The 72089-nt window shown below is 42.4% G+C and overlaps 2 protein-coding genes across 2 annotated transcripts in view; both read left to right on the top strand.

Moving 5' to 3' along the window:
• Positions 1-2875, top strand: part of mtx2 (metaxin 2) — a 4775-nt gene extending 1900 nt beyond the window's left edge. Inside the window, exons 5-10 of the mRNA XM_079280970.1 lie at positions 180-256; positions 449-541; positions 665-703; positions 794-919; positions 1021-1097; positions 1990-2875. Of these exons, the coding sequence (XP_079137096.1) occupies positions 180-256; positions 449-541; positions 665-703; positions 794-919; positions 1021-1097; positions 1990-2149 (572 nt within the window). The 3' untranslated portion in view covers positions 2150-2875. The remainder of the gene's footprint in view (positions 1-179; positions 257-448; positions 542-664; positions 704-793; positions 920-1020; positions 1098-1989) is intronic.
• A 33478-nt stretch (positions 2876-36353) lies between these two features.
• cdh5 (cadherin 5) lies at positions 36354-67114 on the top strand. Its single transcript, XM_079280355.1, has 15 exons — positions 36354-37011; positions 45522-45749; positions 46016-46295; positions 47466-47588; positions 47776-47943; positions 48035-48219; positions 49936-50049; positions 50239-50381; positions 50471-50604; positions 51849-51958; positions 52315-52417; positions 56271-56401; positions 56981-57095; positions 61318-61450; positions 61839-67114. Exons 2-15 carry the CDS (start codon positions 45528-45530, stop codon positions 62221-62223), a joined length of 2346 nt encoding a protein of 781 aa, XP_079136481.1. The 5' UTR covers positions 36354-37011; positions 45522-45527; the 3' UTR covers positions 62224-67114.
• Positions 67115-72089: the final 4975 nt, after the last annotated feature.

Raw genomic sequence — 72089 nt, 5'->3', positions numbered from 1 at the left:
AGTACACATGCTGCTGCAGACGGGAATTAAACCACATGCTGTGAAGCCTTTAAAAACTTTGTATTGCTATCGGGACATTTTTAAATCCAGTTAAAACTGATGTTATCCACATTGTTAAGCTTATTTTGTTCTTATTGGCTGTGCTTTGTAACCTGCATTACACTTTTGTGTCTCTGTAGGGAAGATTCCCTTCATCCACGTCGGGAACCAGGTGGTGTCAGAACTCGGGCCGATAGTGCAGTTCACTAAAGCTAAGGTGTGTGACACGGACAGCAAAGCTATTGATTTATTACCGCGGCATGTTTAACGCTCAGACATGTTGAGACTTTTATCACCTGGAGATTTCTTTGATGTCATTTTCTCGGCATATTCCTCATGTTGGGAGATTACATGTTTCTTATTGTTTTATTTGTTGGAAAATAAGTATTCGTGTGTTTTGTGTTCTCAGGGTAATTCTCTGAGTGACGGCTTAGAGGATGTTCAGAGGGCTGAAATGAAAGCGTACATGGAGCTGGTCAACAACATGCTGCTTACTGCTGAGGTACACACACACACACACACACATCTAAACACACACACACATCTAAACACACAGCTGAAACAATGTACCGATCAGTATTTTTGGATAATATCTTCCAATTCAAGTCTGGTCTCGTCCCTACAGCTGTACATCCAGTGGTGTGACGACGCTACGGCTGCCGAGGTGTGTATATTCATCTTTAGATTGAAAGAAAAAAAAGATTTGTAAGTGATTATTCATTGCCTTTTAATCATGTGTGTGTGTTTTGTGTAGATCTCGCGTCCCAGATACAGCAGTCCTTACTCGTGGCCTCTCAGTAACATCCTCGCCTATCAGAAGCAGTGGGAGGTTCGCAGGAAGATGAACGCCGTCGGCTGGGGAGGGAAAACCCTGGAGCAGGTTAGCCACCACCCGACACCGATTGTTCTCACGCTGTTATTTATGAGTTCATAGAATATATTGAGATGAATAAAACCTGTCTGCCCTCTCATGTGTTTCAGGTTTATGAGGATGTGAGTCAGTGCTGCCAGGCTCTCTCCCAGCGGCTGGGAACACAACCGTACTTCTTCAATAAACAGTAGGTATCTCTCTGTCAGTGCATGTGTGTCTGATATGTCTTGTTTTTCTCTCTCTGTCACAGCAGCTTATTAACAGAACATGGCACAGTGCTGTAGGGGGAAACCTTCGTACTTCTCTGCAGATTCTGCTCTTTAGCTGATCTCATTTGGGTCAAAACAGAAACGAGCCTTTGGAAGCATCGGACAGCTGTTCATTTAGCACCACCATGTGGTGTAACACTGTAATGACCTCCTTATTATATTGAAAGTGGAACATCTCTCTAACTCCTGAGAACATCTTGTTATGTATCAATGCATTTAAACAACTTCATTTCTTTAATGTACTAATTGTTAACGCCGCGCCGTCTTTTAACCTTTCAGTTCCTTCTCATTTACAGCTGAGCGAGGGAAGTGGTTGGAATGATTGGTAGAAGCAGCGAAGTGGCTGCACAATGAATCCGTCGTAAATCAATCATGATGTTAGCTTTTCCATAATCAAATTAACATGATCGACTGCGATATTGACGTTTTAAAATGATGAGAAAGCTCCTCTGCATATCAAATCAAGTGCTTCTGAAACAAACAGCCAGCCACCAGGGGGCGATCCAGATGTTTTGGCTCCACTGTTTGGAGAGCTCTCGCCCTGCAGCAGCAGCAGCATGTGAAAGACGTTCCTGAACGTTGCGGCTGCAGTCCAGAGCAGAAGAGTAATAACTTTATGTTTAATGCACTGAATTCAGGTGAAGAACCTTATTTTGATGCAAAGATTTGTGAACTAGCAGGAATGTAGCGCAACGTGGAAGTTAAAACAGAGCTCTGTTGATTTCATTTTGGGTGAAAGCTTTTTGAAAGCCCCAAAAATCAAAGAATAATTCTCATCTGTGTGTGTGCGTGTGTGTGTGTGTGTTGCAGGCCCACAGAACTGGATGCGTTGGTGTTCGGGCACCTCTTCACCATACTGACCACCAGACTGACCAGCACTGAGCTGGCAGAGAGGATCAGGAGCTACAGCAACCTGCTGTCCTTCTGCAGACGCATCGAACAGACCTACTTTGAAGACAAGAGCTCCTGAAGGGAAATGAAACCTCTCACCTGTATGATTGTTGTTATCATGATGACCTCGTGCTGTACATTCGGTCCCTCCTCCTCGCATTCCCTCGCTGTAGCACTGAGAAGCTAAAATCTGCTTCTCTTCGCACGCCTGTCCCTTTTCGTGATTCTTGCTGTCCTTTTCTCTTCTGCGTGGTGCTGGTACGTTGTTGCATGCTGCTGATAGGGGACCAGGTGAGCCAGTTATGGCTTAAGATGCGTCCACTGCGTTCAGATAAATAGACCTTAAAGTTGAGCTGCTGCAGGAAGCCTTTACATTTCCAGCATTATGTGAATGAAATAAGAACACTGACGACGGTAATGAGACTCTTCTGTCCCAGAAGGAGGTCGGGTGTCGGGGTTAGCTGCAGATGACCTGACACTGATTCAGCGTCGGGCTCAAGGACACTTCAGCAGGGTGGATGCTTCATGAGCTTAGACTTCATTTATCTGCTCCCATTGTTTGCTGTCTCCTCTGACGTCATGGTGCAGATACCTGCAGACTCGGAGAGGTTGGATTGTTTCAGCTGTGTGACACGGCAGCCTTTCACTCACACGATGCGTGTTGAAATGTGAGGCAGTGCTGCTTTCCTCTGTATAAAAAGAAAAGAGGTGAACATAATGAAGAGGGTGTGACTTGATCTTTAGTTTTTCCACCATTGTTTTTTCTTTGTGTGAATTGAAAGTGCCTACAGAATAAAAGTCATTAAATTCAACATGCTGAGGGTTTTGTTGTTTATTTTGTTCCAAATATAAAGCTTTGAGTTGAGTCTTTTATATTACAAGTTCTCTGGGATTCTTAAATATGTGCTAATTTGCAAATATTGCCTGAACAGAAATCCAAACATTTCATAAAGCGAGGTTCAAAATGTTTGTTTAATTTAGTTTACATACTAGAGTCAAAGGTTTTAACAGATGGGTTTTGGATTTATCTTTATATCACTCCTTAGATCAGAAAATACGGTCAAAAAACAGCTGTAAAAATCAGTTTTGGCCATATTCAGACAAAGTAGTCAAATAAAAACCTAAATATGTATTTTGTGTTTTCTTTCCACTCGTGTAGAAGAAGACGAGATAGAAGAGAACTCCAAAAATTGACCAGCTTATTGAAAATATATTATTTTGCCAACAGTGACTCCTGTTAAAATTACACAAATTCTAAAAATGGGACGGATGTTATGTGTTTGACATTTTCTTTGTGTGTAATAATCTTTTATTGCTAAATGATAATATAACTGCTGTAAGCATCCTGTCATCAATTCTACAAAATGAAAGACAACAGACTTCCTCGGTATCGATGAAGGAAAGACCAGCTCAGCCTCGGTCTGTGAGAACGTCTCCTGAAGTCTATTTTCAGGCCCGATAAGTCGTTGCAGGTTCACCATGTCTGATCACCTCTCGTTGGCCTCCAGACGAAGCCAGCGTCTGTCTTCCAGGTTTCCTGTGAGGTCAGAGTTTGACCTGTGAACTTCCAGGATCAGTGACATCATGAGTGATGTGCTGCAGCGGCCGAACACATCCAGAGGTCATGAGCCAGACAGCAGGCGGACAGACGGAGACACAAACGTACATCTTTACCCAAGAAGTTCACTGAAGTCTGCAGCCATTTGAACCTCAGACCACCGAGAGCCACACGCCCCGTCATCTACACTCATTCACAGGTTAACTGTCAATGTTCACCCGCAAAGGTAAACATCACCCTAATCATCACATCTCAGGTCCACTCTTCTGTGTATTTCTCATATTCTGGAAGAGAATTGGTCCAACATATTGTCAATGTAGCTACAAATATATGAGAGATTTCTGCATTAAATCACAGAGCTGCTTGGAAAAGTGGAAGTTTTGGTGCAGAAATGTACAAAATGACCTAAGAAACGTGCAACGGTTCACATTCACAAAGTATAAACAGAATGTGTGTGTGAATGTAACGCATGTCCAGATGTGAAGAGGTCAACGTAAGGTGTAGTGTCTACAGGAGGGGACAGGAGTCCGTGTCAGGGGGGTCACGGCCTTGTTGATGAGGCCCGCTGCGGATTGGATGAAACTGTTTTTGTGATGTTTTCTTTGTAGTCCTGATGGATCGCAGCCTCCAGAGGGAAGTGACTCAAAGAGTTTGAATCCAAGGTGGGCGGGGTCTATCACAACATCTCCAGACCATGTTGAGTTCATCGTCTGCAGTCCAGTTGGCTCTGTCAGCACAATGCAGGGGTCCAGGACTAGGTCAGTGATGGTTTTGAGGTACCTTTAACATTAACTTAGCAGTCTTATGTAGGAGCAGAACTTTTTCCTCTTATTGTTCTCATCTCAGCTCTTCTGCAGGAAGCAGCGACGTCTGTAGACAGAGAGCCACGACAACTCATCCGGCGGTACTCTGACCAATTCTGTTATGTTCATCATGCGACTAGAACACCGACCCGCCTTCACTGGAGTCAGCTGCAAAGTCCTTCATCTTCTCTCCAAACGCTTCTTTTTTAGACCTCCTACTTGTATGAAGGCTAGATGAGCAGGCAACTGTTTTCGAGCCCCAGACCATCAGGGCACTGAAGGGTCCAGGTTTAAACATTGGTGGCGATTCATTTGAAATATCTTTTTTGATTGCAAATTGGAAAAACTGACATGATTGGGTTCTTGAAGAAAGAATAAATAATTATGATCTAACAGTGAGGTCCTGTCTTGTAGAGGGGGTCCTGAGTTAAACTGTATTATTTCAGTGTGTTTATATGGTGTATTTCACAACAGCACCTTCGTGCTTAATCCAGTTACCACGAACTAATTACGAACTACTACATACGCAATGCAGAGAAAATGTCGAGGGGGAACTTATATGATCTGAAACCCTCCACTGGGCACAGCGTTATCAGGTGCACATGTTGTAATGACAGACGTCTTCCAGAAGGGGGCAGCAAGGGATAGAAGAGGATCCTGCTGCTGCAGAGACGTGAACGTTTTGGTTTGCTGATTGTGGCAAAACTGTAAAATGATATATTTAAGAAGATGGAGAAAAGAAACACGTGCATACACAACATTTGTCCATTCTGAATTATTTTCCAGTTTCGGGGCAATTTTTATCTGACAAAATGTGAACACGTGACAGAAACTGTGACAGTAAACATTTGTAAGAGGAGGGCTGTCTGCTGTTTTTAACAAACTGTTGTTGGTTTCAAACATTTGAAACATTTTGTTTTGCTTTATATCTCAATGAATGAGCGGATTGGCCTGTGCTCTGTTTTCATTGCACCACTACCAGTACGTAGCACTGCTTGCACTGGTTATGAATCTGCTTTGTGATGCATGCTGGGCCATGATGCAACAAAATGCAAAAAAGAAAACCAACAACAACAACAAGGCATTTGAAAGGGTGGAGCCGCAGAGTCTGAATGCACTGAATCATTATTTCAGTTCCTCTGCTGTGCATCTTACTCGGTGACATGTGCGAGCATGGTTTTAATTTCTCTTGTTGGTGAACAACAAACTGAAGGAATTTGGCTCGGGGATTTCGTGCGCAACAGTAAAAGACAGTGCAATAGTGTGACATCATTTGAAAATATAAAACATAACAATCTACAATAAATGTGGTAAACAAACAAAATATTTGCAAAGTGACACAAAAATAATACAAAGACACATCAGATTACCTCAAAAAGACAAAAAGCAACTTTAAAGAGACACAAAATGACAATAAACACGGGCAAATCATTCACAGACTAAACATAAGGACAAAAAGATCAAAACAATTGCAAAGTGAGGCCACACAACTACAAAAAGACTCCAAATGACCACAAAGAGACATCAACCACAGAGAAACCAACGTAACTACAAAGAGATGCAAAATGACTCTAAAAACAGGCAAAACAGTCAAAGAGAAAATCAACTCCAAAAAAAACAAAACATTTTAAAAGTGCCACAAAATGACCACAAAGACACAAAACCACAGAGAGATGCGTAACGACCAGAGACTCAAAACAACCACATCAGGAGGCTAAATAACTGTAAAGCCTCTCTCGCTCCGGCGTGGGAGAGCTGGCTGGGTCTCTGGCATCCCTGTGCCCAGAGGCCATTTGTGTCATACTCCACCCGGGGTTCATCAAAACCACAAGTGGTGCTGGAACAAAGACATAATGCTGCAATAAAGGTTGAATTGAATGTGTGATAATAAAGAAATAATACGAAACACTGTTTCCAGCGATGAATTCTGAAAAAGATTTAGATTTGTGTTCAGCTTTGGTCAGTTGAGTGATTGGAGGACGCATGTTGAGTCGATGAAAGATCCTCATCAGATGTGTTTGTGTGTGAGAGAAGGAGGGCGAAGGGGCTGTTAAAGTTCATCAACAAAATAGCAAGGTTTCTGCGTTCATGGGTGTGATTCATGAGTACATATATGAACATGTGCTGTGACGTGAGGTGTCAGATTAGACAGTACGACTGTAGGCTGATAATTACGCAGCTTGATTGTCAGAGTGAGTCATGATACATAATCTGGACTTTTTTAATTCCTCTTTCCCCGGGAGGGAGAGGAGAAGATTGTTTTCATTGGATCCGGTCAGTGTGGGTGAGATTGTTAATGCGTATGGTGTGTGTTTTATTTTTTTAATTTGATAAAAATCAATTCAATAAATCCTCTCTGGTGCTGTGAGCCAGAATATCTCTAATCTCATTCACATCAACAGGATCAGCGGGATCTCAGGTGTCGCAGCACTGGAGCGGTTTTACAGAGTGAGCTCAGGGCCTGTGGGTGAAGATTCAGACAAATGTATTTGTACCAGCACCCTGCCAAGGCTCGGCACCGTGACAGCGCAGCAGGAAACCCTGCCCTTCTCCACCTCGTGGCAAGAAAACAAAAACCATTTGCAGGCAGCGAACAAAGCCAATACGTGGCTCCTCACTGAAGGTTTGGATGCTTGTTCAATGCCCTTCACTCAGCGATAAGAAGAGAAGGAGGCAAGGAAATTAATGCACGTTAAGCATCTTAAAATGTGCAGATATTTACATGAAAGTAAAGAAAAACATAAAAACAAAGGGTATTGAAGGGTCTGAGGGAACATTCATTTTTGTAGTGAAGACTTTTCAGACTGCATACAATGAAAACCTTTGTTTTACTTTATTGTTTTGCTTATGAAGCTCAAGGGACTTTACACATGAGGTTCAGTTTATTTCATGTCTCATGCAGTGGGAACAGTGGCGTGTCTTCTGTTTCTCTGAGAAAATAACCCTGATGTCATCAGGAGATGCCATCAAGATGCATTTTGGGAAAATCTTGACCCATTACAAGTCAGCTCACCTCCACCTCTTTAGATCACTCTCTTGTGTGAGTCGCCCAACTTCATTAAAATGCAACATAAAATTCTTGGAGTTCCGTTTTAATGTAAATTCATTAGTTTCGCTTCACCTCTGACCTGAAAACACTTCCTATTGACATCATAAAACACAGTTATTTCTTTCTTTTAATTAACCACGACAGCGAACAACCTTAAAGGACCAGTGCGTAGGAGATGGCGCCATCTAGTGGTGAAGTTACAGATCGCAACCAACTGAAACTTCTCGCATGTGCAAGAATGCAGGAAAAAACTCTTAATGCTACACACTGTTCCTTTAACCATACAGGGAAATGAAAAAAAACACTGTCTCTCCTCAAGCAGGCGGATATTTGTGCACAAAATCAGAAAGCAGCAAACGGTACAACAGCAGCACCAACAGCAAACGGGAAGAAGACACATTTCTACATCTGTGTGCAGCTCACAGCAGAAGTTAGCAGACAATTCAAACGGTCCATCTCCATCTTTTATGACGTCTGTGTGTGTTTGTTTATTGCCTGTGTGTGTGTGTAAGTAAACATTTGTACCTCTTAGCATGTTTTTTCTTGTGTGAAGGTGATTATGCACTTGTGTGTGTGTAGTCCCTCTAAGTGTGTTAGGAAGCTTCTCTTTTTAAGGCGATGTAGATTTGAGTGGAATAAAGAGATTAGCTGTGTGTCGATAATCCTCTCCTCACACACACACACACACACACACACACACACACACACACAACTACTCCCTCCACCAATCTCAGGTCTTTTCTAATCGACCGTGTTGTTTCTTGCAGTCGTGTTGAGCCTCATCCTTCACAGTTTACGCTGATGAACTTTATTTGCTGCAGCACACTTGATTTACATGTTGAAAAAAACCCAAAAAAGAAACACGAGTCAGATTTGTCACAGGAAAGGTGACTGTTTACTCCAAAGGGCTTCAACGTTCAGAGGTTCACAGTTTCACGTACGGATCACCCGGTGGTTTATTCTCACTCTGGTGCTGGCACCATCCATTATATAAAACACTAAATGTTCTCTGCTCCCCGACAAGTGGCCGTCAAGGAGTTCTTAAGTAAAGCGTATTAAAGGGAAAAAGCATCTAAGTGCTCTTAAGGTGCATTCAGCTAGATAGGAAAGTGGCATTCAGGTGAAGGGAGAGTTCATATTGATGTCTGAGAGAGAGAGTGTGTTCATTTCATCAAAAATAATGAGATTGTGAGTCAATTCCGGCTGCCAGCTCACACTCACCAGAATATAAATGTGCCTGTTCAAGTTAGGGACAAGAAAAGCAAACAAACATATTGGATTCGAGCCCAGACTCTAAATCTCTGTCGCTGAAGGGCTTCACTCCAAAACACTTCAAATCCATTTCGTAAGTCAGCTGTTATCTGATGATTTTCGGCCAGTGTTTCAGTCAGTCAGGAACCCCAGAGAGAGGATTTATGATGAGTTATGTGGTCCAGACAAGCAATTATCTTGCTTGTTTCAAAGAAGAATCTCGGTGTCATCGAGAGTCGGTATGGCCCATTTAAATCGGTCTGTCTCTCGTTTACAATCAGCGACTGAGCTACAGGGTCATGCATGCAAAGCACAATGAAAGCATGTCTGGCAACAATGCACGAGAACACACTGAGAAGATACGGATGACTGGCGGAAAGGGGGATTATGCTGTACGAGTGGGTTTCATACTTTCCCCAGAATAGAAGTTTGTCATTATTGGAACCAGTATAACAACTGTCAACTAAAAGTGATGCAGGGTGGAGCATCACTGTCATGAAAAGACAGTTTGAACTGTTCCAGTACTCAGTAAAGTACAAGGAAATTTTTCATGTGTTCCCAACCTGTGTACCATTAGTTCAATCTCCATACAACCACTGATTTGATCATCAGCCATGTTTTTATTCTATCAGATTCAGATCTTTCATGTTTTCTTGTCTTACCTATTCCTTAAAGTGGTTCTCAAAAACAAAAGGAAGTTAAACGGACTTTTCTCAGCCTTTGATCTCGTGCTTCAGCTTCAGGATGAGGAAACTCGGAGTGTGTTTTGATTTACAGGTGATTTCAACAGTTTTGACGAAATAACTAAAGTCAGATTTGGAGAGAAACCTGTCTATGAAGAGAATGAATACAAAATAACTTTGTAGCAACATAAAAACCAAACAATCAGCACTCACCACAGTTAAACCGAATATGATAAAAATACAAACAAACTCCCACAACACAAAGCAGGGACTTCTATAAACGTCTCGTATCTAAAGACCTGATGTGGAACTGAAGCTTGTTCCACGTCATGGCACCAAATGGAAAAAGGGAACTTCTGGCTCCATTACAACATGAACAAGTGCCTCTGATAGAAGCAGAACATGTAAAATACTCCAGCACCTCAAAATGGTCCTTAAGTGCACGATGAATGCACTTAGTTACGTCAGTGTGAAAGTGGAAGTGACAAACAAAAGATACTCTGACGACAGTAATCAAACACATTGAGATTCTACCATCAAAGTGACTTGAAAGATGCTTTTGTAATGTTTTCATGAGGAGACAAACAAGCATCTACTGCAGTCATTCATCACATAAACTCACTCATCAGGGCTGGATGCTGTGAAGTTGACACATTTTATCTCTCAGTTCAAACACTGCATGGATGTAACACCAACGCTTGTGAGGCAAAATAATATTTTCAAAGACGATCAGTGGCAGGCGGCAAACCGCCGGTTCTGAAAAGTGTCTTAAAACTTACATTGTCTGTACTGACCAGCAGGGGCGACTCCTCTGGTTGTAAAAAGAAGTCTGATTGTATAGAAGTCTGTGAGAAAATGACTCTACTTCTCTCTTGATTTATTCAGCTTTGGTTGTACGTAACTCTGGTTCTAAATAAAACAAGATGGCGACGGCCTCGAGGCTTCGAAACCACAGTCCATGAACCACTTCTCATGTACAATCTATGTTTCCTGGTGGAGAACCCCTCTTGTAATGTTGGTGGTTGACAGCAAGCAAAGAGCAGAAACTTGTGTGTTTGTTGTGACGGTTTACTTAACTCTGAAATATGATTTTAATATTAAACAGCAGCAGATGTCTCCCTCCAAAAGGGAGGAATACAAGCCTCGGAGTGTGTGCAGACACAAACAGGAAGGACTTAAAGAGGAGAGACTGCAAATGTTCAGAAAACTGTTTTGGAATTCAACCTGGTGGGAAAGTGCTGGGTGTTCTCCTGGCGACATTTTCACACTCTGCTGTTTGTGTTTAAAGCGGCCGACGGGAGACGGAAAGCTTTCAATGGAGGAACACGCAGCTCTGATGGAGAGGGCGAGTCATGCCGAGCCACATGCTTTAAATGTGAGTTAATGTTGTGTCGCTGTAATCTGAGGTGTGTTTCATTTCCTGAAGCTGTCACTCTTTCTCCAATGACCTCACTCTGAGTGTGTGTGTGTGTGTGGGGAGGCCCTCTATGACCGAGGGGCTTACGTGGCCTCAGAGACCCCACCACCATGTAATCACACACACACACACATGTGCCTTGAAATGTCATGATCATGTGAAACAGAATGTGTGTGAGACAGGCATGTTTCTGCAGACTAAACACTGACCTACATTGCTATTTTTACTGATTAGACGTTGTTCATAATGAGACCTATTAACATCAGACCTTAAGTACACACACACACACACACACACACACACACCTCAGTGGTCCATGTGAACCTCAGATCCAGTCTGCACAAAGCAGAACATACTCTTTGTCTGGGCGAAGGCTGTGGGTGATGCTGGTGTTGTTAGAAAGGTACGTTTATTTTCATTCACACACACACACACACACACACACACACACACACACACACACACACACACACACACACACACACACACACACACACACACACACACACACACACACACACACACACACACAGAAACACACATTTCTCTTCCTTTCAGCTGACAAGCTCTTTAAAAAGCCATCGACCCACCTCGCTGAACTTTACGACATGATACACACACACACACACACACACACACACACACACACGCACAACATCCCGTGTTATGTCCAAGATTTCAGGGACAAACAATCCACATTGTGTGTTTTTAATAAAGCAGAAGCTGCTTCAAAATGTTGCTTCTTTTCTGTGTTCCGCTGTGTTCGGAAAACTCAAATGACTCGTTTTAAATCTCGATAACATCGAACACTTTATCTGGTCGTCTATCTGTGTCTGGCTTTTGGATGCATACAGACAAAAATGAATGTAAATGTTTTACGGAGGCATTACCTTGATTTCATTTTCGAGGCCTCTTTTGTTTTTCAGTGTTATTCATATGTGTGTTCAGCACAGCTGGAACAACATTGTGTGTGTGGCAGAGAGAGAGAGAGAGAGAGAGAGGAGGAATGCATTTCTCATGTACTTGTCATGTCCACATACTGTACAGCACACTGATGTCAACCTTTTCTGTTTCCCCCTTTCATTTCATCCATCCTTTCATCTTCTATCTCAGTTGTTACTCACGAAAACACGTTTGCTGTCAGTGATGTGCTTTGAATTATTGGGGTCAAATCCTGTCCTTCATGCTGGCGAGCGTTTCTCACTCCAACGTGATTTTAATGGTGTATGAATCGCACGCTACTTTTATCCATGTCAGGATACGCGTGTTGAGCTTTTCGCGTGTCCTTTCACGCCACAACGTTACCGTGAATGGGTCGTGGTTATGTTGCGGCAACAAAGCTGTGGTTACGGTTGCAGTTAGGTTTAGGCATCAAAAATACTTCGCTAGGGTTAGGAAAACTAAAATAAGTACGTAAACAAACCAACACAAGTATATAAACAACCTAACATAAATACGTAAACAATGTATCATAAGTATGTAAATAAGTACTGAAAACACGTCACAAAAGTCACAACTGTAACCAGTCGCTGTCCTGGTTTCACACAAGACACCAACAACGTTCTCCTCAGTGAAAGTCTTGTTTCTTTTGGGGTGGGGGCACCATAGAAATAGAATGAGAGTAGAACAGACATTCTCATTCAAATCAGCGTAGCAGGATGGTCAGAGTGGCGGCCATTTTAATGTGTACCGTTGCAACCGCTGCAGCGAGCGAGCTTCTGTCTGAAGTTCCGTATAATCAGACTTAATGGAAGTCGCGGTCTCACACATGCTGGCCTGACATGTAGCTCAACAGCGTTGCTGCTGATGATATGTGGGCGAGTAGTCCCGCCATGTCGGCTGTCTCTTTCAGCAGTAAAAGAAAGAAAGTATCAACGGGCATTAACAGGCGTGGAATCGGCTTTACCTACGCCGGTCCACACCCAGTGGGCCGGCCGTCACACCACGTGAACAGGAAACCAAACAGAGGAGCTGCACACAAGCTTTAGGGATTTTGTCAACCCAAACTCTGAATCCATCTGGTTGTATTGACCCGAATGCAGGACACGGAGGCAAAACCGGTAAGATAATGTACTTAATACAGACACAAACTTTGCAACAGCTAAGTGGAAAATGAAAGCCCACAAGTCTAAAAACGGAGCGGGATCAGATGTGCCGTGTGGGAAGCAAAATAAAGAATGTGTCTGACGGGAGCTGCTAGTGGTACATGTAGCAGCTGGCTGATTGGGGAATGAGTTGCAGCTGTGCAGGCAGGTGATGCTCAGGTGACTGGGGAAGAACTGCTGGATGGTGCGGGAGTAAAGACTCGTAGACTGAGTGGCTGTTCCAGAAAACATTTTGCTCCAGAAGAGGTTAAATCTCCGAACAGTGATTTTGGGTTTTTCAGTTGGTTTCTTCTTTCCCACAAACATCAAACCACATGGACACTTGAACAAATTAACCACAAGTGAAGCGTCCCTTTACATTAACGGTCTGTCCTGAATTAGGACGTCTGAACTCGTTAGTACCGGTTGTGTTGTTGCATTGAGCTCATGAGTTCAGGTTTTTAGGGCGGCTTCTCAAATCTGAAGAATATCTTGAAGATATGCAAAAAGAGGCTAAAATGGGACTGTGTGAACACATTAGTCTCCCCAGTGTGATAACAAACATATTCTTCACAATAGTGACATAATGTGGCGACTGTGGCTAGGTGGATAGCAGGGCTGTCTCTCAATCAGAGGGTCGGGATTCAAACCCCAGCTCCGGCTCTGCTAGTCGCATGTCGATGTGTCCTTGAGCAAGACACTTGACCCCAAAATGACTCCCGTAGCCGTGCCTAAAGTGTAGAAATGTGATATCTGAATTGTAAGTTGCTTTGGATAAAAGCATCTGCTAAATGACTGTAATGTAATGTAATAATGCCTTCAACCTGATCATAATTATAAACCATAAATACCAAATCTTAAAACCCTCACGCATCAAATACAACCTTTGGAGAAGTGAGGACCAAAACTCTTAAATCTCAAGGTTAAAAAAAACTTAAATCAGTCGCCACAAAGAACACGCACACAAACAATCATTGACATTGTAAAACTGGCAAGAAATCGCTTGTTAAGGCAAATGGCGCTTGTATCATTTATGATACCAGACATTGAACACATTTCATTTGAAATGACCCATGAGCGACCATTAAAGCTGACATCGAACCAGCAGTTACACGCTGAACTTCACTCATTGCGTGAAGAACTTTTCACTGTTTACTTTCTACACACTTGAGCCGCTCAACTATCACAGTCCTTCCTGCCAACGCTTTGTCGCTGATCTGAGAAACTTCTCTCCCACACATAAACACACACACACACACACACACACACACACACACACACACACACACACACACACACACACACACACACACACACACACACACAGTGGGCAGTGGTCTAGAAAAACCCAAATGATGCTAACTATCCAGATCCTCTTAATGATGCTAATGTCATTATTTCTATGGGAGATTAATGAGAGCTTTTTATAGCTCATTAATCCACATTGAGTAGGACTGCAGATTAATTTGTTCATCACGCATCAAATACAACCGCTGCCCCCGGCCGCTGACTAAAGCCTTATCCCTCTGGGTGTGTGTGTGTGTGTGTGTGTGTGTGTTTCTGATAGTGCCCACCAGATATCCCCGCCTCCAGCTCTGGCTTCTCTCTGTCTCACTTTTGTTTTTTCAATTTTCTACCTTCTCATCATGCCTGGCTGAGCGTCTCCCTTGTCCGATTAGCCTTGAGCTTGGTTGCTTCTCCTCGCTCTAGAAGCTTTGATTTCGTTGAAGCGAACCTTTATTTATTTGACCGAGCAGCATCGCCCTGCCTCACAGAAAGGTGTCCCACGTGACTGGAGATGGGACGATCGATACCGTGGTATTTATACTTTGATACACATTTGCTGTCAATTCCTTTGAAAAACATATTGATGATGAACTACACACACAGGTGGCTGCATCACTTCCACAACGTTTTCGCTCCTGTCGTATAAAGTTTGTACCAAAGCAGCGATGACATTATTGAGTCGCACACTTCCACGTCAAACGCGTGAGAGGTAACGGAAAAGAAATGTATCGAGGTGTGTTGCTCCTTTGCGCCTGTTGATAAAAATACAGCAAGATGCTCGATTTGTGACGACAAAGAACAACACGTTTAAAATAGTGCTGGGCAACGATCAACATATTTAATCGCGATTTATCGCATTGTTATGGTAAAGTTAAAAAATGAATTATAAAGTAGTGTATTGCGCACTTTTATTTTAAAAGTACTGCATCTCGTGAACATTTGGTTCACGAGATGCAGGCAGCATGTTTCATACTTAATGTGAATATAATTCATACTTTGTTGGCATCTTATTCTGAAAACCGGATGTTCGTCTGAAGAAACCGGATGTTGTCTCACGTTAATGTTTCCGCTGACTTTCAAAGTCCTTCGCTCGCTCCCGATCTGTGCCGTTTAAATGCGTTCACGGTGAATGTCAGCATACAGGTGCACTGACATGTAAGTGTCTGTGAGTTGACCACGGAGATCTGAGTGTCTGCTGACTTTACCAGCGATGTCCAGTCGTCTCCAGGGAGAGCAGCGGAAGTCGCCTTTTCTCTACGGCAGGGGTGTCAAACTCATTTTCACTCTGGGGCCACATCAGCATCACGGTCGCCCTCAAAGGGCCGGTTGTAAATGTAAGACGGTGTAAATGTAACTACGGTACTCCTAACATAGTTAGTTTAGTTTCCCGGGATATCTGTGACTTCCACAACACGTACTTCCAGTTGTGTGATTTCTCCTCCGCCATTGTTTCCTGTTGCTGGTGCAAAATGCATTCTGGGATATTTGGCTGTCCCAAGTACAGACAAGTCACCTCCGATGCATCCCGGGTAAAATGGGCAGAGCGAGCCACATCCGGGCATTAGGGCCGTGCTTGGCTCGATGTGAACTTTGAATTGGAACAGTACTTGGGCTGAGACTGATGACGTTTCAGTACAGAGAAGTACGCATGTTGAGAAACTTGTTGGAAATCCTCTTTATGGGCTGTTGCATCTCCTGTCCACCTGTTGTGATCGTTTTAATGTCGGCACACAGACAACATGCCATCTCATCACTTCGACTTTCTATCTCATAATTTCGACCATGGGGATATTTTTATTTTCACATCTAACTTTAAATTTTTGTAAAAAAAAAAAAAAAAAAAAATATTATTATTATTTTTTTTTTTGCTGGCGGATTCGTGGGCCACATAAAATGACGTGGTGGGCCGGGTCCGGCCCGCGGGCCGTATGTTTGACACCCCTGCTCTACGGCAACCCTGAAGGGACATCATATCTCTAATACAAAACGATAAACATGAGACAGTCTGACTGTAGGATGTTTGCTGGCTTTTATCCCACTGTTCTTGTCATCCTCTTGATGTTATGTATATGTGTTGTCTCTTGTCTTTCAGTTAAAAAAATAAAATAAATTGTCGGCGTTGATGAATGAATGCGTTAACGTGAAATGAACGCGTTAACTTGCCCAGCACTAGTTTAAAAACAACACCACTGAGTCATGTAATCGTAGTGTTTCTGTAAAATACTTAGTGGCACAAACATTTTCATTTTACTGTACTCTTATTTGCTTTTGCAATAGTTTAGTTCTTAATGGACGTCATGTGTCATGTGATTTGCATTTGAATTCAATTACGTTTTTGACTGTTATTGTATCTGCTAGAGAGAACTTATTTTCTCTCAAGTCTTTTTTGTGATGTTCCTTCTCGATATGGTGGATTGAATTTTGCATACTTTTTCTGTTTTTGCCTTTTTTAATGCGTTTTGCGTGTAATTATTAAAATGATCTTCCATGTTATGGAAAAAAGCAAACGTTACATAACTGTGACGTTGAGCACATTCTGGGAGTCCATCCATCTCTGATGGATCACAGACCTCAAAACTATTTTCACGCACATTTCATGGTGTGATTAGAGATTAAAGTGCATGTGCGTTCTATTATTCGGGCGGAAATAAGAATGAAAATTGGCTTGAAATAAAAAAAAGAAATTGTCAAACTTACTTCACTGTTTGACACGGTTCTCTGAAAAATCTGCACTTGTGTTCAAATACTTCTCACCGGCAGAATAAAGTCTCATTGACAATGAATACAATTGAGCACAGCTCTGCCTATTTTCAAATGACTGCATTGTACAGTCTGCATATGATGTGACACACATTGTAAAGCTGCTTGTCCTTTAACCCTAAAATGTCTTTGCTCTCACATTAAGAATCCCTTGTCCGTAGATGATGAAAAACAGAGCGCAGGTTTTACGGCTTGTGCAGCACTTTATGATAATCCCATTCCTTTGGATGTGAGGAGTGTTTTTTTTCTTTGCGTGCGGACATTAGCACCGGCTTAACCCTATCACAATCAATTTTCTGTTGCTTTCTGGGAAACGCTGCTTATAGCAGGAGGGGTGGAGGACGATAGATTGGGTGAAGGGGGGGGGGGCACAGCCTCCAAATCCACAGAGAGAGATGAGACAATCACAGAGACAGGAGGGATTTCCCGTCCCTCTCCAGAGGATCGGACTGGTGTTCCTAATAACAAGCTTACCCCCCCCCCTCCCCCTCCCCTCTCCTTTTGGTGGATGTGAGGGCAGATCATCCCACTCTGCTTTAAACACACACTCTGCTCAGATTAACACACACACACACACACACACACACACACACACACACACACACACACACACACACACACACACACACACACACACACACACACACACACACACACACACACACTCCAGATGCTGTTGTCGCCTGGGGTAAAGCCAATGTCAGACCCCCCCAACGCCTCCTTTGTTTTTGACTGGACGTCATCGTCTTCTGTACCTGCAGGCCGTTTCTGACCTTTTCATGGTGGTGGTGACTGAGGATGGTGACACTCAAAACAAATGCATGGACATGGATAACAACAAAACAGGCTTTAATGCACTTTTGTGGGAACTTCAGGAAATGTATTAAGTCCCCTGAAGGGAAAACCTGAAACCATGAAACATGAAACCACAACAGAAGAAGTCTAAAGGCACGCTATAGTCTGTACAGTCAGGCTTTGGGCTAAATGCTAACATCTGCATGCTGACATGCTCACAATGCCAATGCTGACATGCTGATGTTTAGCATTGCCACCATTTAGCATGTTAGCACTCATTCAACATGTACTGATTAGCACTAAACACCCAAGGCACGCCAGCTGTTTATGTGGTGTTTTATAGAGGGAAGCAAATTCATAAACAACTTTATCGACAATAAATTGCATAAATTGCATACATTTATTGTCGTAGTTGTGGAGGAAAATGTACGAGACCTGCCCTAAACTGAGACACAAAATGAAACCTCAGGAGCTTACCCACCCGCCAAAGCTCTTTGATTCTCTGCCACCTCCATGTTTCTGTTTGCTTTGGGAAAGTGAAACTCGAGTGGGGTGGGTGGTTCAGAGGTGACCCCTGACCTGTGCCAATCACTTGCTAAATGCCCTTTTGGACCGACTAAGCCCACCCACATGTCAAAACAAGACAAAAAAGGAAAGAGAAAATATTGCGACTAAAAATCATGGTAAAAGCAAGTAAGCACAGAAACAGATTTTATGGCTCTTGCGTGCAATTCCTACAGTCATTTTGCCCTGAATTCATATTTATTATTATTAAACCAAGCCTTTTCTATATCTCTGCACCAGCAACACATTCTGGCTTCTGGAATCCAGCAAACCACAGCAAGCACAACACGAAGACAAGACGAGCTTCCACCTCTCACACCTCCATCTGGACGCGCCCTTTGGACACAAACTGCATCGCGCCTTCTCAGGCAGCGCTGGGGGCCAGAATGCGTAGTCGTCATAACAGACCTCGGCTGTTGGTGATGGGACTCTCGGGTTGCTGCGCTGCTGGTTTACACATACACACACACACACACACACACACACACACACAGATGTTGAGAGGAGGAGGAAGGATCGCTCTCACCAAAACTTTCTTTTGAACTGCGTACAACTGGGGCACTTAGCAAGTTCAGTTTCTTCTCCTTTCAGAAAGCAGTGGTCTCTGTTTATTATTACTGCACAACATTCTGGGAACTTTCCACTTCATTATTTTTTGCATCACTTTAGATTACAGCCTGTAAACTAAAAACAGATAAAAGCGAACAGAGCTGACTCTCACCAAAGCTGCAACTCTGACTGCTTTCGTACTTCTACTTCTCCAGCTGGTTTGTTTTATATTCAATTGTTTTTTGTCCAACAAATTCCCCGGTGGATTGTCAAGATAGTCTGGCTGTAAAGCCTCTCTAAAGTAACAAGTATTAACCGTAGAGGAGGCAGAGGGAGAAAAGGGAGATAGAGGTGAGGATTTGTGTCAATGGGGAGGGAGAGAAAGAGGATTTGTAGCATGTAAAAGTTAGGCTTGGAAGCTTGAAACCCCTCTCAGCTCTCAGAGGAATCTGCTTTGGGACATAAATTCCACACAATGGAGTCCCAACGCTGAATATCAGGAGAGGAAAGAGAGCAGAGGAGTCTCACAAACACACCCAGGCACTATGTGTGGGCTGTGTCCTCCATTAATGATCCACTGATACGAGCAAATTGATCTGAGCTGAACAAATGAGGTAAAGACAGCCAAAAAGTAAGAATGTGAAGTATAGATGCAACTGAAATATAAAAGTAAATCATTCCGTTTGAGGAGGAACACTCCCTACAGTATCCACCAGGCTCAGACGGTCAGGAAGTGTGCATCTTGGCTTGGCATAGCAGGGAAATATGCAGCAGGTGAAACTGATATCATATGAATGATGGCTCTGTTCCATTTAGGGGTGCCAGGAAGCCACGGCAGTACAGAGCGTAGGACGGCCCTGAAACCAGCGCGCCTACATGTAAAAAAACACCATCAATGTTATTAGCATGCTAGCATCAATTAGCACTAAACACATACTACAACTGAGTCTGATGGGAGTTTCATCAGTTTGAAGATATTCAGTATTGGACTAATTCAAACTTGACCTGATGATGGCGAGAGATGAAACGTCGGGAGATCCAGTTGATCCCGAGGGGAACATGAATGCGTCAACTGAATTTCATGAGAATGCGTTCAATAGTTGTCACTCACGCACGGCTGCATCCTGGCTCTGTGCCTCTGGAGACACTGAATCACATTACGGGACAACCTGTATAGAAAGATATGGAGGGAGATTTCATGAGGAAAGAAACCGCCATTCACTTCATGGATTTTGGTTGTATCCTTAAATTAAAGCCTGCATTGTATTCTGTTATATTCTGTTAAACTCAATTCTATTTTGTTCTGTTCCATCAGGCGGTTTGATGGGGAGCGTGGGAATACAGTGACTGAGAGGGAAAACTCAGCGTCTCCGTTTAGATTCATCAAGTTCACTGAACAAAGAAGAGAAACGGCAAGCTATGGGAAACCGCCATGTGGAGAGAGAGAGAGAGGGGGGGAGACAGAGAGACAGAGAGAGAGAGAGAGAGAGAGAGAGAGAGAGAGACAGGTAGAGCGAGAGAGAGGTAGAGAGAGAGAGAGAGACAGAGAGAGACAGACAGAGAGAAAGAGAGAGGTAGAGAGCGAGAGAGAGAGACAGACAGAGAGAGACAGACAGAGAGAGACAGAGAGACAGCAAGAGACAGAGAAAGGGAGAGAGAGAGAGAGAGAGGGAAAGGGGTAATGCATGTCACAAGGGCACTGAAGGACAAGGGAGGGAGACAGAAAGAAAGGAAAGTGAGATAAGAAATTAGTTTTTCATTCAGACAGCTATTTTTTTTTTCCTGACTCAATTTGTGTTTTAGGGGCATTTCCTTTTTATCACTTTCATGGCCATTTTATTTAATCATCACATAATTATACTTCTGGATCACATCTTGGTAATTCAATTCTAAATTCATACTAATAACACGTACTTAATATTTAAATGATAATATGCACATTCCATTCTTCTTTGACACTGATGCAAACTGGCAGCGGCCCCTGCAGACTGTTTGTGAAAGTGACCCCCAAAGTTCATCCAACGGGCAAAGAGCAAAACGTGTAAAATGAAGGTAAGAAAATAAGTCAACGCTAACGTTTGGTTCCACAGTGTCCTGAGTCACAGTCCTGCGTCTGTTCTACCGTCCATCCATCAAGATACCTCCTCCATTTGTTCGTTCTGTCGCTCTTTAAACTACGTTTTACAGGTATACGTATGAACCATAGACTGGATGTAAGAAGTAGTCATGGTCATCCTGGTCCATTCACCCATTGGTTTGTGGAGCGCCGTTTTGAAGCCTTGAGTTTGGCGATTTTGCCGTTGCCATGTTGGATTATGTCCACATTGTTTTTTTGGCAGCCAATAAATGGAAGTTACCATATTTGGAATGTGAAGGAGTGACGTCTATACAGCTCTGGAAGAGGCAGCGACCTGTCAATCACCGTGTAGGTTTGACTCTAAATGGACCATAATGTACTGAATGAACATCATGCTGCATTGAAGAAGACTTGAAACTAGAGATTGAGACATAAACTCATGTTTACAATCTTTTAAGAGCATTGCATTTTTTCATACAATTAATTTGTCAATATTTATCTCCCCAAACAAAAAATTGTTTATAATTTTTTTTAGAATGAAGGCATCATGGAATTAAATATAGTTCAACCTATATTTAAGAGGGATTATAAAAACCTTTACAAAGGCAACGCAGACCAGACCCACCCCTCCCGTCCTTAACTTTCACAATAAAAGCCCTCATATTCACAGGCCAGTATTTTGCACTTGCTCATTCTTCTCATGAATCACCCACAAAGGCCAACAAGACAGTAAATGTGAGTAAATGTCAACTCAACGAAGTGACGTGAGCAGGGATTTATTTTTTTCCGCAGCTGTGGACGGAGGAATTTTTCTACAGTGTCGGGTCACACCGACTTCCGCCGATTGAAACAGTAGCAGCATGTAGCACACACACGTAAATAGAGCCCCGTGACACCGGCTAACCTTTGCCTTCCTGTGGAGCCGATGGAAACTTGTGACCAGTCCACAGCTGGACAACAGCGATTTAAACTGCACGTTAAAAACTCCACAACGACGCTTCAATCCAGTTCTCTCCTCTTTGATGTTCAAGTCTGCACTAGTTGTAAATGCATGTTAGCTGGTCAAAGTTTGGATCGACCAGTTGATTTTTATTTGTTCATTTATTTTTATTTTTCACATTTAATTGTCACAAAATCAGCTGCAGATGTTTGTGATCCACAGAGAATGAATCTTAGTGTTTTAACCCTTTCACCCTTCATGTAGCGCCACAGTGAAGCCAAACTGAAGAAATATCTAAATCTAAGTAGTTTCTGAACAAAAGTATTTTCTTTGCTCACCACACCAAAGGTAAACATTGAGAGAGAGAGACAAACACCCCCCCCCCCCCACACACACACACACATATATCGCCAGATTAGGGGATACTCTGAGGAATTGAAGGGTTGTTGCTAGGGAAACCAGGGGATGGACTGGAGAGTTCTGATTAAGGATTGGCTCGATGAGATTAAGTGTCTCCTAACACACACACACACACACACACACACACACACACACACACACACACACACACACACACACACACACACACACACACACACACACACACACTACTCTACAGCAGTGGTCTTCCAGATGTGAGCCGGGAGGAAATCCTTTTATGGAAGTGACGTTTGATGTGCGCCTCAATTCCCTGGATGTGAAAATCAAATGTGGTGCGTTGAAGAAAGCAGACGGCCAGCTGACTCGTGTCAGACCGGTGTGTGACCGTACATGCCACAACAATGACCTCACTACGTGTTCAGGTCTGCGTCACATCTGTGACCCGTATCCTTTTGTACACGGCGCGACAATGAAGTGACCTCACTTGGAAAATCAAAGAGTAATTTGAACGAACAAAGCTGAGTTTTCCAGTCGTTTGTTGTCAGTCTGTGGCGGGGACGGAGATGTTTGTCTGCCAGAGTCAGTCTGACACTTGACCTCAAGAACTCACATGAAATCTGGTGTTGATATTCATGGTTCCCAGAAGATAACTCCTCCTTTTAGATTGCCATGAAACTACTGATTATATCTTTGCTCCCCAGAGGATGAACCCTTGGACACTCTGTGAGCTTCCTATTAAGCCGAAGTCATACTTCCCGCGTCCAGGAGTATGTGAAAATTCAGGCATTTGTAGATAACACCCAAAATCTATTTTTATGTAATTCACGTTTTCATGAAACAGGAAGTATATATTCCGCAAAAACCTGGCGGGAATGGAGGCGGATGGATCAAACCAAAATAACTGGTCTTTCACCCAGGAGACCGTTGTTGCCTCGAGAAGTCAACGCTGATTTATTTGTCATGTGACTTCTGTACTTAAGTAATCCCATAGTTATTTTAACCCAAACCACAATCTTTTCCTTAACCTAACTAAGTAGTTGCGTTGCCTAAACCCAACTGAGTTGTTTTCCTGTGAAGAAGAAGTTTATTTTGAAAATACTGTCGGCATATTGACACACGTTGCTGGACTTTTATTTAAGAAAACGTACGAAAAACGTGAACATGAGAATATGTTGGGCTTCCGAGCGACAGTGTAAGCAGAACAGCTCCTCTTCTGTTTAAAGAACACATGTTTGATGCGTCACACTCATCAGGAGGAGTTTTCATTGTGAAGACCTGCCCGGCGATCAGATCTGATGACAAAACAGATTTGTGTTGCAATCAAATAGATTCCTGATACTTGCATGCAGCTGGTGAAATAAGAATGAATGGTCGTGGTGTATTTTTTCAACAGTACTCTGAAAAGGAGAACCATCCAGGAGTAGTTAGCGATGGTACCTGCATGTCAATTTGGTTGAATGTATTCATGTTTGTGTGAAAAGTGGTTCGTTGCAGCCGGAGGTAGAGCACTGAGCTGGAAACGCGTTGCCTCTTTGCATGTTATGTTCCCGTCATTCTTATCTCCCTCCTCGGCTCTGTCTGCCTTTGTTGATTTGTGCACATCAGACGCTTCAACAAATATTTCCACGCTCTTTGCAAACACGGAACTTCCAATTTTCCTTCTGTTGTTTCTGTTTCAGAGAGAGAAGCGTTTTTGACGTGCATTTGTTGATAGTTACCCTGAATAACAAGGTTCTGGTGACACGTTAGCATGATCTTGCGTGTGTGCTAGCATATAATTTGTGTGTGTTTGGCAGGAGGCAACAAGGGCAGTAAGAGCAGAGTGGTGTTTTATGATGAAATTCAGAGGCAATTTGAAGTCTCCAATCATTGAACCAGAAAGTGAGACAAATAGGGAAAGGGAGCGAGGTGGAACGAGGGGAAAAGGTGGGAGGAGAGAGAGAGAGACAGAAGGAGGACGGGTAAGAGCAAACAAGAGATTGCGAAAAGAGGAATAAAGTAAAGAGAGAGAAAGGTAGAGAGAATTAATGGCTCCATCATACAGTAAACTAAGAGACAACATGAAAGCATCGCCTCAGCCTATTTATCATCAGAAAACAACACAGTGTGTGTGTGTGTGTCTCTGATTGCACGGTTGCAAGCTTGTTGTGTGTGTTTATGTCTGTCAGTCTGTGTAATTACTCTCATTCCTCTCCACACAACAGCTATAGCTGCAGGTTTCGCCAAGTTGACATTCTTGTGATAAACAACTCAGTCAGATTAGTTTGGCCCAGCTCGGCACTCCGCGTGCTTCTAGGGAGGGCATTTGGATCGCATGCAGGGGGGGAATTAAAAAAACACAAATAAAGAAGAAGGAACAAAACAAGGAAAAGGCTCGCGGGAAGCGGTCCTAGAGTCTGGGCTAGTTAGCACCGTTTGGCAAGGAGTGAGGAGAGGTTGCATCACCAGAGAGACGGGGAGAGGGAGGTCACCTATTGAAGCATCACAGCAGTTTAACCGTGATGCGCTCCGTTTCACAGCTGCATGACCGCGTGTCAGGAAAGTCCTGACCTTGTAACTGAAATCATTTACATTTGAATGTTTTCACACTAATCCAGGAGACGTAACAGCGATCCCTACAGCACAATTTGGTTCCTAGACAGTAAAAAATAAATAAAACATACAATATTCCTGTGCCTGTAGACAAATGATTAAAAAGAGAATAAATAAATCACAGCACAAGCTAAATAGAGAGGTGGAAGGGAACACACACAACGCATCTATGAATATAAAATACGACAACGCAATCATTGTGTTTCAAATGTAGTGTGGGTAATAAATAATAAAATACATGTTTCATACCGTGTCTTCTCTATAAATCTGACATGTCACACAGACGTAGAATTCCTCTGAAGATGCTCCATTTTCAGAGGAGGAGGAATAACAACAGGAAGCGTGCAGAGCGTGCTTATTTCTCCCTCTCTGCCTCGGGCAGTTTAAGCTGAAAACATTTTCTGTTGCACTGCGAGTTCATTTGAATTCAGTCATTCGAAAAGATAAAGTATTTCTCCGTCACTTTTTTCTTTTCTTTTTTCCTTCATTTAAAATCGGGCGCTCATTCTTTTCACCTTGTTTGCCGAGCGCTGCCCAAAATTCAAACGAGAGGGAGAACAAAAAGGCACGCCAGTTTCACAGTTCTGCATCTTAATGCTCTGTGCGTTGCTTTTCTATTGCCTCACTTTAGAAGTCGAGCCTGCAAACAAAGTGCTGGGCTGCGATGCTCACTGGTGCAGCTGTAAGATGCTGCAAGTGCCACGTAAAGAATCTCTAAACATTTGGACATTTGATGTGAGGGACATGTTGACAGTAGAAGTATTTCCAACAACAGTGGATGCTGATGATTGGCATCTGAAACTACGCTGACAGTAGTTTGTCATTGATGTTTGTCATTGATGTAGTTTTACAGACATCTCTTTTATTAAGGAGGTCTACAGCTAAATGTTTTTTGGACATTGTGTTTGTTGCAGTATCGTACAAGTTAGTTGCAAGACGGACTCGCTGTGTCAAATCCAGCTCTCTTAGAAGAAGAAGAGTATCCCTCTTTTTCTTTTCGTAAACTGGCATCAACGTCCTAAACCTGCATTCTCTCTCCTTCAATACAGCATGATGTTCATTTAGTAACTTATGGTCCATTTAGAGTCAAACAGACCATAAAGCAGTGGATGCTTTAGGGCGGGGCTACACGGTGATTGACAGGTCGCTACCACAGCGTCTGGGAGTTGTTGTGTCTGTGGCTTCCAACTTTAACCCTTTCACAGTGTGTTTTCAGTTTGTGGAAGTTAATTGTAACATTTTGGTCGCTTAAAAATGTCGTTGGATGTTATTCAGCCCCACCCACTTGTGTTACTTCTGGTTGCGAAAAAAAACGAAACAAGAGGCCGACGACTAAAAATCAAGATGGCGACGGCCAAAATTACAGTGACTACTACCACTTCTTCCATACGGTCTGTCGTATTTGAGGAAGCATTATGCTTCACCAACAGTGGCGTTACAATGCTCAGGGAATTGGACAAAATGCTTCTCAGGCTTTAATTTAAAGACATTACATGTGCTCAGCGCTCCGAACCTCTTTTATAGCTGGTGGTAGATTCATTAAAAACATTTTTTTTTCATTTACCAGGAAAGTCTCTTGTTTTTCATCTTTTTCTTGAGATACTCCTGGCAAAAACCTCATAACAGAAACATCCAGAAAACAGCAAGGAGACGATTTAATTAGGCAGCATATCGAAGAACAGCAAAAATGACCAAACCCCCGTTCCTCCAAACCTCTTCCTCATCCAGCTGCGCTTATATATGTTATCATGCATCTGTCAGTTTCTGTGAGTATCTTTGCATGTCTGTGTCTCTCTGTGTATGCACAAGTCTGTCACTGTGGTCCCGCCTCTGTCCATGTTTGTCTACACTGTATGTGCGAGTCTCTCCAGTCCTGCTATTTTCTCCAGTTTGATGTGAATGAGGAGTGACTCTGTTAAAAGCATTAACATTTTCAAACCCCGAATCACTAATGGGGATGTTGTTGGGGAGGAGAGGCATTCGGCAGAACGCTGCATTATTTAGCATCCACTAGTTAGCATCCTCAAAGAAACACACACACACACACACACACACACACACACGTAAATGTGTTTTTCACACTTTTTGAAATACGGAGATGAGAGCTCGGCAGAGCACATTAAAAGAACACAATCACAAAATGTCTCCATAATGAGGCAGAAACACACATATGCACAGATTTCAATTTCCAGTGTGCAAAGAAAAATACACACATTTTTTCTGAATCAGACCTCAGACACACACACACGTAGAGATATCCTCAGACGTCTCGTCATTGATTCAACCTCTGATAGGTTTCGGCCACAGAGCGGAGGGGAGTGATGAAAGACAGGCGCAATAAGAGACAGACAGGTGGGCGAGACAGAGAGATGGGGGAGTGAAACAAGACGAGGCAGCAGGGAGGGGAGTCGGTTTGGGAGAAATTTGTAGGTCCTTATCTCTGGATTTTAATGGGAATGTTGCATGTGAATTGTGCATGTGCGTGCTATCCTTCAGCCCCACCCTCCTCTTCTCACCCCCACCCTCCCCACTGCTTTACCTAAATATCTATCTCGAATGTTCAACACCTACTCAACTCCTTTCTAATAAAACCTTGAACCTGCCTTTCGACTGCATTTATCTGTGTAGGTGAAAAACAACATGATTTTCAGCCATGCCAGCAGCGCCGTTGGCAAATCTTTTCAAAACAACCTTTTGATGGAATGCCATGGAATCTTTCGTTCATGGTCCCCAGAGGAGGACGCGTGCTGACTTTGATTTTCTTCAAGCCCCACCATGAGGTTGACGTTTGTGTTTTTTGGGTGAAATATCACAACAACAATTGAATGGTTTGCCATGAAATTTCATACACATATTGATTTCCTGCGAAGGATGAATTGTTACCATTTGGCTGATCGGTGATGCTTTCTACAATCAGGTCACATTTCAAGCCCTTTGAATTAAATATATTAAAAAACGTGAGCCATAGCTTGTTAGCAGACCACTGAATTGATAATCACTTCTCTAATTTTTACTGCAGAGAGTTTTATACGTCAAAATGTAAAACACAGGTGTAATTTTACAAGCATGCATAATACCAGAGCACTCAAATTGGATCACCTAAATAAAATGCAGCCATCGTCTCGGCTCGTCGTCGTCATCAATTACACCTGTGCGTTTTGTCTGTTATGATATGTCTGAATAGCTGCTAAGCCGCTTCATCTTCTTTAAACACAGCCTGAACTTTGACTTTACCGTATCAATTCTTTTCACAAGAAAATGAACACAAAGAGACACAAAACAACTACAAAGAGACATAAAATGACCACAAAAGACTAAAAATGACTAGAGAGATACAAAGCAACTATAATGACAATCAAACCAACTTCAAAGAGACTCGAAACAACTACAAAGAGACTCAAAACAACTTCAAAGAGACTCAAAACAACTACAAAGAGACTCAAAACAACTTCAAAGAGACTCAAAACAACTACAAAGAGACTCAAAACAACTACAAATAGACTCAAAACAACTACAAAGAGACTCAAAACAACTACAAAGAGACTCAAAACAACTACAAAGAGACTCAAAATAACTTCAAAGAGACTCAAAACAACTTCAAAGAGACTCAAAACAACTACAAAGAGACTCAGAACAACAACATAAAGAGGCCAAACTACAATAAAGTGTGTGTGTCTTTCTCCTACGTAGGAGAGGTGGCGGGGCCTTTTGCATGCTTGTACCCAGGGGCCCATTGTTTCCGCCCATGCATGAGAGAAAAATCATCTTCTGCCTCCATAAAGTAGAGTAAGGAGGCTGAATAAAGAGGTAATGAAATCGCCATTCAGCCTAAATATAATGTAGAACAAGATTTTAATTTGTTTTGGTAAATGTGTTTATTATATACTGTGAATATAAATGCTGATAATATTAGTTTTTATTCTGCTCCTTTGTTTCATCACATTCCATTTGTTAACCCCCCAACCCCCGTATCTTTCTCTCTCTCTCTGTCTGTGTCACCCTGAGGCGGCATTTCACATTACCATGTACATCAGTCATAGGAGCTCTGGTTAAATGCATCCCATACCTCTCTGCAGCGGACACACACGTTTATTAGCACACACACACACACACACACACACACACACACACACACACACACACACACACACACACACACAGCTCATCCAGAGCCAAGTAATGTTGACAGCGACCCTGCTATTTTTAAAGGGCACACTTCACAAGATATCATCTCCTCATCATTTGTCCTCAGGGATCTTTGTCCATTTACACACACACGCACACACACACACACACACGCACACACACACACACACACACACACACATATGCAAGCATTGTATAGTCACACAAAACATGCACACAGTAGGGGTTAATGTCGCATCTCTCTGGATCTGTGTCTCGTAACAAATTGGAGCTGGTAAAAACTGAAATGACTTTTTTTTCTTTAACCGAGGTCATTAGAGTGTTCGGCTTCTTTCTTTGTTTGCCATGATTCGATTTTCACATCAATTTCAGAGTGCAAAGAAGATTTTTACTTTAAATTTAAAATATTATCGTCAATAGAATGGAAAACAGCAGCTGCTGTGTCAAATCAGCCACCTGCATCAGGACACTCGATCATTTCTGGTTTTATTTATCAACAAAGAACAACGTCACATGCTCTTAACTTTATAAAGGGAATTTGTAATTCTCCATTAATACTGAATGAACCAAATAATACTCTGTAGCTAAACAGAAAACTAGTGCAACAGTAGAGAAAGGCTTTAGCTGTGTTGATTCCAAGTTCAAACTGCAATTGCTTAATTGTTTAAGCTTTGACAAACAATATACAATAAACTAAAGAATATACTTAAATGTATCACTCCATTCCTCTTAATAACAGCTCGCCATCCTTTTTTGAACTCTTGCTCCACAGATGCTGCGCATTATAACCAAATGTTCGGCTTGCGTACTCTGTAATGACGGATACGACTGCGTATTGATCTTCAGAAGCATGTGAAAGCAATGACAGGTGATGTGCTTTAAAGATGAATAATTCACGTTATGAACTTTCAGATAGAGCTGACTGACAGCCAGTGGTGGAAGAAATATTCAGGCATTCAGAAATAGTCATAGCCCAGTGTATGAATACTCTTAGTACTTAGTACTTAGTTACATTCACCCCTGCTTACAGCATAAGGGGATTGTAGATATTTCTGCTTTTCAGACAAACAGACAACAAAACACACATCTGCCTCTCAGTGTGCCGCGTTATGAATAGTTGGTTGTGATGAAGCAGGGCATCCTCAGTTTGCCTGAGGCAGCCGGTCTCCTCTTAGTCTCTGTTGTAGAGAGATGCCTCCCTGCTGTGGATGCTGCATCGTGGGCCGTAACATCTTGGAGACTATTTGTTGATCTCACGTCGTTATACAGCCTCACTGAGATTGCCAGAGGAGTACAGTTTTTCATTGGTACCACCAATGTCTTTTTCCTTTTTCTTATGTTTTTCTCAAATAAAATGACACAGAACACAATCTGTATTGCTGTCAGTGGAGACATCTGGCAAATCTAAATCACACTGATGTTGCTTAGTCCGATTTGTGACTCTGCGTCATTCCTTGAATCGCGGTGGAAGTTCCAGAGCAACAAATCGTCAAACAACAGTTGATATGATATCTTACCAGAAGATATTTTGTTTCTTTTTGTGCAACACGAGCGATCAGTACGCCTGCACAAGCCCATGTGTTTACTTGAGGAAAAGATCAGGGTTTGGGTCTAGATACCGACCTTAGTAGCGTAACTTAAGTACGGAAATTACGTAACAAAAAGTCAATGTTGGCTTGTTTTCACACGGGACACACAGCAGTCAACACAACACAAATGAAGAGCGTTGCACAGTTTCTTAGGGGGACAGTTGGGAACCACTGGGTTAAGGTTTGGGAATGATTTTGGTTACAGTTAAAAGAAACCAACGTTGACTGTTGGTTGGAAATGAGGAACAATGGGTCTTTTGTCAACATGCATGATATCGGCTATTTCAATACATCTGCTCAAGTGTTTGTGTTGAATTTGATATATAATCCCAGTACGCTTGATCTAAATTCACAACTAAAGAAATGCAGCTTTTCACTGGAAACGAATGGAGCGTCTGATGCAACAACGCAACGAGAAAGTCTGTAAAAAAAACCCATTTTGATCACTGTGATGAAATTCACTGACTGACATTTACATGAAGCGTTTCTAACAGCCTTTATGTGATAGTGAGGCGATTAACACATGTGTTGCAGTGCGACGAATGAATCATGACTGAAAATACATGCTGGAATGATTCCGTGATTTGCTTGTGCAGTAATACGCATGGAGACATTGTTCTTCGGCATGTGAGGGTGTAGAGCAGGGGTCTCAAACTCCCGGCCCGCGGGCCGAATTCGGCCCACCACGTCATTTTATGTGGCCCGCGAATCCGCCAGCAACATTTTTATTTTTATTTTTTTTAAAGTTAGACTAATAATAATAAAAATATCCCCATAGTCGAAATTATGAGATAGAAAGTCGAAGTTATTAGATAGAAAGTCATAACTATAATAGAAAGTCAAATTTATGAGATTGAAAGTCAAAATTATGAAATAGAAAGTCAAAATGATGAGATACTTAAACAGTTAGAAGCAGCTCTTTGGCTGGTTACTGTACATTTAACATGGAAATGTATTGTGAGTACATTGAAGACTACTTTAAACTGTGAATGCAGAGAGTTATTTAACAATATGTTACGAGTAGTGACATTTACAACCGGCCCTTTGTGGGCGACCATGATGCTGATGTGGCCCGGAGTGAAGATGAGTTTGAGATCCCTGCTGTACAGTATTGTGAAGTGAAGCTGCTTCAGTCTCTTCATGTGAGATTCTCGCCTTGCGTGTAGAAAGTGTCATTTGGGAAAAAATAATTTAGAAAATCTGGATGAATTGAATGTTGAATGCTTAAAGGGATGAAATACAATAGAGGATTAAGAATAAGCTGAAATAGAATTCAAGTTTTTTTAATTTTAGGACTGAAATGATCTATCTTTGCTTATAGAACTGAAGTTGGGAGGAGTGTAGTCAATGACAACTGTTCCCAGTATGGTTGCTCAAATTAAGTTTCCGTTTTGAATCCAGTCATCTTTATCCACATTTTTCAATGAGAATTCTTTTTTCTACCCTCCTTTTGAATCGTGTTATTCATTTTTGAAATTTCCTTTTGATAACTTTCGTTTGTGTGTTGAAGTTCACGTTCACTTTCATGTGTGAAGTGATGTGTGACAAATGAACAGCGCATGTTCGCATGGAGCTTTGGATCAAGTGATTTGCCAAGGACACACGGGGGACTTTGGAACCACTTCACAGTTTTTCAACCTCATCTCTGCTTTTGTCATCTGATGACATGCCTTTAAACTCCACTTCACTTGTCAGTACTCTCTGTATGTCACAGCCAGGCTCTGTTCAACACCCAAAATCCTACACCTGATGATGCAAGTACGGGCCAAACGGCAGCAAGAAAGAGTAATTCCAGCCCCAAGACGTGTAATCGTTCCCTTTACCAGATTAAACTCGATTTTAAAAGGAGGAAAACTGGAGTTTTTCTCGGTATTCCTCGTCCTCTGACTGTCTGAACAGATAAAGGATTATGGAGGGAAGAAAAACACGACGATAGATGCTCAATGTTTTGGTGTGTAATGCGGTCTTTGATGAGAAATTGATTGAGATACAATAAAACTGTTTCTCTGAAGCTCGATGTGATAATGAGGGATAATACCAATACACCGGATGGACAGGGGGTCAGATCTCACATCTGCAGTCTGTTATCTGCAAGCACCAGGCAGCACACTGTAGCGTAATCGAGAGAGCAACAGTAATAGTTGGGACCAAACACAACGCTGAGAAAAGAAAAACATGGAAGGAGAAACTTTCAGTGCGATTGGAAAAAAAATAAGAAACTCGCCGAATGAAAGCCAAATCATGTGGTACGACGTAAACCCGTAAACACGACCCACCTTCACACCAGTGTTTGCAGCGGTGAATTGGGTGCTCCATGTTATTTTGTCTACCCTCTGAATATGCTTCTAAAGATATTTATAAAAGCATTGTAGGTGTTAATGATGAAAGCGGCCTCTTTATGCAGATATAGCGCCGTTGAAAAAGATCTGGCATGTTCGACGTTTGCCTCCCTCTCTGTCTGTCTCTCAGTCCTCCAGTACTTGATGTTCCACTCCCAGCGGTCTTCTTCCAGTCAAACCACCAGTGGGGGGGGGGGGGGAATATCACCCGTTTCCTTACATGTCATGAGCGGAGCGAGGATGCAATTTTTAGTGCCAAAGTGTTTTAAAAAAAAAAAAGAAAAAGTAGGCCAAGAGCATGAGGATTTTTGAAAAGACAGAATGCCAGAGAGCCTCAGAGGAGGGGAGGAAAGAGAGACGTGTAAACAAGTTTCCATCATCGTTGCGACGTTTTGGTTGTTTGTTTGTGGGACAACCATCACTCTTGTACACGTCGAAAGAAAGCAGACAGCCGACATGAGGACAAACTCTTTGCTATTCCCTCCCTTGTTCCCTTTCTCTACATACATCACTGCCTCTGCCCGATTCAGTTTGATCATATTTAAAGGTACGGTTTTCAAAAATGATCAATACTTAAAGTGAAGCTGCATGTACACTACATATTAATATACATACATGAAGCACAGATAATTACTCATGGTGTACTAGGTTGATTAGAATAATGTTGGGTGATAGATAAAAACACAAAAACATTTTCAGAGACTTTCCTCGAGGCTTTTCTTTCTCTCTGGTGTGTAGCTGTCATCACGTTCACTCGTCTGTCCCTTATCTGTTTGAACTGACACACACATTTGCACACACACACTGTCTGACAGAGAGTTTTTCCCTGAAGTTAGATATTAGTTGTTTGTCAAAAAGCCCAAACGGATGACACTTAGAAAACAGCGTAGTTCACCGGGGAAGCAAGAACAAGGAATGTGGGTCGTAAAAATGTTATTCTTTAATAACACAACCTAACAGAGAGAGCGGCTGCGAAGGCTGGTGCACCCCGTCTCTAATGTCTCTTAAAATGTGAAGGCAGAAATAACACGATGACCTCTTATCGTTGTTCAGAAGATACAGCGGCCGTGTTTTGCTTCAGGTAACAAGACAATGAAATAAAAATCCAAGAAGACTGGTTTGAATCATGGATCAGAGACGTTGGTTTCTTTCAACTTCTGATAGCATCGCAATGAAGCAGCCTTTAGCCTCCGTACAACACGCACTGGGCTTTCAATCTACACCAGAAAGCAACATCTGTATATGTGATAGCTGACTACATAACTTATGTATCTTACTTAGTTTACGGAACAAACATACTTCTTTTAACAGACCACATTACTTTCCTAACCCTAACCAATACGTTGTGTTTGAATTCACAACAAAAAAATATTGAGATTAACATCCGTACGTAAGCTACTTAACTTAACTACTTAATTTACGTAAGTAGTTTTATTTAGGAAGTCCTAATTTTCACTCAAACCACAATCTATTCCTAAACATAACCAAGTAGTTCAGCTGCGTAAACCCACGCTGTAACTTTATTTTGAAAAGACACTGCATGTATTTAAGAAGCGGCTACTGTACGTTTCTTGAGAACATCGAGAAGTAAACTGATTTATTTGTAACTTGCATACTTTAGTATTCGGCACTTCCGTAACACAAACGAAGATCTTTTCTGAAACCTAACTAAGTAGTTTTGTTGTTTCCTGTAAAGACAGAAGTTTATTTTAAAAGACTGTTTGCATTTAACGAGCGGAAATTGACATTGTTGCTGGACCTTAGTTAGAAAACGCATATAAAGGAGGAGTAACTTTTCATAAGATTGCCCACAAACTGCTGCGTGAGGATACGATGCCCTGACTCATCCAAAATTGATGATGGGGGGAATTTAGAGCATCATAGTCTGAAGCAAAGGACCAGTGAGCAAGCTGTTGTATTTTAAGAGCTGGGAGTGAGAACGGGTTGTCCATTTGCAAATGCACAAAACAAACTAAATTGGAAACAACTTGCAAAACGCTGCTGTGAACCACCAACAGTGGAAAACCTCCACAGCTTACCTCCAATCGAGTAGTTTCAGTGACCGAAGCTGTTCCTTCACTACAAAGGTGCTGATCAGAAAAAGGTAAAAGGACGTTTGTTACGGTTTTGAACGTCAGCGAAAAAACAACCTTTTTGTCCTTCAGCTTGTGGAAATTATTGAGAGATACTAACATCCACAACTGCTGCAATAAGGGAGGAGGATTCTAAGTAAATGTTGATTTCTGTCATGTTGATGATCGGCATGCTGCTCCCAGATGTGACGAAAATATTCGATGTAGAGTGGAGCTCAAACTGCTAATAACACGAGAGCGAGCAAACAGAGAGAGAGTGAGGGAGAGAAGGAGAGAGGGAGAGAGGGAGAAAAGGAGAGAGGGAGAGAGGGAGAGAAGGAGAGAAGGAGAGAGGGAGAAAAGGAGAAAGAGAGAGAGGGAGAGAAGGAGAGAGGGAGAGAGGGAGAGAAGGAGAGAAGGAGAGACGGAGAAAAGGAGAGAAGGAGAGAGGGAGAAAAGGAGAGAAGGAGAGACGGAGAAAAGGAGAGAAGGAGAGAGGGAGAGACGGAGAAAAGGAGAGGGAGAAAAGGAGAGAGGGAGAGAGGGAGAAAAGGAGAGAGGGAGAAATGGAGAAAAGGAGAGAGGGAGAGACGGAGAAAAGGAGAGAGGGAGAGAGGGAGAAAAGGAGAGAGGGAGAGACGGAGAAAAGGAGAGAAGGAGAGAGGGCGAGAGGGATGGAAGTGAAAAAGAAAGACTGGACTGCTGTTGCCACAGGAGAGGTTTCATGTAAAAACACACACGCCGGCTTTCCTGTCCAATTCGCCAAATTACTGATGAACAACTCCCCCTGAAGAGAAGGGGGTGGGGGGGGGGGGGGTGAGATGGATGACGTGTGTGTGTGTGGCGACAAGATCTCTCTGTCAGATACACTCTCATACGCACACACACACACTCTCAGCCCTCTGAAATATTTACTAGCCTCATGTGGGGAAATCTCCAAGGATAATCCCCAATAACCTGTTTAACTTAATCCTTATCTCAAACACATGAATAATAAACCCCCCCCTCCAGCCCTCCACCTCCCCACTCTCCGTCTCTCCCTCTCTCCGAGGAGGACTGAAAAGTAACGCCTCTCTCACCTTCCTCTCCATCACCCTCCCTCCCTTCTACTCCCTCACACTCACTCCATCTGCTTCATGAACATGAGCCGGCTGCTTTCTCTGCCTCTCCGAGCGTCTTTGAGCTGTTCTGACATATGCGCTCCCTCTCTCAGCTTCTCAGCTTCTCTGCCTCTTTCCTTTTTTTTCTGTCTTTCCACCAATCCCCATACCTCTATATCTCTCTCTCTCCCCCCCCCCCCTCCTTCCAGGACAGGAAAAGGAGCAGTAGCGGGGTGCACCAGCGGAAACTGACCACAAAGACAGGGAGAGGAAGTGGGCAGTGACCTGTACGAGAGGCGACTGTGGTTTGGACAGCTGCGGTTCAACACTGGATGAGAAAACCACATCAGAGGCGACGGGAGGAAAAAAAAGAGCCAAAGAGCCTCAGAACCTGTTGGAGGAAAAACCTCAACAACCTGGGCTGTAAACACATTTTTGAGCACAGAACTTTGAGAGAAAAACGGACAGAAGCAGAGTGATATCTCAGCGATTACCTCCTGAGTTAACTCTGGAGCTTTGTCTTTGGAACTCTGGGATTCATCCTCATTCAAGAGGAATCAACCCATACTTCATCATCACAGACTTCTCTTGTTTTTATCTCGAGGAGGATTTTGTACAGAAACCTGGTGAGAAACCAAGCAGAGAGAGAAATCCCTGCCTGTTCGACACCTGCTGCTCTCTTTCAACATCAGAAACAAACCCTGCGGCACACGAAGAGCGTGGAAGACTCGCGCTCCCTGTTGAGCATTCGACCACCTACCAGCCTAATCTCGACCGCAACCTGCCTCATTAATAAAGTATAACCTCAGTCTGAGCGAGCAAGACAGCACCGTGAAGAATTTGAGCTTCATTTTGGCCCAAAATAAAGGTCTGATTCTACTGGGCGTGGACCATCTGTCTGTGTGGTAAGTTTCCTTTTTTTTCTATCTTGAGAAACACTGATTGTGCAGGTGTGTTATGTGTGTGTCGATCATAAGTACAGGCGCTGAACAATTATACGGATGGATACATCCAGAGCTTTCCAGTTCAGCAAATGAGAGTCTGAATTTGATAAAAAAGCAGTGAGCAGCAAATGTAACCCAGATCCTTTGAAGAACGCTCCAGGCTATACTTTCCCAGTCCCTCCAGGGTGAAACGCTCATGAATACCGGTCAAACTGTCTCGAAGAAGGTACCGAAATAACTTGAAATAATGGTCGTTACCCCTTCAAGGATGTTGACATATGTCCAATGTCCAATGATCTCGGACAGCTCCGTGGAGATTTGAATGCTGTAATTGAGCTCTGTTTCCCCCCAGAGGGCTGGACTGTCATTCCTGGAGACAGACTGCTGCGACCATTAAGACGATACCGGATGATCGAGGACAGAGCAGCACATTTTAATAGACAGAAAATATATCCATTCATTTTGAAGAGTTCTGTCAACTTGATGTCAAGCTGGTGCGGCTATAAAGTATTGATGACGCCATTTAATATTTGCAAAGTGGTCGCGTGGTGTTGTTTTGTCAGCTGGAGAGTTGCCTGCTGTACATGCAGAATTTGTTTAGTGCATAAAGGGGTTGACACAATGATAAAAAATCTCAACGTTTGAGAGGGTATTCAGACCATTTCTGGTGCTGTGGTTATAACATGGCAAGCTGTTTCTGTTTTTCTGTCCACCCCTGTGTATGTGAGAATAGTTCCTCCTTCGTGATGTTGTCTCTGTGGCTCTGGATCCATGGCCCCGAGTGACAGAGGTGATTTGATTCGGTTGTTACGTCGAAAGCCTTTGATGCAACTAAACCCAGTGGTCTAATTCCTGGAGAGGGAACTATCAGTGGAAATCCTTTGGGTGCCATCTGGGAGACCTCACACACACACACACACACACACACACACACACACACACACACACACACACACGAGCACACGCACACAAGATTCATGATTGGAGCCATTCATTCAGATATATGTCAGAGTGGTTGACAGGCTGTCCAGCTGTGGCGATGTTAGTGCAGCTGAAGTCACTGATTGCAACTGAAAGACCCAGTTGGGGTTTTATTGTCAGTGGCTGACCTGTATTCTGCCCTTTACACAATATACCACACTTCACCTTGTATTTGAACATGTTTGAATTTAAATTATAATGTTCTTGAACGTGTCCCTGACTGGTCCACAGCTCCGCCTCAGAATGTGAGGCTTTCAAATGTTGCAAACTGGCCTGATCGGAAATATTTCAAACGTTTTTTTGTGACGTGCTGGTTCAACAAATGAGAAATAATCGTGTAACTACTTTAACAATATTTACATGATTTATAAGGTAATTCGGTATGTGTCGCGTGGACAAGAAAAATCATATCCCCTCACAGTTGGGCTCCTTCAACATTTTCACGACTCGGATGTGCCGTGTTGGAAATGTTGCCTTCGGCAGAGTCAGGGGCTGACAGCTGAGCCAAAACCAACGTGGATAACACGCTAGGCTTTAAATTGTTTTCAGATGGCTGTTGGTTATTACTGTCAGATGTAAAGCTGGCCCACATCGTTCATAACAGTCTCGCTGGAATGAAATCTGAGTCGTTTGATTGTGAAAGAAAATAGAATTAACTAGAAGGCTCTTGAACACCAATCGGAGCATGAATAAAGTCTGTGACATGACAGTGTCAGTGAGGACACAGTGTGTGTGTGTGTGTGTGTGCGTGTGTGTGTGTGTCTGTGTGTGTGTGTGTGTGAGCGGTTCCTGGTGTGACTTGCTGGCAGACAGATTGTTAGAAGCTGCTTTGTGATTAAACATGTTTTAATCTCACCAACAGACACAGACACTGTTCAGCAGTCAACCATCACCGATTTGAAGCTGTGGAATCACCTCCTGTGCCACATAAGCCGTGTTTCCATTCACACATTTGTTTTGAACGTGCATTTCGATGTATGCATTGGAAAAGCTGCGTGAAAACAAAAGCAAAATTTGGATAAAAAAAAACTCAGTCGCAAAAGTAAATTGTAAATTAAAACCTTTGCCGAACAATTCTGACATAGCGAACATTCACTTCACATGACTGATGAGCTGTTTCTCATATATTCTAATGCTTGTCTTCGTCTCAAGCATGAAACATGGCCAAACTATGGCTGACATTAAAAAGAACAATTAAAAATGTTCCCACTTGAAACTAATTCCTGACGACCGCTCTCCATGTATCTCTTGTAGATGGCTAACCCTAACCCTAACCCAAGGAGACCTTTTTGTTTTCAGTTTGCAACCTCTTCTCTCACGCTGTTCACAGGCAGATTACCGTGATTATATATTTTTCACACTAATGTAGAAGGTACAGGTTCCTCCTCCGGGGAGTAGTTCGCAAATGTCAACCTGTTCAATTATGCAGCAGGCTATCTCGTGTGCAAAGTACACACCTTCATGTAAGGGTGGCGCTAGAGAAAAAGGTCATGTGATCATCAAAGTCAACAGGGTTCATCCTCTGGGGACCACGAGTAGCCTGAAGAAACTTCACGGCGATCCAGCCAGTCGTTATCTTTTTCAAAAAACGTTCATGTTTTGGTACAAGAGTGGCACATGAAGAGTGGCCTGATTGGAAAAGGTTCATCCTCATTTGGTTCTGGCAACCAAACGATAGATAGATAATTTTCCCCGGGACGAAGTCTTCTGAACTCTTCACAGATGACAGACTAACATACCATTCATGCTTTAGACGAATCCAAAAACAAAAAACACACAATCTTATCACGTTAAAGGCCAGAGGGGTCCTTTTACTCCATTCAATCTTGTGACATATTATTTACTTGGAGCCCTTTTATTTCAATCAAAGAGAAATGTGCATTTAAGAGTTTTTATTTCTGTGAATCGACTTCCATCAATACATTCATGCTCGTTGCCATTTTTCTGGCTCCGTCATGTGAAGACGAGGCCCCCAATCTTCATTTTCATCTACAAAACTCTGATTGACTCGGTTGTTTTCAAACACCAGACCTATTTCATGAGTTTGAATCGCGGTCTGGCATCTACGCTCAAATTCTCATTATGTTGGTGTCGTTCTTTTGTTACCGGTGCGGATTCGGATGATGGGACGTCAGATGATGATATGAACCACTGATCCACCGCGCCACTCATATTGAAATGTCACATATAAATATTTATATGCAATAAATAATTACATCCCTTGTCCTTAAGATTTCAAGACAGAGCTGAGTTGTATTTCTGTGGATGAACTTCGACGACTCCTTCGGCGACCGCCGGAACTATGAAGTCTTGTTGACTCGTTTCGTTGCTTTGGCCTTTAGTTGAGTGAAACTAGGTCAGACCTGTCTGCCAGTCACACAACATCCCGCAGAATGACAACTGCATCTCAGCGTCTGTTTCTGCTCCTCCGTCACACTCGCGCACACACTCCCTTTGCCTGCGGACAATGTACAGATGTAATTACAGATATTTCCTGGGTGTTATTTATTCTTCATACCTCTGAAAGATGCCTTTGATACATGATGCCATAAATAACTTTGTATAATCCTGAAGTAAGATTTGCATGCATGACACTTGCAGTTGAGTTGCATAAAAATGACAGGTAGTAACAACTGTTTGAACACAAATCAAAACTTTACGTGCATCTTCTTGATCATCCTCAAGATTTTACAAGTCACAGTAAAGGATTTTTTGAAGTAAAAAGTTAAATTGCCACTCAAGAAAAATGTGTTAAATTGGTGTGTTTATCCTTCACACCATCTTCGAAGTTGCTAATCCGCTTTCAAGGTGAGGCAGAGAGAGTGACGAAAAAGAAAGAGGTGAAGAGGAAAAGGTGAGAAAAGAGAAAAAAGGTGGAATGACAGACAGGAAACAGAAATAGACTGTGTGGAAAAAAAACAAGTTCAGTTTTCACCTTGAGTGACTCAACCGAAGAGAAGTGGAGACATTTAAGAGGAAAGAAACGATTGAGAAAATGAGACAGAGAGAAAAAGAGAGACATGCCGTCAGCAGCTGAATACCAGGAAGGGTGTGTCCACTCACTAATCATGACCCCTCATTAACAGACCCCACGGCATTTCCCAGAAGGCATTGTGTTTACCCTTCCTGCTTCTGATAAAAGGGAAGGAGTAACTGAAAAAATGCCCTTTTAGGGAAAATGCCCCCGGTGGATTTGTCATCACAGAAATAACTGTGTGTACTGTGTCGTAGGATGTTGTTGTATAAGTGTGAGTAAGTCGTTTGATGCGATAGTCCAGCTGAGTCAAACTGTATATCACCTGTTCTTTGCGTAATACCAAAACATATATTTCTATAATGTCCCACCTAACACTTGATCACACGATGTTGAACGCTGCCTTCAAATGCAGTCGTGTTTATTGAAGAGTCGGTATGAACGCCAACGTTTTCTGAAAGCTACACGTGTTCACGAGCGGTGACGTGTTTGCTGATGTTGTCAGAAATAGGGGAGGCCATGTAAGTTCATATTTGATATTATTTTATGTTATGAATATAGATATACAGTAATATTATAATTATTGTCGTACAGAGTTTTTCTTTGTAACTTTATAATATGTCTGAGGAAAACAAAAAGTCCTGTGTCATTGTGCTTTGTTTTCACTCATGAACCAAGAATATTGTGTACATGACTTCCAGTGTTGTAACCACAAGCTCACGAGCAGGCGGCAGTACACACAATGTCAATTTATCGGTGTCCAGTAGCAATAAGGAAATCCATACAGTTTGTAATTGAGTTATATGGATTTATACAGTCGTACGTCCAGTTGGATTACAAACAACAACAACAACAACAACAAAAGCCACACAACTAAAAACAGACAACCCATGAAAATGTCAATCTAATGTACTGATCAAATCAGCGCCTGATGCATGAAACCAGTTTGCATTAGGGTTAGGGTTAGATTCTGCTCGTTTGACTTTCTTTTCCGTGAGAGTGATTTCAGGGCTCCTGTCTCCATGTTTCTGGAAACCACTGCGTGAGAACATACATGTGCAGCTTTGTTTGTCCAGACCATGTCGAGAGGAAGGATATACGCGGTGACGCACAGTGAGAGATTAGCGTGGTGAGGAGGAGGACAATGCCGGACACGGCCAGGAAACATGTTTGGTCTCAAACAGCAGCCAAGTGAATGTGTTTAGGTTAAGTAAAAGAATCACTCTGTTACCAAGAGAGTGTTTTAGAAAAGAAATAGACAAAAGTAAAAGCAGTAAAAACACGACATAAAAAGGAGATATAACAGCTGAATGAGCTCAAATACACGGCAGACACAGCGCGTGATAAAGGAAGAAATGACCTTTCAAGATATTTCCGTTGTAGGAAGTATTCCGGGAGACCAACGACAGTTAACTGTAACATCCAACCAATTTGCCCTTTTCAAGAATATGATGCATCACTTTTATTTATGTGAGAATTAATATTTGATCTATATGATACAAGTTTAATCAGAGATAAAAGGAGTACCCTATTTGCATTGCCCCTCTCATTCCTTACATCCTCATTTTCCTGTTGGACGGTTTAGACTCTTTTTGGTGGTGAAATAAGAAGTGCCACATCGTCTCAGAGTCATAACTAACACAAACATCTGCTTTGAAATGATAGAGAGACACTTTTTAGGGATTCAGGCCTTTCCTCATATCCACCGTTTAGATGTTCCCTTCAGCATCGACAGTCGTCCGTCCAGTCAATACTTTCTTTGACACATTGCTGAGGCTCAGAATACCACATCAATACGGCTGAATGAGAGTTTGCCTCAGGCAGCAAAACACTGAGCACCAGTGTGTTAGGGTCCTGAAGTGTTGCATATTGGAGAAGATAGACGTGATGGCGAGATATCAGGAGCTCAGTGCGAACTGATAAATGGCATCAATTCGTCAAGTTAGTTCAGTGTACAGAACAAGTATGTCTTGAAAAACGTAGTGAAGTTATTGAGTAAGAAGAAGAGGCGTGAGAAGGTTATTAGCAAGTGAGATTAAGACATTAGAAGGCTACTTTGTCAATACATTTAGATTTCGTCGATATTTACTGGCGTTACACATACACTCACACTTCCCATTCAGAGGTCCACAGTAAATTGCAATAAAAGATGCTCTTCTGTTTAATTAATTTAGTCTTGAAAGGAAACTAAACAAAGACAAAACACGGGAGGAACAATAAAAAACCCAACAAAGGGATGTGAACTAAAGACCAAAAACACTGTTGAGTCTTTGTTTGAGCTGATTTGTGGGGGAGCCGTGTGAAGAGGTCAGGGGAGGTCAGCAGAATACCAGATTAGGCCATTAGAGGGAGAGGACTTTGTGCCGGTATAATCCCCTCATCATAATCTCTCTTCCTCCCTCCCTGCTGCTAATGGCTGGAAGACAATAAGATGCACTAATCTGTCTACGGGGACGGTGCAGGGCTGCGCTGAGATATCTGGAGTGCAGAGCACATATAGACTCAAATGTTTTGAAGATTAATTCCCTGGCATTTCTGCTTTATTAGATAGAGCCCAGTGGGGGGAGGCAGGGACCATGGGGGAGACAAAGTAGCAGAAAAGAGTGGGAGAGATAGTGAGACGGAATGAGAGGGAAAGCTTGAGTTCAGACTGCTGATTTCTGTGTGCCTTATGCATTTTTATTTTGGTTAAATTGTGCTAAAATGGCCCGTGGGCACGAGCTAGTGATGCAAGGCAGTGCAACGTTTGCTAACTCGTAATCAATCAAAAGCCTTTAATCAGATGAGGTGCAAGTTTGCTTTCGATTTTAGAAGTGATTTCACCAAATTTAAACTTCAATATGAAGCAGACGAGTTCCGGGCGTGTTGGGTTGAATTTATAAAATGATGATGAATCTATTTTTTTTGTTTTTTTTCCTATTAATCTTATTTTCTTTGGTCTTTGGGCTTCATGTTTCTGCAATGACCTGCTGATATTTGACGCGGATGCATGTTTGTTTTTTCAGCTGCTTCAGTCTTTGCACCATATGTCACTGCCCAATTCTATGTGTACAAGAATATTAAAGGGTTTCCAAGATTGTAGGGAAAAAATCCAGACGAGGAAACTTCTGTTGTCAATTACTGTGGATTGTCATGACATGTTCTCCACAGGATGAATCCGAATGGCTTTGGTGATCCCCTGACTTTTCCTACACCGCCAACAGCAGGTTGCTTTGTCTCTAATGAGTGAATTGCCGTAAAAGTTTAAATGCAGACAGTCATCTTTTTGTGAACTTTGGTGATCCCCTCCAGTGCCGTCACAAGGGCAAAATTTAATTTGTCCAATACTTTGGCCGATCTCTTTGGATTCTTTTAAAACCTCACAGCTCCACCGATGTGGCGGAAGAGTCTTGTCTCCTTATTTCCCTGCATGGCGTTCAGACCAAAAATAGCCTCAAAAGAAATCATGGGCCTGTGTAGATGTGCACTTTTTAAAAGGTAAGAAGACACAAGCCATGAATTTGAAGGCTTATCTGATGCCAAAACACTGCATAAAGGATTTTAAAACTACATTACTACAAATTCAAAGGTAAACAGCAGAATTACGTTGTTTATTTCATGAAGTAATCTACCAGGATTGTGGGCTGGCATTTTTTGATTTGGCCAATGTCGTTGCCAGATGACGTTGCATTAAATCACAGCAAACGTTGAGCCAGATTCACATTTTTTGTCGCCAAACAACAGCTTGCATTTGATTTGCCAAAGCCCACTATGCTGACACCTTTGTCCTTGTTGCTGATGTCTGGCGTAGATGAATGTGAAAAACTGACTCCTCCTTCTCTCGTGATCCTAGATTTGAATCCAGAACTGGTATCGGCAATAAAGCATTCACTGTGTTGCACCTAAACTCTCTTTTTATCCTACAATTTGATGTGCTGTATTAAAGGGGAGCATAATAAAAACCGATCAGAAATTCAAAATGTCAAACAGTCCCTTCATGGTAAATGGCCTTTCCAATGGCTGATAAAGATGGACATCCTAAGTGGTTTTAATGTCAGCTCCTCTCTCCGTCTCGGTCCGTCTGTCTCTTTCTGTTTCTGTCTCTCCTTCATGCTACGCCAGTGGGTCAGAACCTAAAATGGGTCACAGGCCTGTGTCTAATAGATCCCCATGCGACCACATTAGTGATATGCCTCAGCCCAGTTCCCATGATGGGGGGCTAAATGTTTAATTTGGGTCCCAGGCTGAAAAGGTTTAAGAGCCCTGGTCCTCAATGATAGCTAGACCTCGAGCTCAGCGGTGGCCTGTAAGGGGGCCGCGAGTCCTTAGCCTTCACTCCGAGTCTCACCCTGGCACATTGAAAGGGTCTGTCCACAGCTGATAAGTGGTTTTAATGTGATCTCCTCCCTCTTCTTTTTTGCTCCCTCTCCTCTCACATATTCCTTTCTGCATCCTCCCGTCACCCTTACTCGTTATTTTACTCCTCTCTGCTCTCTGCTCTCTCCTCTTTTCCCTCATCCCTCCCTATCACTTTCAGTCCTAGATGATGGCTTGGCTCCAGCTGTGGACTATGGGGCTTATGGCCATTATGTCCGTCTCTCTCGCTGCTGCGGGAGATTCTGGCCTTCCTGCGGTGGAAGGCAGCGTTGAGATTGTGAAGAAAGAGTCCCACCCGGTCCTGATCAGGCAGAAGAGACATTGGATCTGGAACTTTCTCTATGTGGAAGAGGAGAAACCTGCGCCCACCGCCTACAAGATAGGACAGGTAGGAAGATCCTCCTCGTGTTTCTGGTCTAGGCTACTTCCTGGTAATCTGCTTGAGTATTTTTTGTCATTACCATTCCGTCTTAATGCTGTAGCTGAGAATCTGGGGCAATAACTTGTTGCGAACCAGCTCTTTGATGAATATTTGATTGATTTTGCTAGAATACTCAGTTTATCTGTGGGGAACTTGCTGGAAGGGTGTTGATTTGAGTCCTCACTCCAGCTGGGGAAATTAAGAGACACTCTACTCACTTTTTCCTTTCGCAGTTGCAGTCGAGCCAGAAAGTGGAGGCGAAGAGCTTCAAAATAGAAGGTGAAGGAGCAAACACCATCTTCACTGTGGATCAAAAAGGAGACATGTTTGTCACCAGATCTCTGGACCGAGAGGAGAAGAGCGCGTACCATTTAACCGTCAGGATGTATGATGGGAACAACAAGTTGATCGAGGATTCTGGAGAGTTTGTTGTCCATGTGACGGATCTCAACGACAACATCCCAGTTTTCCCCGGAGCATATAATGGATCAATTACGGAGAGGTCCACGATAGGTGAGTAGCGTTACTGGCAAAAAAGATCATCAGCTGGTGATAATAGGCTGAACAGTTGCTCAATAGGTTTTTGTCAAATTGGGTTTATTTGTATCACCTTGTATATTTAAAATGAGTTCAGTGTGTTCCTTCACAGTCGCCAGGGAACAATGTTGGCATTGTGCGTTTCTGCAAACCACGGATACGTTGAAGTTTTTGCATTCGGTCAGATCAAGTGACGTCGTAGCTCTAGCAACCGTTATTGAAAGTTACGTGGTATAGTAACAGTGTGAAAGTCGTCTCAAGGGAGGGTGGAAGGGTGATGGATGGTTTAAACAAACAGGACAGCTATTTGTGTCCTGCGTGAAACCAAGTCAATGTTGATTTAATGCTTGTTACATCACTTTATGTAAGAGAGCGATGCTGAGGACTGCTATTTATTCACGCAAGTTACAGTTGTTATCTGACATTGTTACGTTGATATTTATACACAAAGCTAACCAATTCTTTCACAACATTAACCACGTGGCATTGTGCATTTTTGCAAACACGGGACTTTCACCCAGGAGGTCACTGTCCGTGTCCCAAGTGACACCAAAAAAGAGACATTGACTTTACACTTGTTGCGTAACAATAGTCCGATACGACCGCTTGTTATTTTATTACGCTAGTTACACAAAGCCTGATCTTTTTTCTAACCTTAACCATGTAGTGTTGTTGCTTAAACCTAACCAATTGTTTCACAACATTAAACATGTGACATTGTGCATTTCAAGGATGATATGATGCTGAAAAAGAATAATGACAACTATTGTTTTCTGGTGACTGGGTTGTTCGAAAACTCATTGCAGACCATGTGCCCACACCATAAATGAAGCAAATTCTTACTGGAAAAAAGTTTTTATTGCTGCAAGTATTTGAGATTTAACATCCAGGGATTTCATTTAATAATTAAAAATAGACTGACCTGTGAAAAGTGTGGGGACATAATTAATAATGTCAACACCTGTCACAATCACTAGCACATCCTGCTGGGAAATGAATGGCACATCAGTGACTCAAATAAAACAATCTTAGAACATAATCATGCTGTGTTAATCAACCAAAGAACATTTGGGTTGGACATTTTTGAAACGCCGCATAATGCCTTATTGCTGATACCATTTTCAACAATTCATGTTCTTTATCCAGGAACTAAAGTAGTGGAGGTGAGGGCAACCGACGCGGATGACCCCACCACTGCTAACGGAGAGCTCAGGTACTCTCTGACCCCACACGGAGAACTTTCTGCCTTCGAAATCGACAGCATCACAGGTAGGCTGGCTGCGCTGACGTCCGACATGATTGTTTCATCCTGCAGCGACCTTGTCTTTTTCCTTAACAAGTTAATGGAGGCAGAGGTGTAGATGATACAAGCTATTTTTACTTGAATATGAGTCAGAGCTGACCTCAAAGATAACACCCTCTCCGTCTGTCTGTCTCTCTCACTGTCTCTCTGCAGGTGTGATCAGCTGCAAGATAAACACGCTGGACCGGGAAACCAAGAGCCAATTTGTAGTGGTGGTTAAAGCTCAGGACATGAGAGGAATGGCCTCTGGCAGCACGTCCACCACCTCTGTCACCATCAGCATCGCCGACACCAACGACAACATTGCTTCTTTCACCCGAAGTAAGAACTATTTCAAAAGGAAAGGTTCCAATCTGTTGCCCGTCTGGACACAACAGCTATATTCACAGCGATGTCCATTTTCTGTCTGCAGAGACGTATGAACTGCAAGTTCCGGAGGACCACAAGCTGAATGAGAAGATAGGCACTCTGGAGTTGGAGGACAGGGATCAGATTCAGAACAAAGAGCCCACCTTCATCATTCCAAATGAAAACAGCAAAGTGTTTAGCATCGAACTCAGCAGCCCCAACAAGGATGGCAACCTCATGCTCAAACAGGTAGGAGGCGCATGTGGCAACAAATGAATAGACGATATCTTACGGCTGCAAAGTTTTATTGTTTAGCATTCCTTGCTTTGTCAATTTGATAGTGGGAATACTGATTCATTTGGATCCCACAGGTTCCCACAGCCCTCTTAGATGGACTCCAGTAGCTCTTCACTTTACCTTTTTGAAAGATGTGATGGCTTCATTGTTTTTCTCCGTGAGACATGTGCATGCAAGTGTTTATGAACTTTATCTATCTGCCCGAACCCAATCTCGCATACTACTGGAACCATCAGCCTGATACTTCCTGTGCTCACATATGACTGTACGTAGGACCTCTTGTGTTTGCGGTGATTTAAAATTTAAAAAACACTAGAATTCAAACCCAACAGTGCCGGCCTCCTCCTGGTGAGGAGAGCTACTTACGCCTGCAGGAATTCTAGCAGGTTTACTTCACTGGATTGTGCTCCTCAGATAAAGTATTTGGGCCATCGGAGAGCTGAATATGTATTCTAATGAACTGAGCTCTGTAATCGCACGGCCTGGAATCGAATCGCACCACAGCCTTCTCTCTGCTCGACTCGCCCCTCAGCTCTGTAGCCCCTCTCATCTTTCTCACCGGCTGTGTTTACTCGTGCAGAGAGTAAGCCAGCTATCGTCCTCACTGCGGTTAAGGTCTTATTCTTGTTAAGCTGTTTACGCATGCCTTTGATACCCTGCGACTGAGTATTCCTGTTACCATGAATAATCCAGTCAACAGAATATTCCTGCCTACCTGCGGTGTCCCATCCACAGATAAAAGCGTCCGCCAGAAACAACATTTAACCGAACAGTAGGCTATTGCTTATACAGGGCGATAAGCAGAAACGATAAGCAGAAATGTGACGGTAAGCAGAGCTTGCTGCCATATATCTGTTGGCATGAAAGAGCATTCGTAACACTGTGCAAGTCTCAGTTCGTGCAGACTTTGAAGAAGTGAAAGGAATCAGGTGTTTTCATGCATGAAAACATGTTTAACATGGAGGGAAAATATGGCACTTTGCCGTGTCTCTTAAATCCAGGTTGTGACATTTAGAGCCTTTTTACACCTGCAATCGACAGCTGTCCTTGGTGAACAGACACAGGTGTGAATGCACGGGGATGACGAGGTGTGGTGCATTTGAGCAGATACAAAAGAGAAGTGTCCCCGGTCTAAAAATAAGAGCAAGATATATGGAAATATACACTTTTGAGGAGGATTCAAAATGTGGAATGTCACTTCCTCTATGGATATTAAGTGTTTAATGGAAGTAGTGAGACATTAAAGTTCAGTCTCAAAAACATGACATTGATAAGGTTTACTGCATTTTGATAAGAGAACAGAGTCATTTAGGATTTCCAGGTGCATCAGATGTAGACACAAAAATGAGCCGAGACGGTTTCGAACCCTTTGGGAAACAAATAATCATCTTAGAAGTCCAGTGGAACTGCTCTTTTAGATACTGTAACCTACAACTGTTGACAGCATTCGTATAATAATAAAACAATGCTCAGTGTGCATATTTAGGAGGAGTTGTCTTAGCCCCTTTGGCCCTCATCAACTCCTCAACACAACATTATTTGGCCATATAAACAATGACAAGAGCTGCAAATATATGCTCAAAATGAAATCTAATCCTGATCTAATTAGTACTTATTCTTGACTTGCTGTGGACTGAATTCCCGGTGAACTCTTTCTCGGACTCTCAGGCTCTGGACTACGAGACGACGAGCAGCTACACTTTCACCGTCCAGGTGCGAGAAAACCTGAGAAACCTGCGTTTTCCTGCGGACAACATGGTCAGTGCTGTCACCACAGCCCAGGTAAACATCCAACAGGACGTATGTAGCCTCTAAGCCGTCACCCTGCTTTTCATGAATGTGTGACAGCACGCATTGAAGAGACGAAGAACTTTCATCCCAACAATTCTAGTCGATTTAAATCTTTTAATCTTGACCAGACGTGCAGAAATAACGAGCTGCCTTTCAACTGAATTCATTTGAAATTGACAGGTGAACATCAAGGTGTTGGATGTAGACGAGCCACCGCTCTTCTCGCTGCCCATCTACACGTTCACTGCGGTGGAGGAACGTATTGTGAGCAACATCGGAACAGTCACAGCCAGAGATCCTGACAAAGCCAACAAGAGCATTCGGTACGATGCTGTGCAAATATATATATATAAATAATGCAACTAATCCTGCGTAGTAACTGTTACCCTGATCTCTTGCTCTCTCTGGTTAGATACTCCATCTTAGACAAGGACTGTCCGATCAGTATCAACCAGTTCACTGGTCAGCTGGCCACCCTGAGGATGCTGGACAGAGAGATGGAGGCCACACACATGTTTCAAGTTAAAGCACAGGAGGAGCCAAGTGGTGCGTCACACACACACACACACACACACACACACACACACACACACACACACACGCACACACACACACACGCAGGAATTGAGTTGATTAATCCTGTTTCTTTTTAACAAAAGAGCCTCAGATAAAAAAATCGAAACCATGTGTTTTCTCCAACAACGGTAATGTGCAAGCAGGGACGGAGTTAGAAAGGCCAATAAAAGACAGCGTGTTCTCTCGTTGTTCACTGAGCAGCTCCTCTGGATTTATCGAGGGATGGGAGTCGCACGCATTAACAGGGATTTCTTTTATAGATTCAACACATTGCATCAACACCTGGTCGACCCACACGGGGAGGAGCGAGAAAGCAGGAAAAAAAAAAATCACATTAGCGGGTCTCTTTGTTCACTTGCAGCCTCCAAAAACCAAACTATATATCTTTAGACCGGCAATGAATGAAATCTAGAGATGACAAACAAGCTGTGTGAAGTGAGCCATGTAAGACAACAGCAAGAAAGTATGACATTAAATAAACAAAAACGTTGATGAAACATGGAGAATTTGTAAAAATGCTTTGTAGTAATTGATTTTACTTTTGACCACCTTTGTGAGATTTTTAAAGTATTTTTTTAAAATGGAAAGAAATTGAAAAAATGGCGCTACCAGCAAAACATAAAAAGATTAAGAATTGATTGTTTGGAGTGTAATTGTTTCTCCTGTTGGCCCACCTGTGTTCGTCAATCTCTCTTCTAACAGGATGATTTATTTTCTCTCCACATTGAGGACCACATAAGCGTTAAACGAGATGACGTTACATCACGAGAGTTACATGTAAGGGTTTCTTTTTATCCTCCAGCAAACGTTTGCGCTGAAGAAACCCTGCAGGCAGCTCACAGATATGTCTGTTTCCATCGTCAGCACATTGTGAGACACGATATAATGATGAAAATGTAATGACGTGATTATCCAGGCCACAATAATTCACAAAATTTGTCCGATAATCATAAAAAAAGTGCTTCAAACTCTTACAAATTGCACTAAAATCACTTTCCCTTACATTCAGTTAAGAAGCAAATATTTATATTGCATCAAAGATGGAACACAACTTTCTACAGTGACCATCCTTTTTAGTGGGAAAACAAACAATCTTAAATAAAGTAATCATAAATAAATACATTTTATTTCCAGCCATCAACCTATTGTGTGTTTGTAATCTTTAACATCGTCCCACACAAAACGAATCACGTGCTGCTGCCCGTCCTCTGCAGGTTTGGAGTCATTTGTGAAAGTCAACATTATAGTTCAGGACGTCAATGACAACAAGCCTGAACTGACTGTGGATGAGATCTTCGTGTGTGAGAACGACCTCACGGACACGGTGAGAAAAACACAGTATTTACAGCAGGTTGTCTTTATTTAAGTAGATATTTACAGTAACTTTATTGGGTTCGGACTTCATGAATACCCGACCTTCAGTTGTATGTTGTAAAACAGGAAGTTCACTAATATCTGTGTCACAACCCGGAGACCAGGGTGGCAGAAAAATAGATGAAGAGTGTTACAGTCCAGTTGCCAGGAAAGAATGTTGGCATTGTACGTTTCTGCAAAGCACAGATACATTGAATGTGGACGTTTTTGCATTCGGTCAGAGCAAGAAATGCAGTAGAAAGACTGACTGAAGGTTATATATATATATATATACGAATGCAAATGAATGTTTCTGTTTGTCCTCAGGTGATAGGAACCTTGCGAGCCTCAGATAAAGACGACCAGCCGGCTTCGTTCAGTTTCAGCCTGGCCAGTGAGAGCTCCAACTTCTCCATCAAAGACTATGGCAGTAAGTCTTTGTGTGCACCGAGCATATATGTACCTTCATATTTCCTGCTCTCAAGAAGAGCCGGCCTTGGCACTTGTTGCTATGCGACGACGGAAACTCCATTTGAGGCTCAGTGCTTTGTTGCTAAAAGTTACGGTCTGGGACTGTAAGTGCTGTCTAGAATGCACAATAGCAAATATTGAAAATAATGAGAGCAAGTGGCTCGGTGGGGCTGAAGATGTATTCTAAACTCATCCCAGCTCAGGATGTTAAAGGAACATGCCACACACAGCGCTACTGTGGTGCTTTCTTTCAATAAGACCATGGAGAGTAGAGGAAAACTGCACCAACAGGCCGAGCCTTGTGCAGGAGAGGATGCACATTTTGATATGTGTTTATTGTTTAAATAGATTTAGGGCTTTACAAAAATGTTCCAAGACATGACAAAACTTCAAGCTTATTTACTAAACATGGTGGCGCTAGAAGAAAAATCTCCACAGTCAGAAGGATATATCACGTGTTTATACAAAATCGCCAATCAATCTGGTAGGTATTGAAATATTTCATTGTGAATTGTGCTTGGGGCGCATATGAAATGTTGGAGGATCACCAAAGTCTTGGTGTTTCATCTTCTGGGCACCGTGGATATCTGTGCCGAGTTTCATGGCAATCTTATCTGAAAAATATGATCATTTCAATACGGATCCAAGCGGTAGACTGACTTTTATTATTCAATATGCTGTTTTAAAAGAATGGTGGCCAACCTGCATCACATTATCTTTTCTTAAACCTAACTAAGTAGTTTTGTTGCTGGAACCTATACGAAGGAAGTTTATTTTGAACAGACTGTTTGTACTGTATGTAACAAGTCGAAACAAGTTGCTGGCTTTCGTAGGAAAACGCACACAAAATGAGGAACTTTTTCACAAGACACCAATACGAGGATACGTTCAGTTACATGTAGTTCTGCTTATCAGCTGTATTATTGGCCTCTTTGCTGGCTCCATCATACTCAACATAAAAAGAGAGCTTTCTGTTCCCAAAAGATGACTCTAAATTCAAAGCAGAGTCTACAATCAGTAGATCCGCTGCCATTTGGGAGTGAAAATGTGTAGATATAAATATGCAAGTTAGAAAATGTCAGATAGAATAAACAGACTGACACGGATGATGGTGTGAAACCCTGACAGAGGCATTTGCTTTGATCCAGACATTGATATTTAGGCAAAGGTTGGTGCTCTGTTGTGTCAGATATCCAAAGCCTATTTGGGTTATTCAGCTTAGGACACAAAATGGCACAAGTAAAACAGTTTTCATTATTTTTGATCATCACGTAGCGTTATAAAACATGAAAGCCGGAGGAAAAGAGTTACCAACTGTTCTCGTCAAATATTAAAAGTCTGAATAGATGAAAGCCTTAGGTAGTCAGATGAAAGATTTCGCTGAAGTGTTACTATTTAATTTAAGTGAAACTTGAAACGCACTGAAAGGAAGATAAACAGAGGTATGAACTCATCTATTTCCTCTCTGCTCGTGCCTGGAGGGGTTGACATGTTGAACCAATGGCGAAGGAGGAAGAGGGAGACGGAGGAGAGCAAAAGGAAAGACAGATGAGGCGGAGGTGGAAGAAAAAGATGAAAGGAAGCGAGACGGGAGTGATCGGGATTAAGGGAGACGGGTAACATTGAAGTGAGACCGTGTTAAAATGCAGGCAAATATAAAAGGAGAGCGAATGATGAAGAGCGATGAACAAGAGAATAGAGTTAGGAAAAGAGAGAGGAGAGAAAATGAGAATGAGTTGGAGTAGAATGAGACACAAGAATAGAAAGGAGAGGAGATGAGGACATGATGAAAGTAGGAAACTTCATTAAATGAAAGGAGAGAAAAAAACAGGAGAGAAAGATGATAGCAGGCTAGGAAGGTGAACTAGGAAGAAGGAGGAACAGAAAGTCAACGGCCGAAAAGGAGACAGATAGTTTGATAAGTGCTGGTTGTTCGTGTGAATCTCTGTTCTCCCCTGTGCTCCCCAAGAAAGCACCTCACCTCACACCACTTAACACACACACACACACACACACACACACGCAACAAGAGCTGCAAAGTGAAGGCTTTTAAAATATCCATCCACTACCAGCTCTTTAAAACTTGCTTTCATTACTGGGGACCCTGAAAGACACAACAGTCGGTGTAGCTGCACAGCGAAGTGACAAGTGACTCGGTGTTCAGACCACGGAGCCACAGCGAGCTCAGTGCATTAATAGTAGACAGACAAGAGCGAGGAGGAGATGAAGAAAGACGAATGGGATGCGGGAAGAGAGAGATGGAGAGAACAAACAAACAAATATGTAGAGAGGACAGTGGGAAATACAGAGAAAGCCAGAGGGACGGATTCAAACAACGAAGGAGCGGGAGACGAGAAGAGGGACGAGATGACGGGAGGACAGAAGCTGTTTTCATCTTTCGTTCAGTTAGTTAAGGCTTCTTCTGTACGCATGTCCTCCCACACACACCGCCAGCAACTGCATGTTGTCTTGGGGACAACGATGGAAACTTGGTCGCAGTGAGGCGTCTGTATCGATCGTTTTTTGAGAGTGTTGAACTTTCAGTAAACGGGTCAGTTTACTTTATCTCCCGTAGAATCCTGCCACGCAAATAGTTTGAGGACTGGATTTGAGGAATCCATCTGTGCGATGTGGGACGTTTTTTGTGCCGTAGACGACATAGCTAATGAGACCGCTGACTGGCCGTCAGCTATTGTGGCCGTGATTTTGACTGACTATGTTTCCAGCCAACCCAGTCTTACCAAATGGCATCACACCAATTTCTTAAGGCATTTTGGGATGTCATTTCACGTCATTGAGTCTGTACTACAGTCAGATGGACATGAAAAAGTGACCTAAACCTGCAGTCTTTCTAATGGCCATCAGGGGCGACTCCTCTCTTGATTGGGTGGAGTCAGAGCTCATATTAAAAATCTCTCAGGAGGGATGAAATTATTGAGGCAAGTGATTTCCCTTCTTTCACAAGACAGATATAATTCAAACTCAAAGTCCAATATGAGCAAATGTCAGCCACACCCAGGGTGTTTTTATTCAAACCAGAGAACCTGAAAGTTCAGCAGAGTGTGTCTTGGTATGTTGGAGTCCAAGGGTCTTTCCTGCCATTGTGTTTCTGAAATTGCTCCAGCGGTGGGATATTGTGGAGAAAGGCTCTCCCCATCGTCTCAGCAGGAAACCTCTGCCTGCCGGGGGTTTGAGTAATGGCTGTATTGTTGCTCAGGCCTGCAGGGGAGACGTTGCTCTGTTCTGCTCAACATGTTCCCTTCTCTGTAATTTCTATTCTTTCTTTTGTTTTGTTCTATTCCCTTTTGGTGCTTTTTGACTTTACGCTCATTGTGTATTTTGAGAAACCCTTCTTGTCTGGCCACCACATTGTATTCAAATGATTAGGGGCCACATTGTGTACATTGTCAACAATATTCTCCTCTGCAAATGAGATAACAGTCTGTCGAGAATTTACAAAATGGTTGGCCTCATGTAGGCCACTATTTCAGGTTTTTTAAGATGCTGCCATTATCTATAATCCTAAATGACTAAAATCCTAAATGCACCAAACTGACAAGATAATCACAACCGATCTGTCTGCCTTCATGTGACGACTCTCTTCTTCTTATATCTTGCAACAGACGCTCGCTGTATAAATAGACTTTAAAGACGATATACAAGGCAGGTGAACATTAGATCCGCTTCAGTGAGACAAAGTGATGACTCCGACAAATTAGACATGGATTTTGCAGGAAAGGAAAAGGTTAAATTTGTGTTGAGGTGTCACTTTGTACATTCACCGTGTGTATTTATGTGCTTCTTTCTAAAAGACAGCACAGCAGACTTCACGGTGAAACAGGGGCCGTTCAGCCTGGATGACCCCAAGGATTACAGCGTGGATGTGCGCATCAGTGACGGAGGGCAGCCCGTCCAGACCAGCATCACCAAGCTGGCAATCAAGGTCTGTTCATTCACTGTTCCCATTACCTCGGAAGAGTAATACCCTGGTAATACTGAGTCATACGTTCATACGTTCTTTATTTAGGCTAAAGGCAAGGTTGGTAAACTTGAGAAACTTGCAAAAGTATGATGGATTTCCCAAAATATTACCTTACAGAAAAACAGGCCCAATGTTGCCAACTCTTTTCCAACGCCCGTAGCTAGCGGCACGAGCTCCAAAACAATGAATCAAGCAAGACAGTCGCCAAATCGGCAACACTGACAACTCTTTCCTTTAGGCCTCTCTCCAAAGCCACTCCCCTAAAATGATCATATTTAGACAGGCAGGTAGACAGACCGTTCAATCATTACATTCAGGTCGAATGAAACCTGTTACCTTGATTTATTTTGTTGTCAGAGCATTTGATTAATTCATTGCTGTCCGGATGTAATGAGAAGTTCAACAAAAATATTGAAAATGTTTTTTGAAGAAGATTACCAACCCTGCCTTTATACTGTGGAACTGAGTTTCTCCTCACATGCAGTGTGTAGCTTAGATTTCACGAATGCAGCTGCTGATTGATTGTCCTGTCTGTTGTAGTCGTGTCGGTGTGATGCCAGGCGGATTCCTACGCAGTGCAAAGCTGGCGCTCGGAGGATGGGAGTGAGCGTTCACGCCCTGATAGCCATTCTGCTCTGCATACTGACCATACTTGGTAAGTTTACGTTTCTTTTCGCTCAGATTTTCTGCACAGCTCTTCTCAGAGATCATCTGTCAGGGCTGTGGAGATAATCCTTTTTTCTTAATATTTCTAAGAGTGCCTGAAGAAACTTTTTTCCGGTGACCATTGTTTCATCTTCAAGAGCACCTTGAAGGCCAACTCTAACAATTCCACACATCAAAGTCTTTTACTGCATATGTGAGAAAAGTTGAAAAGCTTTTTGTGACTCAAAAAAGAGCTGTGCTGAAGCTAATATATTGTCTCACGTGATGTCACTTGAGTCGGTTGGCGTTGAAGACTAAGTTTGGAAATAAATAAAAAATTCAAAGTAGTTCAGTTAAAAAGAAGTGAGCTCACCAGACCTCCTCCTCTGTGCTTGAGGCTATATGCTACATTAGCCGCTACCAGCAGAACACACCTGAATCTTCAAAAGACCTGTAAGTGGTCAAGTTGCATTGTGGGTAATTAAGGTGCCAGGTTTTTGACAAGGAATACGCAAGCTGATATCGCTGGTTCTGCTGTATAATCTTGTCTATACTGTCCATCGTGAATATATGAGCACAACTCTAAATCACTGCAGTGTGTAAGATTTAGTGGTATCCGGTGGTGAGGCTCCAGACTGCAGCCAACCGAATACCACTTAATTTCCCACCTTCAGTGAGAAGGTGATTGCTGAAAGAGGTGACAGTTGAAACTTGGAAGTAGGAAATCTGTTGTAAGTAAACAAATCAAACGCAAGTATTCCAAACAAGCAGAACAAATAAAATGTGCCACTTCCTGTGAGGCTCTGGGTTTGTTTGGCGTTCAGACGGCGCACTGGGAGTCAGTTTCCTGTTTCTGTGTCACATGGGTTTCACCGCTGCCCCGCCCCTTTAAAAGACTCGCAGCAGGTCTATGAGTCCATTAGCGCAACACAGATTATGACCCATTCTTTCTCTTCATAGTCACCAAAGTAAATATTGGACCCATTTTTCACAAGCCACATGTCTTCTGAACATTCTGACACTGAAGTAACATTTTTCACGCGGACAAATGAGGAGAAAATTAACTCCGTTAGAGACCTTTCTCCGTCTCAGCAACTCTATCACAAGATCGGACGTTGACTAGTGCACTAGCTAAGTCATTTTGCTAATCATGGTTGAAGAATTATGTTATACACGTAATCTTAAACGAGGAAAGACCCTAAAAACACACACAGGGACGGTGGGAGGGGAGGTGGAAAAACAGCCATCTTTCAGCCAGGAGACGAAATGAGAAGTCTACGTTGATTTATTTGTCACGTAACTTGCGTACTTCAGTAACGGCACTTCTGTAGTCATTTGAACCCAAAACCTGACAAAGTAGTTCTGTTGGCTAAACCTTCCTGAGTTGTTTCCTGTGAAGATGAAAGTTTACTTTAAAAAGACGTGTGGAAATTGACACGTGTTGCTCGCTTTTGTAGAAAAATGCACGAAAAATGAGGATTAACTTTTCGTAAGTTAACATACGAATCGTTGTATGACGATACGCTGGGCCGAGAAAATATCTAAATACGTTTTGCAAATATCACCCAATGTGCTTTCATACATTAACATAACTCTCAGGTGGGAGAGTTATGCCCCTCCCTTTGTTGTTGGTCTTATGAATACTGCAGCGACGGATGCGTAAATAATGCGGTTGTGAGCTCAATATTCTCTTTGATACCTTCGCCCCCTGCTCCCTTTTCTTTCTTTTTTTTCTGGGGGTAAAAAGAAGAGACACTTGTCATGTTGGATGAGAGGCAAGTCAGAGATAGTTGGCCAAACAAGAGGGAGCTGGGATGAAAAGTGCCAGGGAACAAAAAACAAGGAGAAATGAAAGATGAAGAGGGATGGAGGTGGAGTGACAGATGGAGACCATATATCTAGACTGAGATACGGGAGATGGAGAGGGGTGGAACAGGCCGACAGATGAGAGGAGAGTGAGACGGGGAACTGAGGTGGAATGAGACCGACTGAGTGACAGAGAGAGACAGAAAGAGACAGAAAGAGGTTAAAGAAGAGAGATGCCGAAAGAGGAGAATTGTGGGAAAAAGCAGCAGAAGAATGGGAGCGGTAATGAGAAGAGTTTATCAGGTCTTTAGGTGCCGTCTGCTTGTCAAACACCGCCAAACACTCAACCTATTAACTATTAATATACTCCTTCACTATCGCGCCTTTTCCCCTCTGTTCTTCCCTTCATCTCTCTCTTCCCCTCTGGGTCTGTCTCTCTCTTTCTCTTTATCAAACACCCCCAAACACAGGCCAGATTAACTGTTTAATGCACTTGTCATTATCTGCCAGGGCCCAAAGCAATTTACCGTGCTCCCCATTCACAGACGCATTTTCTCACAAGAACTCGGGTTTGACACACGGAAATCTTTTTTTTTCTCAGTCGTTTTTTCTCCAAAGAAAGGTCTTCTTCTTCTTCTTCCTTCCTCTTTTCTCTCCCCTCTAAGTCTGATATCTCCAGAGCTTATTAAACTGCAGAGCATGTGTTGTAAAAGATTAATCTGTTGGTTTCCCAGGCAAATTTTAATTAGTCCTGCTCGCCCTCGACTAAAAGGCATGGCTAATGCTGCCCGTCCGCTGGGAGAGAAAGAGGTTGATATCGGGCCGAGGCTCGGGGCCTAATCTAATGTCAAATGTACCCTTCTTCCCCCTCAGCTGTCTCCTCTCTTGATTTCCTCAGCCACGACTTCTCCCATTTCTTGCACTCCCTCCTTCCCTCAATCGCTGACAGCTCTCCTTATTTGTTCCGCTTTTCCTTCTATTCTTTCTCTTCCTCTTTCCTGCTTCCTTGTCCTCACCTCTCTGGCTACTGAATTTCGGGGCGTAAGCAAGAACAAGAAAAACTTTTATCCCACTTTATCGTCATGTTTCTTAACTCGGACGAAAGAAATGCAACAATGGTGTTGCAACCCTCCTGTTTTCACCAGATTGACTTCAAATAACCTGTAAAAGTCTATATTTTATGCATCTATAGACTCAAAATCTCTTTTATTCCTTTGACCTTTTTCCCAATTTTCTTTACAGTTAAGCTTGTAAATGATTGCTGGGCCTATTATAACTAGGATTTGGGTGTTGATCAGACCAGGAGATAAAATCACACTGGTGTTGCTGTCTTTAATTCTCATTAAGGTTATTTTAAAACGCGTTTATTCTTCATAACTTTGACTGTTTGACTGAAAGTTTACAGTCCTTGTTGCCCACATAGCCTGTCTTTAAATCAGCTGGGCAAACTGTCACCGACAACCGACAGCTCAAAACTGTCGCTTTTTCTTGGCATAATATTCACTTTCTGTGTGAAAGTATTTGTGACAACAACAACAGTTAAGGCCCTTTAGGGTTCGAAACGACATATTGGTCTGGCTTAAAATAAGTACGCTTGTAACGTGACGTACGCTTCGTACTTTAAGACGTGTGACATCATCAGTACACATTACTCAATTTTTGGATCCACACGGGACTCCTGAGTAAAGGTCCTCAGGCTACACAGACAAGAGTCATAATCCCTGCAGCTGCTCGCCTTCTTAGTCAACAAAACATTTTCTAATGCCTTTATTTTCTCATGCTCACATTCTTGTGTTTGCTCTCTTTACTGCTTCCTGTGTTTCCCCTCTTCACCCCCTTTTCTCTCTTTCTCAATTGTTTATTTCTTTGTCACCTGCCACATCCAACTTTCCTTCCCTTTCCTTCTCACCCCCCTTCGTTTTGCTTTCTCATTTCCACTTCCTCTCTTGTATGTACTGAATCTCTCTTCCTGCTTCTTACGCTCCCGCCTTTCTTCCCGTCTCTGCTGTGTCGTCTCTGGCTGAGTGGATTCATCTGAGGTTTTCATGCTCGAGGCGAAACGTCTCAGACACCTAAAACCACCCGCTCCTCATTCTTGCTCTGTTTTCTAGTCTCAATCCCTCGTTAGTGTTCCACTTTCCTCACTTGTTTCTTGCCCCCATTCTTTTTTTCCGTTTATTTTCTCGTTTTTTAAATTCACACTGTTGGTCCAGCAGGAAAGCTGGCAGGACAAACTGTGAAGGTTTTCCATGTGCAACGAAGTGTTTTACACTGTTCCTCTTTTATACATGGCTTATACATTCATCTACTTCCAATCAAAACATATATAAGTTTTCTTCCATCCCTAATATTGCATTATCTTGCGTCAAAGAGGATCCACAGAATGAACATGTTGTAAAACAAAAGCGTCCTCTGCTGCTTCTCAGTCATAGTGATCCTGTTTGTGATGAGGAAACGCTACCAGAAGGATTCTCTGGCCAGTCTGAAGAACAGCGGGGAGATTCACGAGCAGCTGGTCACGTACGATGAGGAGGGAGGAGGAGAGATGGACACTAATGGGTACGTAGAAGAAGAGAAAGAAGAAAAAACCTCAGAATATAGCTGATATGTGCTGACGCAGTTTCCACAGGGGAACGCTCCCCATCCTTTAACCATTGACGCAAAACAATAATTATGAATTTAATGTCAAACGATAAAAGATTTGTTGTAGATCTAAATGTTTTTCACTTTAATACTCTTTATGTTGCCTGCATCTTGATAGTTATATATAGTTTTAAATGCAGTTCAACAAATATACTTCTTTATGAATGTGTCTTTTTATAGATGCTTTTTTTTTGGTCACATCTACTGACATGAGTGTGCATTTAACAGCAGATGTGACACGTTTGACACGACAAATTCTCAGAGTTCACCAGTTAACATTGGATTTAATTCCTCTCTCTTTTAGCTACGATGTCTCAATCCTCTCTTCCGCTTGCCACGACGGCTCCCTGCTCCGTCACCCGGACCGCCACCCCCACCCGTCTCTCTACGCCATGGTGCAGAAACCCCCCCACCACGCACAACCCACCGCCTGTAAGGGCGACATGGCCGTGATGATCGAGGTGAAGAAGGACGAGGCGGACCACGACAGGGACGGCTTCCCGTACGACACCCTCCACATCTACGGCTACGAGGGACCAGAGTCTTTAGCCGGAAGCCTCAGCTCTCTGGGGAGTTCCTCCACGGGTTCGAACTTGGATTACGACTTCCTGAACGACTGGGGTCCGAGGTTCAGGACCCTGGCCGAGCTGTACGGTGTGGATGCACCTGACTACTACCATCAATACTGATGGAGACCATCTGCTAATCAGCATATAGGATGCCAAAATACACACACACACAAACACATCGAAAAAAGCCATTCAAACACACTCACACATAGCCAAACATATGTAGGAAATACACACACTCACACTCGTAGAACCAGGATTTGACGCCGTCCGTTTAGTTTCTTTCCAAGAGCTTCGGTTTTGGTTTCTGAGAGCTCTTATTCTGACGATATGGTGCCCTCCTCCACCCGAGGAGATGTTGGAAAGATTTTAAAAAGTAACACCAGGACATGACGCCATAGGAGACAGTGAGAACCAACTGCCTCACAGATGTGCAAGAGGATCGATTGTTGGCGACAGCGTGAGATCCACACCGTGAGGATGCTTTTACATTCCTGTCACAGTGTTGTGAAGTCTGACATCGTAACCCTTTTATCACCTGAGAAGATCTGAAAGGCCAAATCAGACGAAGCTCCACGGCGGGCCATTCAGAGTTTATCTTGGATAGTTGATGGTCACTGCTGGCCAGATATATAATTCTTTACGCCCGTTTGTATTCAGTTTATGTCTCAAAACACCATTTTGCATCATTTTTTAACCACCGTTGACTGTACTGCAGAATAAGTTTAGTATCGTGTCTCTTAAAATGTGTTATTTGTACGCACCTATATTGATCGACACGTACACCTACCAATGACGCATATTTCTTAATATATGCATAATCTACATTTGGAACTAAATAGACATGGCCTACATTTTTAACATCTACAAAAAAAGAACAAAAAGTATGCATCGTCTTATTAAATCAAATGTTTACGTCAACTTGTCATCTTGATATGAGCTTTTTATGTATATCTGCTAATATAAGCGTTTTTAATATCAATGGAAGTTCATTTCTACTACTGGGGATGCAAAATGGTGCATTTAAAAACAACTCCTTGTTGATTTGAGATTTTTACCGCATTGTTTTCTGTCCCACGCTTCTCTTTCATATCGACAGCCTGTAATCTCTCTGAACTTTGATGTGGAGTTTTTTGTTGTTGTTTTTTTGACAAAAGGTCCATAAACACGGCGAGAACGGGGGTGATTTTACTTTTGATCTGAGGTTGATGATTTGATTTTTAAATAAGATATCGCTTCAGGGTTTATTGTTTGAGGTGAAAAACAGCCACAAGAGTTTTAACTCAAAGAGGTTTGAAGTGTTTGATCACAGCGAGATGCCAGTTGTGTTGGCTTCATCTAAAACACTGAAAAGAGTTGTCTTTAAGGAAGGTTCAAGTCCCAACACAACATCAGGTGTTAGTTGTCTCAAAAAGTTTAGAAAGCTGCATCAAAAGTTCCTGATATTTAGCAGGTTTTTCAAGGTAGAAACCTTTTTGCTTCCCGAAAGCAACCATCTGATATGAACGAGGAGTCATTTTCTAAGTGAGTCATTCTGTCCATTTATCTGCTGCTCCGAGGATAAAAAAAGACACTGAAAGGAAACGGCACTACGGCTGCTCAGACAGAATTACAGCGTGTTCCAGGTCTTATTTGACAGAACTTATCATCACATATTGTTGAGATGAAAAGCCCAATTCTCAGAGGCCCACTAGAACAAAAGTCATTCAGACAACTCAGGAAACGCAGAGTGGCCACAGCGGCCAGTTGGGCCGTTGTGATGGCTCCGAGGTGGCTCGAATAACTTTAACCTCCCATCCTTTAAGCTACTGGCAGGTCAGAAACTCTCTGATCCAACATTTTGAAAGAATTCTGTCATATTACAGAAACAAAAAGCACCGTTGATCATTCAGAATTCTTTGACTGAACTGGAACTATTTATTTACTGTGGTTTGTGTCATCTTCCAATGAGGAGTTCACTCGTTATTGGGTTGCACCGTAACAGAACCAAAATATGGATACAGACCATACTTTTAATTTGGCTTGTGGTTATTGTCAACAGGACAAAACGAAGCTCTTTTGAGCCATACTCATCCTCATTTTCTCTGCTTTTTTGTGGATTAAGGCTGAAACTAATTATTATTTAATCTGCTCGTCTCGAATCTTTGATTGTTGTATCTATGAAATGAAAAATGTCCAAGATGAGCCCATTGAGCCCAAGATGCCTTTTGTTGAATGAAGATATTCACTTAGCAATAACATAAAACTGAAATAAGCCGCAAAACTCACATTGAAGAAGCTGGACACCAGCAACATGTTTGTCCAAATTAGCTTGAGAAGTGAGCCATTAGCAAAATTAAAGTAATTCTGATCACGGGTTGTTCCTTACAAAGATCATCTACTTCATTCATTTGGGTTGCCAGGTTGTTGGCGCACATTTAAACGTCAGATCCCCTTGGTTGGGTTATCTTTAATCCTCTTATAACTTGGAGGATGTGATGTATATTTACAGGAACAACTGCGTCCATGGACGGTCTGAACCCCGGCTAGCAGGGACTCAGTGGCATGTGGACGCTTTGGCTTATCTGAATCACAACCAGAACCGTTTATTTGCCAAAGTATGTTGCACATACATGGAATTTGACATTGTGGATTATTATTGTGCAAATGAAAGCTGTGGAGGTCAATCATTCATAAAGTTAAAAGGTCACCGCAACAACTCATGAATCTGTTTTCTTTACAGTGAAGTGGAGCTTTGTTTTAAAAAATATCTACTTTCATTCCAGTTTAGAGAATATAGTTTATTTATTCTCCTGTTTATTCTGTTTTGTTTGGACTTGAAGTTGTTTCTTTAAAGCTCCTTGGAATGCCATTTGACAAACGGTGGATACAATAGCTGGAAGCCCTCTCAATGCTTTCGTGTTGGGTTCATATACCGGTGTATATATATATATATATATATAAACTTAGAGCAGCCAGTTCCTCCACCTCACTCTCAGTCTCTCTCTCGTTCTCCGGTCCTCCTTGTTTGCCTCACCGTATCTCTACCACACCTTCTCTCTCATCGTCCTCTAATCAGCTAAACCAAACGGCGGAGTCAACTTCCTGTCCATGTTGGTGGGGGGTTGCTCCCGCCCCTTCCTGTCCGTGTTATCTCTCCCGTGGGCCAACACATTGTGCTCACTTCCCGTTAGCCCGGGTTGGGAAAACAACCTTGGAGAGGAAAAAGGATGGAGGCAAGGAGAAACATATATGACAAGAAACAAGGAGGAAAGATGAAGAGAACAATGTCGAGCAGTGATGAGTTTTCCAGCTGTGCAGAAACACTTCAGAGCAAAGACACATCACACATGCATCCTGTAACATCCCGTTTGCGAAGCAACGCCGAACGCAACGTTTACAAATCAATAAAGATCAGCCACAGTTGAATCTTTAAATTCATAACAAGCAACTCCTCACTTTGTTTGGTAAAAAATGAGAAAAAAACGTAGCATTAATAAACAACCACCCTGAGAAGACTTTTTTAAACGGAACATGTAACCGCATTACGTAACAAGCGCTCGGTCAACGTTTACTTTGGTTTCACTCGGGACACGAGGATCAGTCTCCCGGGTGAAAGTCCTGTGTTTGTTTGACTCATTCATGACCACTCTCCCCTGATCCTTGGAGGACTTTTTTTGGCTCGTTTTACTCATTATTTCAATCACGGTTGTTCAATATATTTCATCACTTGCTCTGACGGAATGCAAAAAACGTCCACATCAAAAAAAACTCCACATTCAATGTATCCGTGGTTTGCAGAAACTTAGAATGTCAAAAGAAAAGTCTGCCGACTGGATTTTGTAAAGAAAAAATACTTTGTTTTAAAAAAGAAACTTGTTTTTTGAAAGCTTTTCTGGCTGCCATCTTCGTTTGGGCCAAAGAATGGAGACTCTTCTTGTGAATCTTACTGGAGGGAATGTTTTTCTGTCCTGATATTTCAGACCTGTCAGTCGCTCTCCAGGAAGCAATATTAAAGTTGTTTTTTACATTTTGTTTGTATGTTATCACCATTATCTTCAATTGTGAACGAAAAAAAATCGGTGTTATTGAAATCGGCAGCTCGTAGCAGACAGAGAGGCTCCATTATCTACGAACAGCAATGAGTGTTGTGTACTGCGGGAGAGGGAGATGGGTCAATTTGACAACAATTTTGGCCAGCAGTGTTTTTCCACTTTTTAGTTCTGTTCCAAAACTCTGATGTAAAACAACGACAACACTTCACACATACATCTGAGATAGTTCCACAATACATTGATCATTCAATTCAATTTCCTTATTGTCCTTATTGTGCAGCTGCAAAATGACTGATGCCATTTTGTCAAGTAGCGTTACTTAACATCCTAAAAAGTGCCATTTGGATCCAGACAGTGAAAGTCAACCAGGTTGGGATTCAGGCACAAAACTACGTTTTTTTTATCTTTATGTCAAGCAACAAACGCCCCATATATGTATCAAATATTATCTTGAAAGAACAGACCTTTGGGTGATTTTGCTTTCATTTCTTTAGTGTATCCCATGTGTTATTGAGGAGTGTACTTTGAGTGGAATGTATCTAGAAAAGAAACGTGCCTCACGATGATTCTTCTCCGGCCTCACCTCCTTTATTTGTAGCCTATGTTCGTGTATTTAGAAGACGTCGAACTTGACACAATCTGTTGCTGTCGCTGTAAAGTGAAAGAGTCGTTGTTGAATGGCCTGAGTGAATATGTGATTTACTGTTTGTGTGTGTGTGCTTGTGATCATGTAGATACATACAAATGGGTGTCAAAGCCAATAAGAGAAAAAGAGAAACCACGTAGAAATACATGTGTAAATACAGTAAGGGTCTCAAAGGGAGCAACATGTGCCTTTATCCTAAAACTAAAAACTGTAATTCATTTTTTTGATGGCGAACACAATGTTTTATATATTGTTTTTATGGTGTATAGCAACTACTTTTTATTACCTGGCATTTTTGTAAGTGTAGAATAAAAATAAACACTACAATAACTTTTGTTGTCTTTGTGTTTTGAAGTTCGACGACACAAAGAAAACTGTACTTCAGTTCAGATGTTCTCTGAATCAAGTTAATAGCTGAAGAGTGAGTGTTTTAATTCCGTGACCACGAGACCAGTGGGAACAAGAGACATTTTATTTATCAAGCAAAGGTAGACAATAAAAAAATGAAAAACGAACAAGAGCAGGTGTAAAGAGCAACTTGTTCTCACTTCCAATTGGTCAGTGGCCCGACGCGTTCCACGATGACGCCCTGCGTGGCCGTAGTTATGACGGTAGTTAAGTCAGGTTACGTAATATAAAACGCAATAAAGCCCGCGTGAGGAAGTGGATGGATGGGTCCAAAAACACCATAGAACATGTATGTTACTGAACATGACATAGTTACTAGGCTGCGTAGAGAACGTGGCCTACGTCACAAACTCATTATTTTTTCTGAAACCTAACCAATTGGTTTCCTGTGAAAACAGAGGTTTATTTTGAAAAGACACCGTTTGCGTCGAACGAGCGGAAATAGACGAGTATTTGAGGAAGTGGGAGTGAGACCAGGTTGGAAAAAGTATTTATTTTCAAAGAAAATGTATTAATTTACAAAAACATGTGTTTCAGAGTTCCTATAAAAGTACTTTCTGGGATCTGGAAATCACGGTTGATTGAGAAACAATGAGATCGTGTGTTTTGTTTGGGACAAAAATCATCCCTCATGTCCATAAAAGGAGAAGTTGGAATTTGCTGATAGTAACCCAACAATAAGTCGGTCAGATTTATGATTCATAGCAGATTTTCACCAAGTAAATATGAAGGTTGAGTGTTGTGTTTTACGCAGTCATTGATGTGTATATATATATATATATATATATATATATATATATCATGTTTCCCTGTGGTGAAGTCCAGCTCTGTTTCTTTGTGTAAAATGATCCAACATGTCAATTGTTGCACATTGTGAGGCGGCGTGAGGAAAAGCTCTGATCTCCTTCACCTTGATCTTTGACATGCGAGTCGGAGGAAATCCTGTTTTTCTCTTTTCCAACCGAGTGTGAATTCACCACAGGTTCATATGTGTTATTGCAGGGGGGGGGGGGGGGGGGGGGGGGCCGGTGGACCGAGGGGTCGGACCTCCATCTATGTGATCATATCCATATGAGACATGAGGACATGATGGCCGAGTGTTCAAGATCAGAAGACAGAGAGAGAGAGAGAGCGAGAGAGAGAATATGAAAGGGAAATACCAAAGTGACTTACGTCTTGTGTTGACACCCAACTGGGACTACACACACACACACACACACACACACACACACACACACACACAGAAAAAAAAACTTTTTTTATTTGGTCCGGCTGACAAATCTTAAATATGAGAAGCTGTTATTCCACCTTCAGGTTTTGTTCAACATCATGTTATGTGAAGCCGCATGCCTGTCAAGTCCGAATACCTCAACGTCAAAATATGTAATTTGTCTTCCTGTCTCACAGAATGATCCTAAAGACGTTTCATTGGACGGCCTTCACAATGTTTCCCTCTCTCTGTGATGCTGTTCTGCCCATTCATAGCGACCGCCTGTTGGTTTGTTGTGTGGAAAAGTATCAGAGGCATCAGTGCAAACCCTCGATAGTAACTGAACACATGAAGTTACCGTAACGTCTGTGCTGAAGCAACGCTTACAAACTTATTTTAACGCAAACAACGATCTCGTCCCAATCCGAACTAAATAGTTTCCTGTGAAGACAGAAGTTCATTTTGAAACGACTGTATGACTGTTACAAGTGGAAGCTGACCGGTGCTGCTGACTTTTGTAGGAAAAGGCAACGGTATGTTATTAGCATACAAGCTTTTTAAAGCACGATTAGCATTATTTGAACACCGAAGGTGTTACTGAATGACACTGCTATTACACTGGTTGATGCAATTTGCTGTTTTAGTCTTATTGGTCTCTTGTTTCTTCTTTTACTTTCTGCCGTTTTGTTTTTAAGTCTGATATTTGTGTGAAACTTTCATGCTTCCGTCTTGGCCAGGACTCCTTCGTAAAATAGTTTTTGAATGTCGACTGGATAAATAAAGGTTCAATAAAAATAAATGGAAGGTTTCCTACTTGTGCAGTCATGCAGCCGCTTGGCACCAAGCAAAGAAATACGCGTTGCGTTAAATACATCTGTTTGGTGTAATTGTCTACACTGAAACCTTAAAAAGAAAAGACAACTAAAGGAAAGTTGTTCTTTTGATGTTTCATGCGCTTGAGGTTTGATTTAACTTCTTGGAATTTCCTGTTTGGGTGCCATCTCCAGCTGACCCCAGCGGAACAGAACTTTTCGAGCATGTTTTATCGCCCACTTTAGTGGAATATCATACTGCCAGACTTAAGTATTTACGAGCGTTGTTTCGAGGCATAAAACCTGAAGTTGATTAAGGACATGGGAGGACATGAAGGCTGCCCAGCAAAGGAGTGAAACATGTGTGGAAACAAGCCTTAAATACCCAAAGCCACTCACCATCTCTCAGGTGCAGCCAGTTACTTTGACGGCTCACCCAAGCTGCTGCAAATGAGCAGAACGAGCTCAGCACAGGTAGACAGGACGGTGGGCTGCAAGGCTAATTGTGAATTGTGAAGCATTGTGAAAGACATCAGAGAAGGTATATGCATTCAGACGACACTCTAAAGTAGTCCGTGAACATTCATAACATCCAAATCTTCAAAAAACACATGTTTCCAAAACCATTTGAAGCTGAATTCTGACCCCCAACACATCTACATGGACAGTGGAAGGATTCCATGCAGTCCACCATCCAATCCTTGATATGTTTCTCATATTTCCTTTATGATAACCCTCTCTAATGCCATCTCATCTTCCCTCCTCCCTCGACCTCAAGCTCGGCTTCAGTGGACTTGTGGCGAGGACGGGGTGGTACAAACATTGCATTACGGTCCAAACTCCAAAACCAGACGACTAAACTGAGGCTTGCTTTATCCTTGAACACGATTACATGGAGACTGCGAATGGATAATCCTTTGAAGCCTGATCAAAGAAAGTCTGAATTTTGAAGTGGGCCACAGTGAGTGTTTACATGCAGGAGTTGATACGGGAAGCTGTTTACACGACTACGGCATGTAATCCAGTTAGAGAATGCTCTGCGTCCTGTCGCCAGCACTTTGTGTCTGTTAGCAAACATCTCAGGTGAACGTGAGCGAGCAGCACATACCTGTGCACGATGCGACAACAGGCATTTGATCTTTACATGCACATGTCATGTGATTTCGTGATATGTGCACGTTTTTAGGGGGTATGTTTACAATCCGGCGCTCTCTTTTGTTACCTAGTTTAAACACCATCTCCTTTAAGACAGGAATCTGCCTTCATTGGGGTCATGTATTCAAAAACACCTTAGATTTGATTATACATCATAAAATATATTCCCTTTTCTTTGTCTTGTTTTTTTTATCACCTGTTTGTATATTTTGGTGTCAAAATGCTATTTTCCCAAGGCCCCTATATTCCCACGTGACCCGACATGTTTCTGCATGATGGTATTCTACATTCATATGCATCCATACGCAGTCAGTGTGTATTTCCTTCTGTAACTTAGATGGCGGTCGACACGCTCCCAGTTTGGAGAACCAGACATGAGGACGTATGGAAGGTAAGCGATGCACTGTAGTTTGCAGACAAAGGTTACACACACACACAAACTAACCGATCGGTGCAGTGGCAGACCAGCAACTCCTGTGTTCTGCAAGCTGAAATGAATGGAGTCTGGTGGCTTTGAAGAGAGCGATATAACAGCTTCAGTCATTTCACCTCTCAGAACACAGGAGTTTACATCCAAGCCCACCTCAAAGAAACCCCAACTAATCCTTTCATCATAGCTAACATTCACCCACCAGTGCTAGCGTTCACATGATTCATAATTCATGATTAGCTTTCTATGGTAACCTACAGAACTGCTTTTCGCTGACGGCTGGGAGGGCTTTTCCTTTTGAAAACCCCAAAAAAGAGCGCAGATGGAGTTCATCTTCGATTATTGTTATGAGTATAAACATCACACATCTGTCAAAATACGTCTTCATTCACACTCAGGGTAACATCGGGTTGAGACTGTTGGTGAACTTTTATCTTTGAAAACTTTCCGTTTTCTTTTTGGTCGTCAGATGCAAGTTATGCACGCGAGTAATGTTCATCAACTGTGATCCTGGACGAATGAGGGTGAAATACAGAAATATCAGTGCACAAATCGCTTTAGTTTCTTTATGAAACTTCAAAGGGAAGAAAAATGTATAGTTTGGACACCAGATGTCACATAAAGAGCAAAATATTAAACACAAGCCACGGCTGTTTTATGAACCATTTCAGTAAATACAAAAATATTTGAATGTGATGCACATTTCCCTGTCAATGCACCTGGACTACAGTAGTTGGGATCTTTGGAAACGTTGGTTATCTGAAGAATAATTCAGAAAACATTTAATTAAACAAGAAACCAGTTGTCCAAAAATAGATATGAGGTTTAAAGTCTCTCTGTCCACTTCAACGCGAGGAATGTCTTCCATTGTCGGAGACAAACTGATGTTGTTTCTGTCTGTAACCTGCCAGCTCGTGTCCTTCCTCGCCCACATCTGTCGATAAAATCTCATAAATAAAAACTCTATTGTTGTTACAGGAGAAGAAAAACTGTTTTCTTTGGGGTTGTCTGTGCAAATATTTCACTGTGGTGAAACACAAACACAGACTAAACACTGTGGCACACACAGGTTCTGGCCTCGTACGCTGTATCAGGATTTGCATTTGGGTCTCTTTTGTTTCACGGTCTGTCACGGTAAGTCGATTACTCAAATACACCCGCGCCCATCCCCGTGTTGATGGCCTCTGGGAACAGGCCTGGTCCTCATTCTTGGTCTGGAAGGCACTGCAGTCAACCATCACAAAAGCTGAGCTGCATCAAACATCCCACTGACACACTGACAAACACATCT

Source organism: Melanostigma gelatinosum, assembly GCF_949748355.1.
Source record: "Melanostigma gelatinosum genome assembly, chromosome: 12".
Lineage (NCBI taxonomy): Eukaryota > Metazoa > Chordata > Actinopteri > Perciformes > Zoarcidae > Melanostigma > Melanostigma gelatinosum.
The sequence above is the reverse complement of the archived record's forward strand: the minus strand, read 5'-3'. Positions and strand labels throughout refer to the sequence as shown.

Excerpts from the sequence above, each read along its gene's own strand:
- cdh5 (XM_079280355.1), top strand. The coding sequence starts at position 45,528 with ATGATGGCTTGGCTCCAGCTGTGGACTATGGGGCTTATGGCCATTATG. Across the intron at positions 50,382-50,470 it reads AAAGCCAACAAGAGCATTCG|ATACTCCATCTTAGACAAGG; the intron begins GTACGATGCTGT and ends CTCTCTGGTTAG. Across the intron at positions 61,451-61,838 it reads GGAGAGATGGACACTAATGG|CTACGATGTCTCAATCCTCT; the intron begins GTACGTAGAAGA and ends TCTCTCTTTTAG.